The sequence below is a fragment of the Falco cherrug genome, chromosome 2 (genome assembly GCF_023634085.1).
Source record: "Falco cherrug isolate bFalChe1 chromosome 2, bFalChe1.pri, whole genome shotgun sequence".
NCBI classification, from domain to species: Eukaryota; Metazoa; Chordata; class Aves; order Falconiformes; family Falconidae; genus Falco; species Falco cherrug.
Genome location: NC_073698.1, coordinates 35,538,808 through 35,610,896, shown reverse-complemented (window position 1 = coordinate 35,610,896; position 72,089 = coordinate 35,538,808).

Here is a 72,089-nt window from a genome sequence, read left to right as displayed (position 1 = left end):
TTCATTAACACATTTAGTTTCTAGATACTTTTACTAAACCAGAAAGTGCAATGAAAAGATCTTAAAGGATCTTTAAGAAACACACACTTCCTTAAACTGTTCCTTTTCAATACTGAAATGACTCAAATAAGCATATTTGGTCTGTTAAAACCAAAAAGGACTCCAGATTCATTTCTGTGCTCTTTTGGCAAGTTTTTCTATTACAGTACAGCCTGAGAAGTTTGCTAGTCCCAAACAGATTCTGATGAATTTTGTGTATTTCCTGTGCTTTCATGGATGTTCAGTATCATGCTCTGTTCCCTTTTTTGGCTAGCTCAAATGAGTGATAGTTTGCAGTAGTGATAGATAAATATCTTAAAAATGCAGAGTGTGAATATTCAATGGAAAACCATAAACCCACAGAATTTTATTCTCTGAAGACCCCCAACTCCCATTCTTCCAATGCTTGTTCTAATGAATAAGTTTATCAGTGGGAGTTTTCCTAGAAAAACTCATATGTAATTGACTATTAAGCATAATCGTGACAAGCTCATTTTAAAAAACGTGTACACTGAAAACCTAATTATAAAGAGCAGCAGTCAGCCAGTCATGAAATAAAACATCAAATCATATAACACGTGACTTGTGTGTCCAATCAAACCTAATCAAAGCCATTCAAAAAGTCAGTGCTGGCTACTAAAATGTGCAATTTAGATAGATATTTTTGTGTATTCCTATTCATTTGGCATATACAAACAGATAATGCATATGCTCCTTGCCATTCCGATGGAAAGCTGTATAAACTAGTTCGAGTATTTGGATCTCAGAGCCTCAAAATTTCAATTAACTAACTAAATAAGTACATACTTAAATAACTAAAGAAACCAACCACCTATATGTTGTTTGGTGTAATTAATTAAAATATCCTTTTCAGTAACTGGCACTCATTATACTAGCCTTTATCAACTTGGGTCTGGTTTTACTGCTCATAGGAACAAATCTACAGCATAAATTGAAGCAAGTAAAACTGATAAATTACAAAAAGAGACATAGAACATGGTGGGTTTTTTAGGCTGGTTGACACATTTATTGCAAACTTCATGCATTTTGACAAGGAAATGACTGCATTTTTATTAATTTTAAAAGTAATTTTCTATTGCTTTATTTTTTTTACCTAAAAGACTTTTAAAAGTCACTTTTCCTAATCATTATTTAAACACTGTAATATTATTTTGAAGCAAATACTCAGAAATCTTGGAAGTGTTTTTTGTAGATTATAGTTGTCAATGCCAGCTAAGGCTTTTGATCAAATTTTATAGAATCATTTATTAGGAACTCATAAAATTCTTCATAGTAAACTGAAAAGTACATCTGGCCTAGTAATTCAGCCCAGTCCTGCAAACCTTTTGGAGCATGCTGACCTTTGGGTACGAAAGAAGTTCGATTGACACGAATGGATTTTGGATCAAACCATAAAAAGAGCAACTGTTCAAAACAGCACCTCTCATCACCAGAGAACTGCATCTGTTCACTTCCTATATCATTAGCACAGAGAGCCAAGCATCCATAAAGGTTATAAAGTCACTGCGAAGAAATTCAGGAGTCACTGATACTGCCTTATAATTGGTGTGTCTTTGGAAACATATAAATCATTCATTTAGTTAAAAAGTGGTCTGATCTAGTGCTTCATCCCATGTATAATATGCCAGTGCTAGTACTATTTGATATTTATCTTCTTTTATTGACAAAGAAAAAGCAGAAGACAGGGAATTAGAAGTCTGGTTATTTTAAGTCAAAATTATTGAAGTTGGTCTCCTCTACTAAACAATAAAGATACAATGTAGGAAAACATGTCCTATTCCCATTGGAAATAATATAGGGATTTTTATGTTAGAACATCTGTGTTTGAAATGCCAGCTTTTCTTACTACGGATACGATTTCCTTAGAAACTATAACATTTTCATAATGCAAGCAATTGCTTTTCCACTGAACTCTTGTACTGGATTTGGTTCAGGTGGAGTCAGCTTTTTCACAGCACCCCATCTGATGCTGTGTCTTGGATTTGTGACTAAACCAGTGTTGATAACAGACTAGGGTTTTGGCTGTTGCTGAGTAGTGCTTGCAGTGTCAGGGTGTGTTGGGCAGCCCTTGAGTGGCTGCCAGGTGCCCACCAAGCTGCTTTATCAGTCCCTCTGCAATGAAAACACAGGGGAGAAAAATACAACAAAAAACTTATCAACTGGGACAAGCACTAGGGAATCACTCAGTAATTACCATCAGAGGCAAAACAGACTCAACTTGGGGAAATTAATTTCATTTATTACCAATCAAATTAGTGTAAGGTAATGAGAAATAAAAGCCAATCCTGAAACTTACTTCCATCCCTCCCTTCTTCCTGGGCTCAACTTCCCTCCTAAGAAAATGGATGGAGACATAGCCAGGAAAGCTGACCCACGTTGGTGGAAGGGACATTCCATACCATATAATGTCATGTTCAGTAATAAAAACTGGGGTAGACAAAGAAGGTGGTGAAGGTTTTGTCTTCCATGGTGGCTGTGGGTCCAATGCTGGCTGGGCATTGGCCTGCTTGTGGGAGGTAGTGAATCACTCCCTTTGCCTTCCCCCCCCCCCCCCCCCCCCTTCTTTCACTTATTATTATCAGCCAATAACTATCTTGACCCATTAGTTTTAGCACTCTCTCATTCTCTCTCTTATCTCATTAGGGGAAAGGGACAGGGAAGGAGTGAGCATTTGTGTGAGTGCTTAGCTGCTGGCTGCGGTCAACCCACCATAGCTATGTAATTGATAGTGACAAAGTTATTTTATAAAGTTTTATTGCATAAAAACTCAAGCCTAAATGAACTGAAGTGGTCTGAAGTTATAAAGAAGAACATGTATCTCAGGTATCTCAGTAGGCTGATACCTGGTGTGTTACATGACGATATCTAATACACTATGATATCTGCAGAACTGGGAGAGCACTGTCTGAAAGCACCCTGCATGACAAGCAGAAAGTTCTCCTCAACCTGTGGTCTCAGCTAGTAGAACTCTCATGTTTAAGAAGTAGGTACTGCAGTTTTCTAAACATTCAACAAACATGATGTGAACAGACAATCTCAGTGTATTTCTCTGTCTATTTTGAATCAGAACCACAGAACTTATTTGTTCCCTAACCTATTCACCTGACTCTGTGTAACCTATTTAGACATAGAATTGTCACTCAGGAGTAGTGACACAGCTGGAATTTTGATCACTGCTGTATGTTACCTATAAACAAACTTCACCAAAAATCTGTATCAACCAAAAGAGCCTAACCTTTACTGTGTTGCTCAAGATTTTAAAATAAGTTGAACTATGAGTTTGTTTCTGTGTAATATTCCAAATATACAAATCCATCTAGAAATTGTCTTCTCAGTTTGACGCTTAATTTAGGTGCTCAATATGTTGACCCACTCAAATCTGTGGTCTCTAGAAATTTTTTCATGGACATCAATTCTTTCTCCTAAAGTTACCCACTGCCCAGAAGCTACTACTACCTTTAAAAAACATCTTATGGAGAAAAAAAAAAAAAAAAAGAGAGAGAGAAAGAAGAGAAGAGAATTCTGTCTATGTAAAGTCTGCATAACAAAAGTGCTCTGTCGCTTAGTATTGTTGTCCAGGTTCAGAGAAATTTAGGAACTCATTGACCTCAATTCTTTGTTACAGTGTTTCTCGGTCTCTAGAGTGTTGTTTATTCTCTGCTCCATTAGAAATTAAAATAATTTAAGACTGCTCCTGACCCAGCTTTTTGAGAGTTTTATTGGGACAATGATGCATGAGAGAATTACAACAGAATGGAATGAGGAGCAGGGATTGTAGCATAATTGGATCCCCAATTATGTCATAATTATGTCACCCCCAGTGACCCCCAAGTCACTGGGGGTGGACACACTAAGAATTAGTAGATACCCCTCTAACAGATGCCTAAATTACAGGACAAGTTTGTAGGATATTTCTCTTTTCTGTTAGTATGGCATAAATCTTAAACCACTGTAAAGATGTTTTTTTCTCCTCAGCTTTCATTCCAGCCAAAATTTATCTGTCTTTTTCAAAGAAGTCAGAGCAAACTGACACAAAAATCCTCTTTTTGGTACCTTCAAAAATAGGCTTCCCTCCACACCCCTGCCTTCTTATCTTCTATCCTCTCTGGTCACAGGTTTAAAACATCAGGCTCAGTGATACTGAATGACTTTGTCTTTCTCTCTCTCTTTCTAGACTTTTAAGAAAGTCAATGTCTTATTTTCCCTGAATACAAATTTGGTATCACAAAGCTTTTTACTAAGACTGAAAAAGTTCTGCATATTGCTCCACAACTGGAGCTTCCACAATGGTTGCCTGAAACATTCGCAGTTTATTTATCTTTTCTTCTGCATTGTATAAGGGCCTTGTATTGTTTCAGTATCCATGAATTCAGAATTCCCCATTGTCCTCCTCAGCCCCTGCAGAGCACACACAGAGTCTGTGGAATGTTCAGCCTCTCTTTTTAAAGTCATTTGAGGGGAAGCAATTTTTCTTCCCCATTTTGCACCTCCAAACTTCCAGAATCAAAGTATTTCATCATCAAAAATTCCAAGGCTCTGCCTCTTTCTATGAATAGATTGAAACTGGATGGGCTTTTGGCAGACTGTTTGTTTAGCTTCTTCTGTTACTTTATTTCCCATTATAAAGTACTGTGAGATATCCTGTATGAATAGGAAGGTATAAATATTGCTGCTATTCTTGAACCAATATTAAGGTCCATGAATGTCAAGCCATAGCAACACATGGAGCTTTCACAGTTCAGTACCCAGAGTCACATTTTTGTAGGGTAGAGTTCTAAATGATGCAAAGTTACTAGCTCCCTGAAAAGTGACTGGTTGCCAAAAAAAGCCCTCATATTATAGAAACAGGTCATGAAATATTTTCCAGTTTTTAAACTTATCTAGTGATGAAACAGTGATATTTGATTTAATAAGTTTTAGCCATGTAAAAATCAGCTGTCCTTTTTTAAAGAACGTTCTCTTCTTATGGCATTGACAGTGCATTATTTTTTGCTTATACTATTTTTGCTAGTTCAAATAATACAAAGACCATACTACCTAAGCAAAGAAGGGCAAAATTAAAGAATTAGCTATATCTCTTCCCTCTGCATTCTTTTTCAAAAAATAATGTATTTTTGTGCTACTGGCACAATCCTTTCTACTAAACAAGCTTTTGTATTCACTTATATGTTCCTTGGATCTGTCAACTCTTCTAAAATGTGGGTAGATAGATTAGTTACAATGCAACTGTAAGAACATAAATCTCAGATTTTCAATATCTTCTACAAAATATAAATTTATAACCCCTACTTTGTACAAAACCCCACCTTTCTGACCAATCAAAAATACCCAAGTAAAATATTGGCACATATATATTGGAAATGGGTTTGTGAAAAAAAAAGTTTCCACTGTCCTTTTGACTGTACATGTCTGCAATATACATGGACTAGTACCAGAACATTATAATTTCGTGGACATTTTTGACCTTTCCCGCTACAGTTTTCTTTACAATAAGTTAAGGTTCTGAAAAGATAGTGGATTAATGATTCCTTCTCCAGCATTAGGAAGTTCTCCTGTGGTATTGCTGAACACCATGTAGAAGCCTACTGTATTTGCACCTCTTGTGTTCCAGTTACCCCAGTTAGATGATTACTTCCATGGGAAAAAATCATATTAAACAGTCTGGTTGCTGCTCTGAGCCATGTCTAACCTGATGATGTTGAGACAGCTTTATATACAAGAAATCTGCAAGTATAAATGCTGCAATGGAGAAAATGTTCTGAATTGTAACAATAATCTTTATAAGATTATAATAGCGCCAATGAACTGAGTAGAAAAACTACAGCCATACAACAGCCAGAATATAGAATGTCTGTGTAGTAAGTATGGTTTGCTTGTCTATTTTTTTTTTCCTAAAAAAATCAACCAACAAACAATCAAAAACAAAAAGGAAGAGGAAAAGTAGATGTAAGATGTAGCAAGACAGTGGATGTGAAGGATTGCATAATTTATAGGTAAATTAAAAGTAATTTAGATAATAACATATAATCCATGAAAATGCATAATATTGAGTTAATTGAATTTATTTTTTATAAGTTTTTCCCTGACTTTACTGTAATAAACTTCATAAAATCAAATGAGAATTTAAACTGCTGCTCCAAACATGATCTGAAACATGTTTTTCAGAGAAACTGTCTTTTAAGGTATTAAGAACACTTAATGAAATTCAGATTCATAGCTTACTGCAGTGACTGAGGCATTTTCCCCCTGATTTTTGAGGTACACTTTATAGGTTATTAGCCATCTAGGTGATTCTCTACACCTGGAACATTATCTAATAATTTCAGTTTGTGTCAGGTTACACTATGAATACTACAGTAAATGGTGTTATTTTAAGTTCTTTTTGCTATGATATAAATGTTCGAAGAGTTAAACTGTACAAAGTGTAATACAGTGCAAAATCATTCTTTATGTCTTTAAACCTTCTAAAGAAGTCCATTATTATATTTATTAAGTTATGAACACAAGTATTGCCTTACATATATTCATCTTTCTATACTATTGAATTTTTTGAAAAGGCTGCATATTCCTCTTGTACGTGTATCAGCTTTTCTATAAATCTTTAAGTAAAGCTCTAGCAAATACATCCCCACAGTCTATTTCAGGGGTCCTCAAACTACGGCCTGTGCCTGGATATGGCCCCCCAGGGTCCTCAATCTGGCCCCCGGTATTTACAGAAACCCCCCACACACACACCCGCCAGGGGCTGGGGGGGGGAAACCAAGCAGCCGCAGATGACTGCCTGCCACTTCATCCGCACGCCGGCCCCCTGTTTAAAAAGTTTGAGGACCCCTGGTCTATTGCAACCACTTGTTAAACTTAATGGGATAATCATTGGTGTTACTTCCACCAGTCATCCTTGAAGACTATTTGGTCAGTCAACTGAAATTGATTAAAAGATGTGGGCCTTAACACACAGTTGGTGCCTACTTCTGTAAGAATATACCTTTTTTATGCAGAAATATCAAAGAAAACCATTTATTTCCACCAGAAATATTATTTTTTTTTGAACTGGACAACCAAACCTTTCATCTGAAAGGTTGAGATTAGCAGGCAGTAATACATTTTTATATCCAGTGAATTGATTTGACAGTTTAGGGGAACTATTTTTGAGCTGATGGGTGAAGGTTGGAAACATTTTTACCTTTCATACAGAAGTCAGGACTATATGCATTTGGGTGTCATGTTCACTGGTGTCATCCATAGGTGCTTTTAACTCTAATTTAAACAACTAAGTCTGAATAAACTTTCTCTCACTGCAAGCAAGCAATTATCTTGAGAGTTGATCCTTCCCATTTTGAGATTGATTTTTGAGATAAGGTAGATAAATCACTCCCCAGATGTGCCTATTTCTCATTATTGACTACAAGGACAAGTGATTGCCTCAGACTTAGAAGTCTGATTTTCAGATACAGTAAGTCAGTTGAAATGAATTCTACCCAAAGGAAAGAAATTTAGATTTGTGATTCCAGAAACCTAACCAACTCATTCTTGTGTGACAAAATTATTCTCTTACCTCTTGTAGGTACCTCTCTTAACTCTTGTAGAAGTGTTGTACTTCTACACATTCATTAGGCCAATGTCAAAGCTAGACCAGGCTAAAAACATTTGAGTTTCGATCAGTGGGACACTGTTGGACACAAACACATCATTCCATCTCTGCATGTGATACTACCATAGAAAATTCAAGCATTTTTTCTCCCTGTATGATTTGTCTTTTCCTTCTTCATAGTAGATGGTTCCTTTTAAGTGTATTTAGGGTGAAATTCTAAAACTCAGCTTATCTTTGCAGTTTTTAAAGAAAGAAGAGGACTGTAATCTGTTCAAAGGAGATCTTTTCCCATTCTGATTTTTACGGTTTCTCTTTTGGCATTATGGAAATGTAACACACTGAAAAGTCTGTCTTTCTACCACAATAAAGGGAATTTTTAATATTTACATTTTAAGTTATCTCAAGGGTTCCCAGAGTAAAAGAATGGATTTCAAATTTAAGTAAATTAATTAAAATTCCTTAGGAAAATGATCCACATTTCCCCAGAGAGATATTTTTGTATTTTTAATACAAAACCATCCTGCAATTTTAAAACAAGAAACTCCAGCTTGATGGTAATTTAAAAATTAATAGTATATTTTGAGAGTAAGTACTTTACTGAAACAATGTTCAGTAGCAAAATACATGACTAGGTTTGTCATGTGTTAATGTGTAAAATCCTCACCTGGGACACATTTTCTCATCATTAAAGGAGAAATTAACAAGTCAGTAATTGGCACTCTGAACTTCATTAGTGTATAGCTCTCTGGCAATCTACCTCAGTATCTCCAGGTCAGGAGACAGCCACTGTAGAACAATACCCACTTTTTATGAGGGTTTTAAGTGAATGTATATGCATCTTTGCAATAACATTCACCTCTCTACTTGCATGCATAAGGTTGGCTCCCAAGACCATTTTCATCTGGTCATGGAGTACAAATCTGTCTTTTGTAGAGGTAGAAAATGAAAATTACTATATTGGAGAAACTCCCAGGAGAAATACTGCATATTTTTGTGCTCAAACTAATGCAAAGAACCAAGAAGTTGCAGAAGGGCAGAGATGCAGAGGGGCAGGGCAAGAAAAAAAGAAGAAAAAAAGAGAAAGAAAGAAAGAGAAAAAGGGTGAAAATTAAAGAGAGAATGGAAGAGAAAGAGGAAGAGAGAAGAAAAAAAAGAAGGAAAGAGAGAAAGAAAGAGGAAGGACAAAAAGCAGATAAAGGAAGTATGAAAGACAGAAAGAAAGAAAAAGACATTGAAAGAGGTTGAGGATGAAGTCAAGGAAGAGGAAGAAGAGGAAGAGAATAACAAAGATAAAGAAAAGCAGGTTATACAGTATTTTGTGTTTAGGTTACAAGTTGAATAGTTTTCCTTTTGCTGATTCTCATGAAAGAAGATTTTAAATATCATATTATTTAATTATGTTATTTGGATTCAAACAAACAGGCTTTTTTCTTGCTTAATTTATTTCTATTTGCGAAGTCCATCACAAGTAAACTGTTGATTAATTGAATACATATTCTACAGTGAATTGCAAAAATTTGTCATTACTGTATGATGAAATTCAGTACAACAGAATTTTATTTGTGACAATTCAAGGAAGTTTTGAGGGGTGGCTGCTTTTAGTTTGTTTATGTGGGTCTTTTTTGCTATCTGATCATGGGTTTGTCCATATTTCTTTAGTGTAATTCTTATTTGAGAAGAAATCTTATACTGAACAAGGACAGGGAAGTTAATTTTCTAATTTCTTAATAAAGACGTAATTCTCAGAAGACCAACATATCCATATATATTACTGAAATCAAATAGCAGGTAAGGCCCAGTGAGAAGTGTAAGTTTTGTCTCATGATAGTTTTAATAAAAGGTGTAAATAATTATAATTGTTTCAGAAGAGAAAAAGAGAGAAAGATCTGTCGCTGAAAACAGTCTGCAGAAAAATACAGCTACAAACTCCTCCATTAAGACTGGCTATGTTAATAAATAAGATAGTCTAGGGACTCTTTGGACCTCAGGCTAATTGGCCCAGCATAGCAGTTTTCTTTACAGCTAAGATCTTTTACCCTCTTAAATAGACCAGCTGTGTTCAAACTCCTCTTGAGAATGATCCTTGGCTCAGGCTTTGTCTGGGAGAAAGTTCGCTGGTCTTAATGATGACATCCTAGGAACTATGCTAGCAGTTTTGCAGTATGTATGACTACATGCCATGGCTTAGGCCCATGCCATGTCCTATTAGATTAACTGTTACAGAAGTATCTCAAAATCACAAATTGCTTGGCTCAAAATACTTGGGTCACATTACTACCCACAGCAATACCTAACAAGGCTGAATTGTGCAGGTCTAGATGTATGTAAGTTTGGATCATGACAGAGCTGACAAGTCTGTTAGGGCACTTACGTAGAAATCTATTTGTCTATATTAAATTTAGAAGTGCATTCATCCTATTTCTTTATGCAGACAGGGCAGTGTACACATACCTGGGCTAAATCAAGTACTGAAGTCCAAGTTTGTTTAAATCCTAAAACAACTTTTCCTCTAAATTTTGTGCCTCAAAGTGACTGAAGTAAATAGGACAAATCTGATACCTGGCAGCCTTTTTTCTTCCTCAATATTCCATGAATCAACTGTTAAGTTATTCATAGTCCTACTTCAGAAAAACACATTCAATAAATAGTGTAAAAGAAGAAAAAATCCCAATGTAATTGTATATGTTACCTTGTAATTACCTCAGTGTAGATTCCACTCCATTAAATCTCTTCATATGATTCAGAAATTCTCATTTCTTGAAACTAATCAGGGTGGAACTTTGACACTAATGAAGACACTTGTTTTGCTTCAGTAAAATTTTCCTAGACAGTGCCTAGAAAGGAACAAAACAGATTTTAGTCTTCTAAAAAATTTCTTTTAATGAGAAATATAATAAAATATTCAACTTCTTCAGAAGCAGGTTTTAGAAGCTGACAAAGGTATCTATAGCAGTGATGGAAGATTAATTCAGCAGAAACAAAAGATGCAATAAATTCAAAGACTGAGAACAGAAGTTAAGAAAATCACACAAGAGTTCCAGTGCCAGGTTTTTAGCAGTAATATAAATAACACATTTATAATATTTAGTAATAACTTGCAAAGGAATTCAGGAAAACCCTCTCTGTTGGAAATGTAGTATTTTCAAAAGCTTATGTCGTAACATCAGTTTCTCTGGATGAAGCCATAGCAGCTGGCATGGCTTGGGCCTGGTTGATTATAGTGTTAGCAAATCAACATTAATTAAAACTTTAGGAAAAGGAAGTAGCCTAGTTTTAAGAATGGAAAAGCACCTCCAGCATGCACCACCCATCAGTCACTGAGAAAGCTGCAAGCACATGGAAAACCTTCGGGGTGGGGGGCGTGTTGGATTTTGAGCACTAGTGATGGTAACAGCCAGGTGTTAAGAAGTAAAAGATTTTGAACAGGTTGATCAGGAATCATGTTTTCTCTACCTAACCCTACCAATGATGATATTCAGGTAGAGAATGGAGCAAGAGACCTTGAGACCCCATGGCTCAGCTCCAGGACCACACACTGCATGGCATGGACCTCAATGCCGACCTGCCCAACCTTCCTTCCTGATTGTGCCGTACCTCTCACAGGACAGAAAACTCCTGAAAGTGTGCATTTATCTATGGTTAACATGTCTTGGTATCCAAGTGTTTGCACTGTCCATTGGCATCAGAAGAGAGATAATGATTACATAAATCACAGATAGATGTGGGAAGGGGAGAAAGAAAGAGGACATCTTGTCCCTGGATAGGAGGATGAATAATACCTCTGAACATCTGATCCAAATGCATGTCTCTGTTGGAAAAGGAGGATAGAAAATCCTGGGCTGTTGCGAAACCAACTTCAGGAAAGTTTTAAGGGGAATATGTATAAGGGGAGCAGGGGAAACTGTGGAACCTTAGTGTGGTGTTGTACCTTTGCATACAAGATATTAGTCTAAAAAGTACAGAAACTCTAGGAACAGAAGGATGATCCAGCAAACAAAGCAGGTACATTAGACAAAACTAATGACTTGTTGAAAAGAAACTCTGAGAACTTCCCACCAAGACTGTGATATAGAGAAGAAAAATGCACAGAGAGCAGTGGTGGAGCCAGCTTGCCCCAAAGTGGAAGTGGATCCCAAGGAAAAAGGGCTGTGTTCTCAATCTCTAAGGTAACTTCAGCCATGTGCTTTTGATTGGGACCTGAAACATTGGGATGTGGACATATGGTCTTCCTTTTTCTCCTCCTCCTCCAAGGACAAGGGGGTTTATTGGCTCTACGGAATGGGTCAGTCCCCATCACAGTCCTTAAACAACAAAAGTAGGAGTGGGTCAGATGTTTTTGCACCAGGGGCTGGCTGAAGCATGTGACCAGGGGAATGGGACAAGGTGCTCAGGATGCTGCAATGTAGCCCAAGTAGCCACAGTGGCATGTCACCACCCACCTCTGCACCCTAGCAGGATTGTGAGAGCTGGGAGTGATCACATGGTTGCTGCAGTGCAGGGAAGTCATGTAATTTGTAAAGCTGCATACATCAATGATTAAATGCTCTGGTATCCAAGTCTGTTTAGTCTCCACACTGTCATTTGGTCTTGAACTGTGACAGAGGTGGCAGGGGGTTATGTCTCCTCCTGTCAGCAGTACTTTGTGATGCTGCAGAAAAGCAGAGCCATAAAGCTCTTACCACTGTACACTTTCATTCATTAATAACATTTTTTGCTCTAGTTGCATATAAAACCCAAATCATTATGTTAATGACACGACTGCTTTATCTGAAGAGTTGGTGAAGCTGAATGGCCATTTCAGTCTCTTCCACGCTTTGGTCAAAACTGATTCCAGTGCATTGAACTTTCTCAGATAAGCATCAGGCTTGAATTGGGATCTTTACAAAGGCAAATGTCAAAAATAAAACTCTCAAAGCACTATGCAAAAAAATCTAATATCTGGAACCACACAGCTTGAACTAGGCATTCGTCATTTGCCTGAAGTCAGACAAGGCGAATCCATCACAGTATTCCTTGCTTAGATGCTTCAGTTGATTGCCTAAATTAAGCAAGTGGAAGGAACCTAAAACTTGATATCAATGAACCTCTTCATTTCAAAGAAGTTATTTTCAATAATCTAGTGATAACAAAAGATTATTCTCTCATCACAGAGCTTTCCTCTTCCTATGTCTCTATTGTGAATTTAGAACAGAAACAACCATGCAACTCCAAGAAGAAATTCCAAAGAGTTCTTGGGAATGCAGAGTTGAGATTGGACAGTGGGTTGGACCCAAATGTGTGGGGCCCATGGCTGGGCAGGAAAGGGCTGTGGTGGAGCTGGAGACTGGAATGCCTACAGAGCATCACTGAGGAAGGGACTCATGGGCCTGGGCTGAGCTGAAATGGGGCTCCTTGACCAACGGGCAGAGGTTTATGGGACACCTGGCTGGGGGACATGACTAGTCAGCACTAGTGAGGCCCATTAGAACATTCAGGCAGGACCGTGACAATTTTCATTAATTAAAGTTATACTTGCAGAGCAAATATGCAATTTCAGGCATGGAGAGGAACCTTAAACTAAGTTTCAGGGTGTGATCTTCATTGCACTGATTTTGTCTTATGCTTGTGTTTTCCCAAATGTATGTCATCATCTCAGACTGGAATAGTTCAATTAAAGAACTTACATGTGTGACATTTTGTCTTTTGATACAGCTGTCTGAAAGTCTTTGTAAACTTCCAACTCAAAGCTTCAGTGTGGAGGCAGAGTAATTAACAGCTTCATCTGTAGCAGATTTCTTTTTTTTTTTTTTTTTTTTTTTTTTTTTGTGAGAATGGCAATGTGGTAAGTACTGGAAGAGTTATTTTTTTTCTGTTGTTGTTGCTGCTTTTTTTTTTCCATAGCACTTTATTCGTTGACATTCATGTTCCTGCTAAAGCTTCGGCAGAACTCAGAAGCATTCTTTGTACTGCCAAAGCTGTCAAAGGAAGGTTAACACTTCAGTGGAAACAGCAAAAACATGGACAACGTAGAGATGAATTTCACAACACTGAAACAGTTAAACACTGATCGTAACAGCACGCCAATATAACGTATAAATAGCTCACAGATTTGTGCTGAGTGCCTACTTATTAAGGAAGTCTGTCAGTAGTGGTAAGGATATTTGTGCCCACAGAACCTCTACTTTCCAATTTAATTCTATTGATTAATAGGTTTATCTACTTCTTTATTACCTGGAGGCATTAGATAATGTGAATTCAAAAAACAGAGCAGAGTAGAAGACTGTGGCCCCATCCATGTATTGTGCTCTTTATTGTATCTTCAAGGAAGGCCATGTGTCAGAATCAATACAGGAAGCAAAACTCCACCAGAGAAACTGTGGGAGTAATTGTGCTTGAAGCAAGAACAATTCTTTCTGTGACTTTGAAGAGAGAGAGGAAATGTGGATATCATGCCCTATTTGCTGAAAATTATCATTTTAGTCTTTACCCAACAAGCTTTGGAAGCTGGCAGAGGCAGGGGGGGTTTACAGAGCTACCACTTTGCAGAAACCAGTGACAATTCCAGGGCAATATTGGAATTTAGAAATGTCTTGCTCAAGAAAAATCAAACATTCATGTTTTGCCTGATCTTCATTTGTTGAAACAACATGTTTAAAAATCTCTTTTCTCTCTCACAGTCAAAGCAAGGACAGTTGTACCCAAAAGCTTTAAGTGAAACAAAAACCTATATGATGTCTGTCATTAGACAACACGTCAGGTGTTCCAGAATGTCAACTTCTTTAGAAAGAAATATATTAATTTCTATTTGAAGCTAAATGAGCCACAGAAAGCAATTTAATTGAAAACACATCAAAATAAAATACAGAAAAGATTTTGCCTGTAAGCAGCATACATCTTATTCCATATACTAAATTTTGCCCCCCAAATAAACTAGTTATCATTGCATTCTACAGGCATGACAACAGTCTTGCTGTTATTTTTTGTTAATTCATTTACCTGCTCATATTAAAACATACCAGACCTTCCCCATCCAATTGCTGTGACAGCCAAGGTTTTAAGACAATAATACCCAATGCATAGGTTTCTCATCTGTAGGATGAACAGCCAACAACCTGTGAACTCTGAACTATGTCTTATGGTGTCAAAAAGCTGCAGTTTCAGATACTTCTGAATTTTTTAATAACAATTACTATAGATTAGTGTTTTCGTTTCTTCACTGAAACAGTGGTCAAGCATGGGAACAGGCTGCCCAGGGAGGTAGTGGAATCACCATCCCCGAAGTTTTTAAAAAAGCATGTAGATGCAGTACGTAGGGACATGATTTAGGGATGGACTTGGCAGTGTAGGTTAACGGTTGGACTTCATGATCTCAAAGGTCTTTTCCAACCTGAATAATTCTATCATTCTGTAATTTTAAGAATTCCAAGGATGTTTTTGGGGAAAAAAACCAAACCAAAACAAAACCAACCCAAAACCAAACAAACAAAACTCTTCACCCACTGAAAAAAACTCTGGCATTTGGTCTTCCGTCAGCCAGTAAATCATCAGTCATTTAAGAAATTCAAGGCCCTTCCAAGGTGTGGTTACTGTCACTCCAAAATAAAATCTGAAACACAGCTGACAAATGACACTCTGGTGGTGCTGATTTCTCCTCTTTGACTATAAAATGGCAGATGATGGTGATTTTGACAGTAAACTTTAGACTTCTATGGTAAATTTATCCCACCCAAAGGAATTCACTGTTTTGCTGATAAGACACACAATCATGGCTATACCACATTCATCGCTTTTGGTGAAATAACATAGACTTAAAATTCTGAGGCATGAAATGAGCCCAGCAATCAGGTATCCATATCTCTGTTTTACACTTTAAAGGTAATGTAACACTGACAGTAGGAAAAGATACGCTTAAAGTGGAGCAATAGAGTTGCTCTGTATTCCTTTTTTGGATTGGTTTTGAGATTTGTGGGACCACACAAGCAAAACATATGTAACATCATATTAACCAGTAATGAGATGATCCCCTTGAAAAGGGAGCTGTTGTCTGTTTCAGGTAGAGCTCAAGCATTTACATTAAACATTCACTGTATAAAATCCAAACAGACATTACGGTAAGCTATCTGCCTTAATATATTCACCCACCATAGCGTTCAATGTTTATTTTTATTTTTGTGGTTATGGTAGGTTTTCTTGGCCATCTGTATTTTTCTAGTATGCCTTTTAAAATCTAGACTGTAACAGTATAAATTATCCTAGCATATGTTTCAGAGCATTGGCTTTCAGTGTAAAATATTCTCTTTTATCATGGGCTACACAGGAAGTAAGTATAGGTATCTTTATAGTTAATCCCAAACCAAAATTTCCACTTTCTCTCGCCACCTTCTATATCCTGCAGCTCATCATTAAATGCCCCATAATCTACCTGGTCTCTCTTGGCCTTCCCATACAAAACTGCCCTTTGAAATGTCGCTGCCAAATTTCTCCTCTACTGCCAGAATTGCTTCAGTGTTGCTAACTTACGCACATGCCATTTGGCACTCAGCAAGATCTATCAGAATTTCCAATTTATTGGATGCCCTCTATTCTCCACTTGGCTCCCTCTCCTCAAATAATACCATGCTTCCATTTATAATCTTACAGCCACAATGCAGAACAAACTGACAAGAGTTTATGAGGAAAGAAAGAGAACAGCTGAGAGGAAATAGGATAAAGAACCTTGTTATATACTAGCCCGTTACTCTTCATCTCTCCTCCCAGGCTTCCTATTCTGTTTGGATAAGTCTTTTATGTCTGTGTTTTCTGTTTTGTAGTGTCTGGGTTACTTTACTGCTTTAATAATTCTGGGTTTTTTCAGTGCATTTTCTTCAAATAATACAGTATCTTCAATTTTCAGATGGGCATGGATAAAAGGCCAGTTTAAACATCCAAAGCTCTTACATTCTCTTCCAAGTCAGGAACATATGTACTCCAGGTAAGCATATGCTCACTAGCTTTCAAACCTGCCAAAGGCTTATATACAAGCAGATGTGTATATAAGCCTCCCTGTTTTAAACTTCGTGTCTTTCCTATATATTAACATGAGGTCTCAGTTTCTACAATACCAATTAAAGAGTGAACTTTCAGCATTCCTAGCAAAGATACAGACAGCCAGGTCAATGATACTTTATGTTCTGGTAAAACATACATTCACGTTCACAAACAGGAATTTATTACTAGAATCAAAGGCTAATCGCTTCATAAGCCATTTTTAAGATAAGCCACAATAAGCAGCCATTCATACGGAAGGAAGTCCATGAATAATGGCTTGTCATCTATCAGGAGCCAATAGTTATGTACTCAGGAATGACCTTAGTATGTTAATCCATTTTCAAGGAAAGATGAACAGTCACCTATCTGGGCTGCCTTCAAGGCTGACCCATTTAATTTTCTGCCTGGGAGACATCTCAGTGCTCTGCCTTCTCTTTCAGACCAAAGTGAATAGTTACTTGCCTGGGAGGCACTATACCAAGTTTGATGAATTGCCTCACAGCCTGACCCAAACCTATGCATGTCTGGAAGGCACTATCTTTCTATTGACCTAATTATTAAGCAGACTGTAACAGTTACATATCCTAAGATGTGTAATGTAAATTACATCTAAAAGTGACTGTAGCTTTTGATTAATAATTCATATTTAAAGTCATCCTGCTTTATAAAAGTGCGGTGACTTTTCCTCCAGAACAATATAAGAATATTCAATTTTCCATTGCAAATCATAGGTGGGTTTTTTTTTTCTTTTCTTTTTTTTTTTTTTTTAAACTTGCTTAGTTTAACGATCTTTATGCTGCAGAATGTAGAACAGGCATTTGTATTGCAGGTTTTCAAGGTCATTATGAAGCTTACCTTATGATCATAAATGCCTTTGTGATATTAATTTAAAAGAACTTAGACATGCAAAATAGTAGTGGTAGTATTTCTTAAATCTGTTCCGGAGTTCACTGAACTTAAAAAATGAGCCATGGACCTGACAGATTAGACTTCTAGCTGAACATTTTCAATGAGTACAGAAGAATACACAGGTGAATTTGATAGTGGAAGAGTAATAAGATTTAATAACAAAATATGTGATAAAGAAGGTTAAAAAAAAAGACAAGTAAAAGATGATCTGTGTAGTAAGATTAAAGAAAGATTAGAGAATATAAACTAAATTAGCACAGGAAAAATCTGTTGAGAAACTTTCAGAAAGGACAAATTAGCATCAAAAAGCAATAAACAATCCCTTAAGAAATATTATCTTCACTATTATCATAGTGAGGTAAATATATTTTTCTGCACAAATTTTCAGAAGAAAGAGCAACAGAGAAAAATAGTAGTAAATAGAAAAAGATCATTAAAATAAAATTCTACATTATCAATAAAGCGTTATTTAAATTGTAGTGATGACCCCAGCTACACTTCACATTGAAGCTGGATGCTCCCCCCAAGACAACAGGGAAAATTTCTTCCTTTGAGCATATTTGGAGCTCTCTGTTATTACAGACGTGTCAGAGCAATCTGTCAGTGAATGAAACAACCCAAAATAAAGTAGTCCAACCAGTTAAAACATGTATTAATAATGGTTGGGGTTTTTGACTCATCAGATCTTTTCCTTGTAGTACTCAAAGATATCTGCTCAGCTATTTTCTTCTACTTTCCATTTAGAAAGAGTATGATTTTGAAGCAAAAATGTACAAGCAATACAATTTCCATGTGTGATGAGTTAGACATCAAGTACCTGCACACATGCACTGGGAAGTGTAGTAGAGGGATTTAGACACACGATAAAATAGTCAACCTTCAAAGTAAATAATTTATTTTCAAGGTTATGGACACGAATATCATTACAGAATACAACAGGCAGCTCAGAAACAGCTTCTGAAATCAGAGAATACATCTGAGAGAGGAGGTCCAAGTTGTAGAAGGGACTATGACAGCTGACTGAGCTGTAGCCTGTCTGTCTGGGATCCATAAATGAGATACTCTCCTCACTATTGACACAGTCTCAAGGAAAACCATTCCCTCCTTCTTTCTGCATACCATGGATTAGTTCAAGGAGTGCTGAGTAATCATTGCCACAGAACCTAGGTGCAAAATCTATCCAAACATTAACTTTTTTCTCCTGCTTGACTTTTCTTTTTTTGACATTCTAAGTCTCCCTGTTCTAAAGGCTTTTGTCCCCTGTCATGTGAATCTGAATGAAAAATCTGCTGGTGCTTTCTACTGTCTTTTCATACTATCTTGGACATACAGATCAGTACTAATTTTTAATCATTCCCTTTTTGACAGAGGTAGCAAACATCCTGCTTTTCTGCTTAAAGTAATAATTAGGTTAATTTGTACTTTGGGAATAGTGATTTATTCTTACTGTTAGTGCTTTTACCTCTAGATTAATTTATTAAATTGTGCCAATGGTTTTATAAACTTCCAGAGCACCAAATGAAACATATCAAACAAACTGACCAGTCATACAAACTTATTTCAAAGGTAAACCTGTTTGACTCTTTTGCTGTTTATCAAAGTCTTAGAAGAGGAAAAGAACCAACCCCCCCCCCAAAAAAAACAACAAACCCAAAACAACAAAAAAAAACATAATATCCAAAGTCCTCTTTCTTTGTCCTCTTTCTTTGTTTATGGATGGATTCAACTGTGTAAAGATGGAGATCTCCATTTTCTAATGATCAGAAATGTTGAGTAACTGGAATTTCCAGTCCTACAAAATTCCTCATATTTGACAGACACTACTTTGAGTCAGAATATATATCTGAAAATGTAGCTGTAGGGAAATTTTCGGAAATAATTGTTTCCTACTCCCCCATTCTGAAAAAAAAAAAAAAAAAAAAGTTGTTTTGGTTTGGTTTGGTTTTTTCTCTCTCTTTTTTCATCCCCTTTCCTTTTTTTTTAAAAAAAAGAAACACTTTGGAAAACATAGGGTAAAATTAACATTAAAAAATATGCTTTTTTGTTTTATTTTACTGGTACAGACTTTCAGAAAACATATTTAAATAGGAAGGAATACTCCATAAATTAGACCATCTCTTACTCTTTAAATTAAGTGTTCTTACTTTTGTGTCGTGGATTTCATGCTTTCTCATCTTTTTTGTCTTCCAACTGAAAACAAGATAGAATTTTTAACATGACGAAAAAGTGAGTTTTGGGTGTTTTTTTTTTTATACTATGGTTAAAAGAAATAACATAAATATATAAGGAAAATGATTTAATAAATTAAAAAAAACAACAAACAATACTGAAATTTCAGCTTGAATTGAAAGATCTGTGTTAAAAAAGGGATTCTTTTAAAATGAGTCGAAAAAGCAAAAACCCTGAAAAGTAAAAAAAAAAAAAAAAAAAAAAAAAAGCTTCACCTTGTGCTTAAAAGCCCTAAGGGCTGCACTTAGAATATGTCACATTATCACTCATGCTTGAAGTGCTTTACTGCTTAATCATGTAACAGTCTCAGCCTGAACAGTATCTGAGAGAATGAAGAAACTCTGTCTTCAAATCTCACTAGAGCATCGTGTGTGATAAAATAGGTTTGGTCAATATGCTTTTGCTTTTTTACTGCTTGTTAATATTCCGTAAAACTTACTACAAAAATCTCAAAGTAGTAGTGATAAAACTCTCCTCCATTAGGATTTCTCTCAGCCCACTTTTAAACATGATCCATAATTTGATCAAATGCTCTTGGGCACTATTAAATAGTAATAATGAACTTCACCTAAAGCCCTTAGTAATTTTGTTCCACATTTCCTTCTCTAATTATCCACTATTCCCTATTTATTATTGCTTCATTCCCTGCCTTGAGGCCTTCTAAAAATACTAAGAATGATAAATTAAACAATACTTTTTGGCACCAAGTTAACCAGTGGGGAGGGTTATAATTTAATGGGTTGTCTTCTGAATTAATTATTTCTGAATTATTTAATTGCAGCTTCTAAACAAAATTTCTTGCTGAAAGTGTGACACTGAAAGCCTAAGTATCTTCCTACAGTCTCTAGCAAAACAAAAAGCAAAACATTAAAAACATACATGTTTAAATTAAATTCACAACGTGTCTCTGTGCAGATCAATAGAATCCTTCCATTGCATTTATATTTATATTTTTGCTAATGAGCAGTGTCTCGTCCCAAGAGCCACAACAGTATTTTTCAGGCTAATCTCACAAGTGTAATCACTAGGTAAATGGCACTCTGAACTTAATGTCTTTTCCCCCTATCTTTATTTTTTAAGTAAAATTAGTCATTGGCTTTTATATGATGTCCTTAAGCTTTTCATTTAAAATCAATTTTAAAACTCTCATTTTCTTTTTAATGGTAGAACTCCATGTTCACTCCCTGTTATTTTACAGCTTTATTATTCAGTCCTGATATAATTTCACTTGTTCTTGGTTTCTAAAATAAATATTTCAGTTATTTTGAGGACATTTGGAGGAATCTTAAGGAGAGGGTGGCATCTGTGTGCTTTGGCTAACCAAATTCGTATGGATTATCCCATACAAAAATTTTGCTGAGATATAGCACAGCAAATCTGTCAGTATCTAGAAGAATACTCTAGACATGTTTTTTTCTATTGACACTGAAAATTCTTACCATGGAAATAATTAAACATGCTATGCAGCTTGACACTTCTCTGGGATCAACAAAAAGGAAGAGAAAATCAGGTCATGTGAGCCATTTAGAATGATGCCCTACATTTTGCAGGACTGTGTTCTTTCATGAATATAGGAAGATCATATAATTGCTGCACTGATTAGGCATGTGGAAATCTGAGTTTTATTCCTCATCCTACTAATCAATGTCTCTAATTCAGAATAAAATTTTTCAATACCGTTGTGTTCTTCAGTTTTCATGGGTTTATACTTTTATTTTAGACTGTTTTCCTTCTATTTTTGGTGCTTTGAGATGCCAGAGCAATACTCCATTATTTATCTTCCTACCAAAAACTGGTGCAGAGGAGGAAAGGAAAACATGACCTAAGCACCCAGAAACTCCAGATCATTTTAGTGTAAATGCCTTGACTCCTGAGTAGCCACAACAGATAAGAATACATTCTAAGAAAGCATGTCCTGCTTTCACCAGTTAAATATAAATTTCTGAAGATTTTCTTGACATATTTCTTAACATATATTAAGCAGGGTGGTTCTTCCAAACCCATCATACAAATAATTGTGTTTCTCCAAAGTATTCTAAGGTGTATCTGCAGACTTATCTGGGTTCATTTTAAGACATTAACTATTTTTGAATTAAGAAGGCAGTTTATTTAACATGTTTGATAAGGGATAGAGCAAAAAAAAGCCCCACAAAGTGTGTGAGTATATGTGAGCTAAAGTTTGTTCCCTTACCATTTTATTTGTGTCCTTACCACTCCCACATCAATATTTGTTCTCTTTTTGTTTACCAGGATGCTCTCTCCAAACACATACGTGGATCCTCTAGGTGCTCCAACCACTCTCTTATGCAGGAGAAGCAGAGAAATCCTCTGACACAGCTTTTGTCACATAATATGCCACTTTTCTAGCTCAAGCCTAAACTGTGAGTGGTGGTGTCTGTAGCTGCTGTCTTCCCGGCCTAGGAAGAAGAAGATGATGATATAGTGACATGAGCTTTACTTGCCTGGAGGATCCCAAGTTTTAAGGCAAGGCAGCAAATTAAAGTGTCTGAAACTGCAGTACCCTAGAAACTTTCCGTGTATTACCTGAAGCAAGGTGAGAGCCTGTGGGCCAGAGTACTCCTTACTGATGGTTTGGAGATTCTGCTCCAGCCTGCTCTGAATTTCAGTCTAAATCCCTTAGTGGAATTTTGGTCCAAAAAGTGTGGACAAAAGCCTGACCACCCTTTTCCAGTAGAAAAATGTCCAAGTATATATACTGCTATCGGGGACAAGCCCTGAGGGCTACACAGTGTTGACTCTGTGTCTTAGTGTGAGAGATTGCAGAGGTGTTTATGGTACAAGGCACAAGTACTGCATACTTTCTGGCTAGGCAGCAGTGAAGAAGGCTAGATATTTGTATTGCCTCAGTTTCTGATTTTTAGACCAAAGGAAAATTAACTATGAAGAGCTGCCCATGTCCTGTTGGAAGAAATTTCTGGAGCGTAGAGGAACAGAAGTAGTAAAAAGGATACAGCAAATTGTGATTTTTTGGCACATGGTGAGAAACTCCTGAGAAGAACTTTCTTGCAGCAAGGAAGATCCAAGCCTTAGACATGATGAAAAGAAGGAAAATATCCAAAGTATCCAAAAGATGACTGAGTGACTCTGCTATTCACAAATTCATAGACTGAAAGGGAGTAGAAGTAAAGATCTCCCCTTTGAAACTGAAGAGGGTTAAGTTTCTTTTTATTTAATTTGACTCATGACACCTGCAGTTTTCTCTGTTCAAAGAATTTTTCTGTCCTAGTATCTTATGTTCTGTTTCAAGTATATTATTGATCTAAAGCCTGGAAGCAAATGGGAAGACATGCTTGCTGGAACAACTTCATAAAATAATCGTTTTGCCCGTGTTTCTCTGATATCTATGAGCCACTTAGATGCAAAGGGTTGATGCATATCTTTTCTTTTGTTGTTAGGCTTGATCACCCAGGACATAATTAGTGATAAAGTTGCTTTAAATTGCAGATCTTCCAAGTCCACCTGATTAAAACTAGACATAATGGCCTCAATCTTTTTAATAAGCCTCCTTAATACATTTTTCTTAACTCGAAGTCTGGAAGCTGTTAATCGTATCTATATTATGTGTAGGTGATTTAGCTTTCCTTTAGTCATCTTTTTATAAATATTTGGCATATATCTGGCAATGAAGTACCTTGTTTAATGAAAGCATGCAGTCATATATACTTACACTGGCATGCAATCTTGACTAAAGCCAATAAAAGTATCTCATTTTCTGGAGACCAATAAAATTTATCTAAAGAAATCAGATTACAAGAATTATACTAGATAAGTTTTATATATTAACCAGTTGAAAAAAATAAAGGTAAAACAGGAAAAATTGTTGTAAACAACAGCAAAAAAAAGAATCTATAAGTGTTTTGACCTTTGGTATATTATTAATTCTCTCTTTCAAGTTAAAGAAAACTGTGGAAACAATGCTGCAGAGCATATTTACCCATTTACTAATAATCTGAGTAAACACATGCACAAAAATAAGTTTCTTAGGAAAAAAAATCCTGTTTCACATCAGAAAATAATGAACATGAAAATCCTCAAATACACAATAGGCTATACAAAGTCCAAAATGGCCATGAAATTTTTGAGCATGAAAACATAATTTGGCTTTAAATAACAGCACAGAAGATTCACCATGTGGCACTTAAAGATAGCTATGCCTGAGTAGCTCTGTTAATATTGAAAAGATATTTATAATTGTCTTAATTGTTTTGAAATAGTATCCACAAAAGTACTAGGTTCTTTTTATTTATTTTACAAATATCATAAGCTATTTTTGTTAAGTAATCTTTCATTTGATATGAAAATAATCAAGTTCATATACAAAAAATACAATATTTTCAGAGTACTTTATTTACTTTTAAGAAGTTTTGTATCTGTGTATAAAACTACTTGCTGGTTTTTTTTATCAAAACCATAACATTCCTGATTAATTCTCCAAACAAAATTTTTAAGCTATGATTTGATGCAGTATTTTTCATAGTGTTTTAGAGGAGTACAGTACTGTGTGTTTGCTTTTGCTAATGTCCTAAGCTGGCAAATGGGCTAATGCTACTGAAATATACATGTGGGTTTTTTTCTTTAATAGAAGAGGTTGAAAATGAACTGCCATTCATAGCTGAGTTTTGAAACAAAGACTGGAGTGATTCCACTAGTCAGTATAATTGGTATTCACAAAACAACTCTTTCTTACCGTTTGCACATGATTTTGCCGCTAGCTCCTTCCTCACAAGTTTGATTTTTTTATTTAATTTTATTGCAAGATTCATGAGCTGAAGCCTGCTACATTTTCTGTTCTATTTCTGCATTTTTCATTATCCCGCTGTCATGTACCTGACATCCTCATGCAAATGTAGAGTGACCTGTTCTATTCACAGTCATTCAGAGATAAGTACTGTAGTTATTTTGAGGTGAATGCAAAAACTGAAGTAGAATTTGTAGTCTCAATGTGGATTTTTCAACTGAAACACCACAATATCACATATGTATGCTCTCTATTGATCTTTTTATTCCTTTTGTACAAATTTGGTATTAAAGTTCTTTGATCATTTTAAATCTCTCTATGTTCAAGTTCTTATACAAATATTAAAAATATCTTCAGGAATTAGGTAAATTTGTAATTTTTTGTGTAGTGATAAAAGCCAAATCTCTTGGACATTTTTTTCAGAACACATAATCCAATCAGTTTTGAGTTAAGTATCATATGCACAAACCTAAATACTTATAGTCAAATGTTAGCTAATTCTTCCTTCGCTGAGACAGTCAAAGCCATATCTTGATACGTTTTCTGGCTTTTCTGTCATTACAGAGCTAAAGAAGAATTCTCATGAAAATGTCTGTTATTCCTGAAATATAAAAGCTACATACTAAAAAAAGGGTTTTATGTGCACACCTCTCCAGGATTTCCCATGCAAGAGTGTGTATTCAAGGCCCTTGAAGTGCCTGTATGTGAGGTGATTCTAACATATCTGTGTAGTAAATTCCACACTCCAGACTGTCTCACACTTGCTATCTGTAGACCTTAGACATAAAGTGGGGGAAAAAACAAAACACACAAAAAAAGAGTTTGATTACCACACAAGAACTACTGCAAAAAGTAGTAGATATCATGCTCCTAATAAAGTATCCCTATCCTAAATATTTGTATTTCATTGAGTATCTGCTTTAATTATAAGAAAATACTGTAAACTAATTTTTCCAAAGAACCCCTGGTTTTTGTTATGAGTGGAGAATAAGCAAGATGCTACATCAGGAAACTGGATCAAAATTCAGTGAACTGCTCTTCTTAGAGAATATATTTCCTTTTAAACCAGTGTGAGACAGAAGACAAGGACAAAATTTACTTTTTATCTATACCTTCTAGCTGGTAAGGTAACTTCCTTCAGTGCTAAGAGCATCGCTCTGACCAAGGTATCAGGAGGACATGAATTTTCTTAGAGTGGAGATGATGGGTTCCTCACAGCACTGCATGTCCAGCTCAGATCAACAGCAAACAACCTTATCCAAACCCTGAACCTAGAGCCGCAGGGTCAGCTGGTACAGTACAAATGATACCAAAGCCCTCTCTATCAAAAGAGATATTGCTGACTTTTTTTTTTTTTAAAAAAAAAGTCAAGTTTATCTTGGCTCTTTCATTATTACTGAAAATCTTAACAGTTTTTTGCTCTTCAGCTGCCCTAGAGACACCTCTTTCATATCTGAACTTGTACTAGAATTACACCTATGTTGCTTTCCTCAGCCCTTGTACTGTAACATGTAAGGCAGTTGAGGTATAGGGAAAAAGCAAAGTTAAATCATTTCTTTGCCCTCCTTTCTGCCATAAGGACCTTGGGAAGTCATATCTGGTCTCTGAAGTTTAATTTCTTCATCAGTAAATTGGAATGAGTTCCAGTTATTCCTTGGCAAAGAGTTTTTTGTTCCCTGGCTGAAAAAGAAGCAACAGCCACTAATTAGGTATTATGGAAATGTTAAAGTGTTTAATAGCATGTAATCCTATGTGCACTAGACAGACAGTTCTCTTGTACTCTATTTATTTGTAAAAAAGATAGTGTGTTATGATTTCTAGAATCACCAAGTGAATCTGTTATTGACATGTTTCTAACCTCATTGTATGATTTGAAAGCATCTTTTTTATTTAGTGTTGTTACCCTGAAGGAGGTAGAGAAAAAAAGCAATAGAATAAGATTGACTGTAAATCACTGAGGACTCTCAGAGAGCCAGATCTTTGCAGGGCTCTGCTATGGGGAAGACCACAGTGGTATTGTTTTATTATCTTTGCTTTCAAGGTAACATGCTATGAATACTAATGTTAAATGGCAACAATGAGCAAGAGACAGGGTGCAGGTATATAATAAGCAAAAATGAAATGCACTTGTCAGCTGTTATTTCCATCTTCCACAAAATAACTAAGTCTAATCTATAAGCAATTAATTTTGTTAAAGATGATGTACATGCACATTGTAGTGTATTGATCCCAAATTCTTGAGCTGCTTCTAAACAAGATCATGTTTATCATTAGGCATGTATAGTGTCTTGAAACTAGAAAACCTCGCAAGTTCTTTTTCAGAGGAAATCTAAGCAGCAATGCAGCAACAGTATACTTAAAAATACCTAAAGAAATATAAAAAAAACCCCAAACACAACCCCTTAAAATTTCAGCATATGTAACACAACAATAGTCATGAGAGCAGGGTGTGTGACAAGATATGACATGCTATATTATGTTGTCATTAAAAGTATGCCACAAAACAAAGTATTAAAGAAAAAAAAAAAGTAAATGCTCAGAATTGGTGGTGGTTTTTTTGTTGAAATTCCATTCTTTTTTTCTTTCCAAAGTATTAAAAGACTTTAAGCAAAATATTTTACAATGAACATAAGATAGTTTAGGTTGAAAGGACATCTGGTCTCACTTCTTGCTATAATTTAGGTCAGGTTTCTTATGGCCTTGTACAACCGAGTTTTTAGTATCTCCAAAGATTAAGATTACTCAGCCTCTCAGGAGAACCAGAATTCCAGTGTTTGACTGTCCTCACTGTGAATGTATAGATACATTTGGAATGTCATTGATGGAAGCTTTTGATCATTTCCTCTCAGCCTTTCTCTTTGCACTTGTAAAATGACTCTAGCAGTCTTCTAACTAGCATCAGATACCTGAATACATCAAGCGGGTTGTCTCAGCCTTTTCTCCACGTTGAAGAAACCCAGGTTCCTCAGCCTTTCTTTAGTTCATGTGATCCTCCTGCCTCTTCATCATCTTAGTAACTTTCTCATTCTAGTTTGTCAATCTTTCTTCTGTACGGGGGAGCCCCAAACTGGAAACACTACTTCAGGTGCAGCCTCAGAAGTGCCACACAGAGAGCAATTGCTTCACTTTTCCTGCTGACTGTACTGTTTCCAATGCAGACCAGTAAGCAGTTAACCTTCACGGAAACAAAGGCTCACTGCGGACTCATGCTCAACTTGTTGACAACCAGGACCACCATATCCTTTCATACAAGATAACTCCCCATCCAGTCAGAATCCACCCACATTGTGGTAAGATGTTAATGTATGCCAAACACAGGACTTTGTGCTTGTATTGGTTGCACTTCATGAAGTTTCTGTCAGCCCATTCCTCAGCTTGTAGAAGTCTCTCTGAATGACAGCATACTAGTTATTCCCCACATTTGTTTTCTTCTGCAAACTCACTAATTGTATTCTTTCTCACTATCTAGGTCATTAATGAAGATCTCAAACAGGATCAGCCCTAGTACTAATCCCAAAGGATCATCACTCAAAAAGATGCTTTTGGACTGTTGCCTACTTATGAGCAAGTTTTTCATCAGTTCAGTCAGTCTTACCTACCTTGTTCTCCACCTTTCTAGGCCATTTCTCTACAGTTATACTACAAGCATACTGCAGGTGACCCCACTGCACTTGCTCACTCAGCCAGTAAACTCAATCATACTGCATGTTTTGCCTTTGGTGATTCCATACTGGCTGTTTCCAGCCACCTTTTTGCTTGGAAATAGCTTTCAAAAGGATTTGCTGCATTTTCTTCACAAATACTCTGTATCACCTTGGATTTTCTTTCCGTTTGAGAAGATGGGCATAATAATTGTCTTTTTCTAGGCTACAGGGAACTCCTTTGATAGGTATAACACTTTGAAGATGGAAGAGAGGGACCTTGAAATGGCACCTGCCAGGTCTCAGCAATTTCAAATGTCTTCAGTCAGTCCCCATTGCATGTTTACACAATTTGTTAACATGGGCCCTAACTTGATATTTTTCTGCTGTTTAGTTGTGCTTTATTTAGTCAGACATGGGAGGCCTCACAGCAGACATTGCAAGTACAAACTGATGCAAATGAGAAAATTAGTATCTCTTCCTTTCAATTCTCCATCATGAGCAAGTCGCTTGCCTCACTAATAGCAAGCTTACGTCATCTTTGGTTTCTGTTCTTGTTGCTAACAAGCCCTTCCTTTTGCCTTTCACATCCCACAGTTTCAACTTACAGCTGAGCTTTAGTTTGCCTAATTCCATCCGTGCATCTCATTTAATATTTCCATTTTCTTCCTGTCAGGTGGTCTCAGTTTCCGCCTTCCATATGCTTCTTATCTGTATTAGAGTTCAGTCAGGAGTTTTTACCCATCCTAGTGTTATGCCAAGACATTTTGACTTCAGTATAATAGGATGGACCATCCTTGTGCTTTGTGGACTTTGTCCTTGAACTAATCAGCTATCATGGGTTTTGATTTGCAGGGGTTTTTTCCCTTTTCCTTTCCAGGCAGCATCCAAGGCATTCTTTCTACCAATTCCCTGAACAAGAAAAGCCTAATTTCTGAATTCTGTGGTTTTATTATGCTTACTTTCTTCCTCATTTTCCTGAGGATATTTAATTATATCACCTCATGGTCCCTGGAGTGAAGGCTGCTGTTGACCAATGGCATCACTCATTTTTATTCACAGGTAGCAGATTTGGCCTCCCAACTTCTGTCCATACAGCATCTGCATCAAAATATTGTCCTTGACACACTCCAGAAGTCTCCTGGTTTGCTTGCCTAGAACCATGTTGCCGTTCCAGCAGATGTTAGATGTATTGGTCCCAAATTCTTGAGCTGCTTCTAAACAAGATCATGTTTATCATTAGATGTTCCATTACAACATGTCACATATTCCACTACCACAGGACTGCAAATTTAGCAAGATTTGTAGTAACATTAGAACAGCTTTGCTCCTAAATTATCCTTCTACCACAAAATCTACTTGTCTCCTTTACTCTCCTGTTCTCCACTCATTTAGGTTTCCCCTAGAATTCTATATTTTCTGGGGATAAGCAGTCATTTTTTATCTCTGAAGCTGAATCTAACAGAACTTCATAATGTACTTCCTTCAGAATAAACATATAATTTCTGTAATTTGTTCAGTTTTGGGAAGGTTTTTTGGCCAATTCACATATCCACATCATGAGACAAATCTGCTGTAACAACACAGTATACTACAATACAAAGCTGCCTGTTTGCTGCAAGTTATCAGCAAAATGCTTGAGGTTTCCTATATTCCTGTGTTCATGCTTACCTTTCAATTATTGTTAAAAAGGAGTGTTCATTTTAACTTTATATTTGTTCACAAAGTGAGCAATTAGCTATAACTCCACGACTTCATGCACAGAAATTAGTTTTGTGTTTATTATCTGAAAGAATATAAAAGTGAAAATACACACACACCAAGTCCTTGAAAACCTCAAACTCAAGCCCCTTTGTGAAAGTTTCTTTTTTGATGAGAATTAGGCTATCAGTGCTGTTAATTGCTCTATAATGATCCTTGCATGGTTTTGGTACACCCAACTTGCACTTTCCAAAGCAGTTTCTCAGTGTAATTCAGCAATCAACATAGCTAGGGGACCATTCCTAATCAACACAGATATGTTTTAGAGAGTAAAAGAGTTTAAAAGTATCAAGACAGTCTAGTCTGTGCCAGTTCGTCTCAAGGACAGATAATGGCTGTGTATGCCTTTACTTTCCTAGTATACACACATACAGTAGATGGTTCTTTATTTGTCATTCATATGGGGTCCTATTTTTTTTTTTTTATATGATGTATTGTGAAAAGTCTAAGGTTGGATATTTTATAAATACAGTATAAGCATTCAGTTCATAATCATGTGAGGGGAATCACTCATAAGTAGGGAAATACAACTTTAATACAAATAAATTACAATGGCACTGCAGAGTAATTAATTGTCCTCAGTACTTTTCTGTCATACTGGTTTACAAGGCTTCTTTTTAGCCTTAGGTTTGGGATCATCTTATTTTTAGGCAGCTTGGAACTGTAACTTTATTTTGATAACTAATTGCAACTATTTTATAACATTTCTTTTAAAAATTACATGTCTTATGATGTAGAGTACTGGTTGGTGTGGCAGAGAGGTTTTATTGTCCTGATGGTAGCTCTCATTGAATGATGAATAACTGGATTTAGGATACTCTTCAGCTATTCAGATCACAGATTTCATCCAACTCATTACATATTTTCCTTTTGTCAATTTCGATGTTTTCATTACATTCATGAAACTGTACAGGCTGCCACACTTCAAAAATTTAATATATTCATCACAATCTCTCCTTTCCTTAAATCAAAAATGCTTTAAGTTAAACTGTGGTTAACATGACTGATATGAATTAAAAAATACCAGGACTGGTGTGCTATGCTTTTATTTTCATTAGAAATCTATTGAAGTGATTACTAGCAGGTGTCCATAAATGAGTGAAAAACTGAGTCTTAACTTCTGTGTTCCAAGATATATGGACATGAAATTTTACTGTGAAAATGTACCTATCTAAAACAGTACACTTTTTACTTTGCTTCTCCTCTCTACTCAGCACAGGTGTTTTTTTCACTTTCTATGGCTGTTATATCCTATGGCTAATTTGAGGATTCTTTAGCCGTCCATGTAGCTGCATTGTCCTGGCTCATTGAAGGACAGTATCAATTCTCCTTTTATCATCTCGACCTCTTTTGCTATTCCTCTCTGGTCTTAAGGCAGAGATGAAACAAATGTGGGGGTTTTCTTCCATATATATAAATTGTGTGATGCAGGTAAGCAGCGTAAGGTTATAGGATCCCCTTAGATCTCCTGGAAATGGTACAGGAGTTTAGATAGATAGATAGATAGATAGATAGATAGATAGATAGATAGATAGATAGATAGATAGATAGATAGATAGATTGATAGATTGATGGATAGATAGATAGAGGGATAGATAGATAGAGGGATAGATAGATAGAGGGATAGATAGAGGGATAGATAGAGAGATAGAGAGATAGATAGAGAGATAGATCTTACCCTGAAAAATAAAGGTTCGTATTATGACCTATCTTGACTTGGGCATCTAACAGTTCAGTATCTAACAGATTCATGTCCTGTGTTGGTTTTGCACTTAGTAAGATACAGTTAACCACCTCCAGAATGTAATTGATGTCATGTTAGCATGGGCAATAAAAATTACATTAATTGGCCTCCAAAGGTGACTCATCTTTCTGCTAAGACATGAAAAAAGACTTAAGATGACTACACTGCAGATGTTTAACTTTTAGACATACAAAATGAAGTGAAATTAATTTTACCCTATGTCTAACAGCTGGTAAAGTTGTTTTACATGTAATATAGATGGCATTTAGACAAATTATACAGTGACATAATAAACTTCTTTTTTCTCCTTGAAACACAAGTCCTGGACAACAGCTTCATATTGAAACACTTGGCTTTATTTTTACAAAAAAATTTGGCAGTCAGATTTTCTGACAAAAATGCAATCCATGCAAATTCAGAATATAGACGGTAATGTTATTTGTTGTGGTTGGTTTTTTTTCCGAGAGGATGAAATTTTAATCCAGTCTCTTGATGCTTTTAAAAATCTTTGTTTGGCAATATTTGGCAAATATGTTTGGTTATTGCTTAATTACAGCATGACAAAATAAGTAAAGGTCTTGTCCTTCAGTGTCAACTGTGTTAAAGCACTCTTTATAACCAGTCAGGCACTTAGCACATACAAAATACCAGCAGATTCTATCACAACTACTGCTATTATCTGTGATGTTTTTACTGAAGAACTTCCTGATTGCCAGATGGGGAAAGAGGGGAACTGATAGTGCTGCAGAAGGTACAGTACTGGCTGTATCAGCTTTCCAAAGGGGTCATCTCAGGGTAGAGAGATAAAAGAAAGAGATAAAAATCAAAGAGGTAGATAATACCATCTTATTAATTAGTGTCTTACTAGAGGAAAGATCTGGGAGGAAGTCCATGCTCCTTGAACAGCAGGATACCTTTAAAGAAGAACAGGCTATTGAAGCAGGATTTGATCAGTTTGATACAATACCATTTATCATCCTATAAACACACATATAAGCACTTAGATACAGTAAGATACATGCATTAAGTAATTCAGAGCAGACTTAACACATGATTAGGTTCTATGCATGGTAGTGGTAGTGTGGACATCTATCTTTGATAGAAAGGCCAGATAGGTTTAAACCCTATAAAGAAGACTCCTTTGCAGGTGTATGATACATGATATATGTTGACTAAAATCTCACACCCCTACTCCCTTCAAACATAAAACTGGAGACTTCATCAAACTCCACTTGTGTTCCCCCATATTCTCACCTTCCATGCCCCATACTTCTGCCCTGAGACACTTAGGTGCCCTGCAATTACCTTTTTTATGTCAGATCTGGAACTTCCCTTAATAGTCATCTGTGGCTCATGCACATATACAAAAACAAGTGTTGAAACATCATCTTGTATATTTTGAGTGAGTGTCCGTATGTACTGAGACAAAGAAAACAGAAATAATCACAACAATTTTTTGTCAGAAAACCTGTTTATGGGCACCTAATCCTGGCAGAGCTGTTGTAAACATCCATTGCAGGAAAGGAAGAGGTGAAGACTTAAGACCTAATCTCAAAAACATTGACATCCATATTGGCAAAAATATTATCATACAAAGATCTAAAATTATTTCCTTGCATTACCTGTTTTATCAGATAAATAACCTTAGCTGCTTTGTGAAAGTACAGTAAAATGTCTGGATAAACATATAGCCAATTTGTGGAGTATTTTTATGCGATTATTCTTTCCAAATGATATTTTAGTATATGTTAAAACTGTCCAATACAATAATAATTTCTAGCAATGCAGCAAAAAGTGTATTTTCCACATAAAATACGAGAAAACTATCATCCCTGTAAGAAGTGGTTTGTTAGGGAAAGGCTAGCATCCACTTCTTTACAAAAAGGACCTTAAACCTCAACACTTATCGGGAAGATTCAGACTCATAATCAGGAAAAAGCTTTGTTATTCTTACTCACACAGTCTGTGACCTGAAAGGATATTTTTCTTTGTTTTTAACAAGCTAAGGAATATAGACTTTTTTTCAGCTTATGACTCCACCTGAATTTCTCACTTCATTCTTCACCTGTATGTCTACAGTATAGAAAGCAAGCTGATAGAATTTCATATTAGAACAGAGAAAAGAAAAAGAAAGAAAAACAAAAACAAAAAAAGAAACAAAAAGAAACCCAGAAATCCTTTATATAGAGGTGTTACCATATGATAACCATAAGAAGGAATATCTTATGGATTTCATATTGTCATACCTTTCCTTCCACTTTATAGCATTTTATACAAGCAGTTTCACATTCAGAAGATCCAACAATGTATGTCAGGGGTGCGGAGAGAAGATTTTACCTCTGAAGTTTGCAATGTTATTAAAATATATGGAGACATACTGTTTCTACAATATAATTGATAATCTAGCTAGGGAAACCTGTCCTAATGAAATCACTTGTGATTACAAAGGTATTGTTTGTCTCTTTTTGACACTGCATTCTTAACTTACACCTTTTCAGATGTCTGGAGATTCAGTATTCATAAAATAAATACATAAACTCTCTGTCAAATCAGTGAAGAGGATGTTCCACATGAATATTTTGGTTCATGCTGCCTCTTTGGATTCACAGCCACAAATCATGCTGATGAGTTTCACACTTAAGAACAATGACTTATTCCCTGGACAAACATTTTAACCAAAGCGTTCTAATCTTTAGGAAAAAACCAACCAAACAAACAAAAACAAATGGATATTAGCCTTCAGAAACAACCACACTTCCTATGTCTCCAGTCCAGCAAATCTGTATTATTTAAAGAAAGTGGATTAGCATCCACTTGAGACAGGGAGATACATTCCTCTATTTTCCCAGAAGGAGCTCAGTATAATAAGATTTGGGTACAACTCCCTGCTACTAATCATGCCCCTGAGAGCATATCAAACAAGGTTTATTGCTATTTAACCATTAGTTTACTGAAAAAAAGTGCTGCAGCCAGCATTCATCCTTAACTTTCATGCAAAGGTATGTCTGGCAGCCATTCCACAGAAGTTCCACCAAACCAGACTCCTGCAGGGGAGACTGTAGAAAATTGAGAGTCTGCTGTAGGATTTAAGCATAGAATGGATAAATACTGGGATTCAGACAGTCTTCATGTCCAATGTTAAACATTAAAAATTACTTTACTGGCCAACACTGAGGAATTTCAACCCCTTTCTTAGCTTAAAAGACATTCTGAAAACCTCAAGACTCTGGTTGGCTGATGTGGTGGGTTCATTTTAGCTGTTGTCTGTCCCCTACCAAGCCACTCTTTCACTCCCCCTCCTCAACAGGACAGGAGAAGAAAATAAGATGGAAAAGCTCATGGATTGAGACAAAGGCAATTTAGTAAAAGAGGCTGTATACAGGAGCAAAGCAAAAAGGAAACTTGTTCAGTATTTCCCATTGGTTATTAAGTTGGTGCTGAAAAAGAGGAAAGAGAACCAAGATCAAATCCATGAGGAGCAGAAACTTGGCACAGATCAAGGACCAGAAATTGGAACTGGAAGCTAACTAACATGCAACTAGAAATACCTTGAGAAACCTGCTCCACCCAGGATTGGGATAAAATCTTATTGTATGACATGTGCTGAGCTTGGTCCTTCTGTGGGTATGGGATTCGCATGCTGGAATTATTAGCTGCCTTGTTTTGGACAATCTTGTCATTTACAGCTACTGAAGTTAATGGGACTGTTTATATGCCCTAAAGCATAACTGTGCTGAATCAGTGTCTTAAATGATAAATTGTATTGATTAAGTGAGAACTGATGACATAGATCATTGCAGGGGAATTTCTCATGATCATCCTCCCAGTACAAACTGCCATCTCCAAATGTTTCAGTAATATCTGTTCACTGAAAAACCATCAACAGTTTACCCAGAATTTCTTAACATTCAATTATTTTCTGAAATTATGATAGGAAAATAATGGTCCATTTCTCTTCAAAACAGAAACTGATACTTATACAAATGCTTCCCCGTCAAAATTAGAAGTTTTCCCAAGGAGAAACTTGAATTCCACAAAGGTTTGTCACAAAAGCTAATAATCAATGAAACTTATATACAGAAAATCCTCTGAAGGATTGTAATAAATAAGACATTCCTACTTGCCTGGCATCAGAAAAGGTTTAACATAGGAAGCCTAAAGCAGTGTGTTTTCCACTGGGAAGAAATAGATGTTAGAGATCAAGGGAAAGGCTAATATTTGCTAATAATTACCTTTTCAGACATTACAGATATTACCTGTGTACATCGTAAATTTAATGTAAGACATCTTTACTTGTGGATTCTTTTTTTTTGTTCTTTTTTTTTTTTACTCCGCTGCACACGCGCACACACACACACACACACACACAGACAGAGCTTTGTAGTCTGGAAAACTTTATCCTCATTTCTCAGCAGCTGACAACGTGGAGTGAAAAACTAAACAGAATGACAATAGCTGCTGAAGCAGATAATATAGCTAAAAATGTGATGTATGGGATTCTAGACAATGCATTGCATTCCTTTTATTCTCTGGTATGGAAGAACCATTAGATTCTCCCTATGAACAGTGCAAAAATGTGATGTGTAGTGTATAGAGACCAGCAAATTTGATTCAGCTGTCAATATAAATAAGTAAAATAATTCAGTCTGAGATCCTAGCTAAACCCTGGAATGTAAAGATTTAAATTAGTAATCATAGATTATTTTATTTCAGGGGGAAAAAGGAAGAAGGAAATAACTAAGCAGAAACTTTCCCAAATGTATCAATCTTGTCTCTTTTTTTTTGAATGGTAAACAAGAATATTTCTTTTTAAAATTCATTCAGATGTGTATTTCTTAGAAAATATTGATTGTATGCTTATGTTTTTAGAAAATATGACTGAATATGTTTCAATTGAGCCAGATTCTCATAACCTTACAGTGAAATCAAAGAGATTCTATAAACTATATACATGATATAAACTATATATGCTATATAATAAAAGAACTATATAAATTAGCATATATGTTTCCTTTAAGGTTTTGTCTGCGTAGCATCAAAATTAATTTATAGGTTTCCCAGTCATAATGATGCCCAACCGCTCTCTCCCCCAAGTCACGTTGCCATTTGCAGTAAGTAAAATGTTTATAACCCCATACAAACTCTCTTTTTTAAAATGAATTAATATAGTCTTGTTTTATCCTATATAATTTTATAAAAAGTAATCTAGTTGCCAACATATGTTTCTTTTTCTCAGTTTTTATTTGAACAACTACCCCAGAATCGAAACTTCATTTTGATACAAGGAACAATATTTTGATAAAATTTGAAAAATATCATAGACCTAAATCTGGAATGTAGAAATCATACCCACTTAAAGTAAGAATAGCCCTAGGCCTTCCTCCCCAACTTTCAGATATAAAAAAAACCTGGTTCTTTTATGATTCTTCTACCACTAATTTCTTTAAATTATAATACTGCCTTCTTACATTTCATAAATACTAACACACACCAAGCAACAGAAAATAAAACAAAACAAAACAAAAGCCTAATAAACTAATCAAGATATTTATCCCAAAGCTCAGGATGGAAGGAAGGTGAGAGAGGTTTAGCTTTACAAAACATAATTTTCAAGTCTTGTGGTCAAAAAAAAATATTTATTTTTTTTTTAGAAATACAGAGCAGAATGGGAAAAAGATGAAAGCTACTTCTAGTCAAATAAGTATTTTAAAGGGCTTCTTAAAACTTGCAAAGCACATACACACAAACTGATCTTTCTGATGACAAGCCAGTTAACCCACCTGTTAGCTATTTTCTCTCTCTTCTATCACCCATCTCTCTGTCAAAAAAGCTTGACAAAATTTTTGAGCTAAGGGCCACACAGATGAGTAAAGGACTGGAGCATCTGACATACAAGGGGAGGTTGCGGTAGCAGGCACTATTTAGCTTGGAGAAGAGAAAGCCTGGGGGGATCTCATCAATGTGTATAAATACCTGACAGGGCCAGTAAAAAAGATGGAGCCAGGCTCTTCTCATTGCCCATTGATGGGACAAAGGGCAATGTCACACAAATTAAAACTGAGGAAATTCTTTTTACATGTAAGAGGATAACCTTTTTCACTGCGAGGATCATCAAACACTGGAAGAAGTTTTCCAGAGAGGTTGTGGTGTCTCCATCCTTGTAGATATTCAAAACCACAGTGGACATGGTCCTGTTATAGCTGACCCTGCTTTTGGAAGGGGCTTTGGCTACACAGTCTGCAGAAGTTCCTTCCAGCCTCAGCAACTCTGTGATTCTATGATGCTGTTGTTTGGCAAATCTTGCTTGCAAACCTGCTTGCCCAATTCAGTACATCTTGTTCTGTTTGTTTGTTTGTTTGTTTGCTTGCTTGTTGCAAACATTTAGAAGACAGATTTTGCTCTGTACAAACATTTCAGAAAGAGCTTTAATTAATAGAAGTACAGAGACTGATGTGCAAATGAGTGTTCTTGTGTTTGATTACACATTCTTGAGTGCAATTATGGGGATTCACTTCAAAAGTTTATCATACCCCTACATAACGTACATTCATGTCCACTGTTACAAGTCCTATTTCAAACCTTTGAGCAGATCTAATCAGTCCAAATTTAAAGAAAAACGGCTTACTAGAGAAATATATTTCCCTTCTTTCTCCCTGCATGTTAATCCCATCATCATTACCAGAATCCAGTCCTTAAACCTCTAACTGTATCAGTTATACAACAAACTATACTCTAGTCATATGCACCATCAGATTGCTTTCAGTTTAAAAGATTGCTTTTCGCATGGTCTAAACACTGGCTGTTCGCTGCCATCAGTCAGAGGTGACTTTTATCACTATGAGTGAATGTTTCTTAATTCATTTATTTGTCTCACAAGTCCAAAAGAACACGAATAAAACTTTTTCAAACCAACACTGAACTACACAGTTCTTGACTAAATCCCACATTCAATTAGAAATTGACAGAAAAAAGCAGAACTGGGATCCAGTCAACATAACATAGACACCAAACCAGCAATTACATTTTGTGCACTCTTTAAACAAGTGTGCCTAAAACTGGTGTGTTACATCACCACAATAAATGAAGCTTGCTTTTAAATGGGAATGGGCTAGTGTGTTCTGTGGGATGAACACTTGGTGCCCAGGCCTCAGTAATCATGGGTTAGGGGTTTTTTGATGTCAAAAGGTCCTTTATTTTGGATGCTTCTAAAAAGATATTTTTGTGCTTCTTAAAGCTTTTGTACATATATATTTGAGGTGTGATTCACCTAAAGATTGATACCCAGTACTCGAAGCAGTAGATTCATCATCTAATGCAGCATAACTTAGCTTGTCTGCACAGAGGTGCAGGTGGAGTGCCTGTGAAGAAAGTATAAATAAAACCTGTGGTATTTTCAACTGTCACAGCTGGAATACAAGACAGTGTACTCCTACACTGCACACCTGTGTTTAGGCAACTTAATACATCCTGGCTTTGCTCAGATGACTCGCTCCATAAACTGCACTAACTGTAACAGAAACCCAGAAACCCAGCTTATCTGCATTGTAGAAGCTGAATGGGTGCCTGAATTGCAGTTCATAGCGTGTTATAACTACAGTTTGGTGAACAAAATGCGCAACATAAAATTTTACATCATGGAGGCAAGGCAGCACTGTCAGGCATGAGCCAAACACTTTAACCTTTACTAGACCCCTGCACCATAATAAACACCGTGCACAATAAACACCATAACCCTCTCCATATTGTTCTTTGAGTTGAAAATAAGGTTTCATAAGAAAGGCTACAGTCATATAGTGAAACTTGAAAGAGAAATAGTTACCTTCTGAGCTTAAATAAATAAATAAATGAATAAATAAATAGGTAGATAAATAGATAAATAGATAAATAAATAAATACAAACATTTTCTCATACTTAGCTCTGAGACTATTGTGTGGATACTGGGATGAAGGAACAGTCCGGGAACGATTCTAAGGAAAGTGGTATGAGTTATGAGTATGAATGACAACAAAGCCTGAGTAAGTAAATCTAATTAATCTTCAGCAGAACTCAAGGAAGAGCCTTTCAAACAACAGTTTTACAGTTCAGGCAAAGCTTTAGAAGCAAGGGAATGTTAAAATTTTGGAAACCTATGTGTAGAAATGACATCAACTGCTAGGAACATGTGAAAAAAGGCAAATTTGAAAAATATTTTGGAAATAGCTTTAATTTACCTGCTGGCTAGAGGTAGCATTACCTTATCTATAAGTATCGTTGTAATAAGGATATCTTCTATATAGTGACTATGGACTAGGTATTGAAGTTTATTCAGAGGTGCAGTAATAGAGAGTCAAGTTGGAGTCATTTGTGCTTTTCTGATTTCTTAAATTACAATCTAGAAATCGATAATGAGTGTGACAATGACTGCTTTGGTAATACACTATCATCAAATGAAGATGACTCCATTGAATCTCAGAATAGCCTTTTCAGTTTCTGGAATAAGAAAATATTTCATATGGGTTAGTAAAAAAAGGTCACTGTAAGGTAGCTGTAGCAGAAGTGACTAGAATGTATCATAGTGTTGCCCACGGTCATTTGTATAGAGTATTTAACTGTAAAAGTAAATTACAGAGATACGTGTTCTTACATTCACGCATAGCTGAATTCTACATTTTGCCATTACTTTGCTTATTGTCAACAAAATATAATTTCCTCTTTCACTTGAATACTTTCTTTAAAAGGGCATAGTTGGTAGTGCCTCAAACAATGAAAATATTAAAACACTTCTGATGTATTTGTTATCATACATATAAGAGGGAAATAATCATTTGCCATATTGATTGACTTCAAGATAACAATTGCACTGAATATTTGAAAATGTAAGCAGTATACTACAATCAGGTAGCTTGAACGTCCCTTCACAAAAGATTATCATTTGCATGTCATTATGTTAATGTTAACTGCAAGGTAACTACTCCATCTATTACTTAACTGAAAATTATGAGTGTTCCCTTCTAACTGCTGTCCAGCTCATTTACTGCACAGAAGCAAAGTAAAATCTGAGTAAGTCATCTAATACTCCAAGCTGTGATAACCTACACCAAAGCCAGAAGGTAAGCATCTTCCTTCCTTCCACATAAGTGCTTGGAATGAAGATGAAAAGAGATAGAAGGAAAATTCTAACCTTAAACTCATCAACAGTTATGCAACCTTTTTGAAAACTTAAGGTAAGATTAAATTCACCTCCTCCTTAAAACAAACAATATGATTTCTAAGTCTGAGTTGGTCTCTATTAGCTTCCTTCATAGTCAGTGGAAAGAAGTAGTTGCCTTTAAAGAGCAATACATCTCATTTTGAGACAGGAAACTATTGTAGGTCAGATGGATCACCTTTAAGGATTCATGGGACTGCTCCATTATACAGTCCTATGGCTATAAAGGGAAACTGGAAAGCCATCTTATATTAGATGGTTAGATGGCTAAAGTTAAGTAAGATTAATCCTACTCTTAGTACCTAGTATTTTGTATACTCACATCATTCCAAAGCATGAGACAATAAACACAACTTTAACATGGTGACTGCAATCTGTGTTTTTTCCAAAACTGATTTAATTTTTAGATGATGTCTATGTTATTTATAAGAGAGAGTAGATGAATAAAATTATTGAAGGACAAAAGAATAAGAATAGCAAACCTGAAAGATTTATCCCCATGCCTCTCCAGAGTGCACCATATATTAGAACTACCTTAGCAACAGTGCCATAAAATTGCTGAGTTGCAGGTCTGACCTGTGCAGGTAGAAGCAATGTACAACTCTCTCTTTGTTTAATTCACCTTAGTTAGAGAGTTGTTCATCTTGATCTGAGAATTTTAATAAGGAGCCTACAGGATGGAAATACAGGAATAATTTTAAAAAGAAAGGGAGCAGTTAGTACATTCCGAATGGATAGACAGAGGGTACTAGTGAACCTGTGACTTTGTTTTTAATGACTTGCTGCAAATTTAAATAACAGTTTAATATATACCATTCAAATAAGATGCCTGGTGAATAAGATGCCAAGAGACTTTGCTTACCCTTGCATTTATTTTTTATTTTATTTCTCAGCCTGATTAGAGGAAGTTCTTTAATATTCAAAGAATCTCAATGAGCAAAGTCTATTGTATATTATTAATACTTTGAGATCACTGCTAGAAAGACTTCTACAAGAAGCAAGTATAATTCCCTTTTAAGATGTAAGACTGATTTGCTGAGCATAAGGGGTATTACTAGAGGTCACCATGTTGCATACAATATTTCAGAGGATTGCCCATGCACCCACTGAATGAACAGAAAGCATATTGAGTGTTTTCTCTGTGTGGATGTCAATTAAAAATATATGATAATACTGTTCCCTAGAAAACACAAGCAAATGCTCTACTGAGCTTTTTCAGACATTTGGTAATTTATGCAGTTTATGGAAGGCTAATGCCATATTTAACTATGAAAGGTCCCTGCTCCACTGTAATTTTTCTCACCCAAACTCTGAAAATTTTCATTGCTCCTGAAAAATTAGAAACTTCGAACATAATGGTTATTCTTTCTTATGGAATATAGTGCATTCCCAAATTAGTTCTCTTGACTCGTGTTCTCTTTGTGTGTATCAGGTCCCTAAAGGCTCTATAGGCCTATATTGCCTCTGCCTATTGTCACCAAGGACTTCCCCACACCCTACCCATGCACCTAAGAGCCCTATTTCATCTCAGCCCAGGGCCATTAACCACTACATCAGCAACAACACAGGAGTGCTGGTCTCCAGCTCTGCCAGTCTTGCCCTGCCTGATCATGGGACCCCTTGACCTAAACTCAGACCTGTGGGCTGAATTCCTGGTCTGGTCTCAGCTCTCTTTGTCACTGTGGACCTGCCTGGCCTCCCCCAGACCTGATCCTAGCTCTGACCTACAGGTTGGCTTTCTGACCTGACTTCAGACCTGCCTCATCACTATGATATGTCCCTATCATCTGGACTCTTGGTTGGCCCTGGCTACCTTCTCTGAGTTTGGCCTGCTCATCTCACTGGGTCCTGTGGGGCAGGGCCTACCGGCCCTGGGATTTCCCCCTTGATGCCTGGCTCATCTTCTCTGAAAGTGCCTCAGAAATATGAGTAAGTTTGTGTTAGCTTTCAAGATACATTAAGGATGTAGTAAGTTAGATCATATGATCCTTAGATCATAAGGATGAAGTAAGTTTGTGTTAGCTTTCAAGATACATTAAGAAACCTAGGATTGCCTTGCACCCTTGTAGAGATGTCACCTGGAAATTCAAAATAACATACCTCCAAGAGTCATAGGGGAGCATTCAATAGAAAGCACAGAAATTAAATGAAGTAAAAGGCCTTAGATAGTCCACTTATGCTTGGGTTTTTTTTGGTTTGGGGTTGGTTTTTTTTTTTCTGACAAATGGACAAATACAGTCAAATCCTCTTTGGAAATGTTCTTGTCCCAGTGACATGTAGTAGCACATCAATAACAGTTGTTTATTTAGAAGGAAATCCATAAAGGTAAGTAATCAAATACAAGATGCAAATGAACAATGCTAAAAAGTGTGTTCCAAGGCTTATTGATTTTATTCAAAATTCAGAGAAAAATTGGACTGAAAATATGACCTTGTATTTTTCTAAACGCTTTCTGTATTAGTATGTGGGCAACACATGATATGAAATTTTTCACCAAGTGGGTTCTCAGAAGGCCACAGAAAAGAGAAATAAATTTTGTATTCTACATATTGAATCAGCTCCTACCTCAACTGAGATCTAGACTGTGTGCATCCTTTTTATGGCTTAACAGTTCTTAAAGATAATTTCTGCTTTCTGTTCCTCTGGCAAAGTTATATATATCAGTAATAAAATATTAATTTAAAGTTGTGGCACAATATCATATGCTAGACATGTAAATGTCTTCTTTCTGTGTTATATTTATCTACTCTAACAACCTAATCTAAGGAAATATAAGAACTTCCTGCATTTTCTACTTTTAGAAAATACAGAGAGAATTGATTCAGGTCATAAAAGTCAGTGCATAAGTACATTAACCAAGAAAACAGCTTCTGGAGATTTATAAATTAATGTGTGCCCTACTGACCATTACAAAACATGAACCTTGCTTTTGTCTGGTTTATAACGTTGCTGTGAGGTTGAAGAGAACAAAGTTGACATATCTGTAATCTCCAGTGGGTCTACTAATCCCTCCCCTTTCCGCTGTTCAAACATTAACTTGTCATATGACTTGAGATGCAGCTCTCACCAATGCCAAATGTCTGACAGGTACAGTACATCTATTCTTTACAGATGAATAGAGGGTTTTATTTAATACAAATCCTGCAGCATTTGTATTTATATTCCTTATGTTAATGTGGACAATCTTTTGACTCACAATGTTGAGCTGAAATATATTTTCTTCTGAGCTCCTAAATTCCTAAAAGATTAAACCAATAGGGATTTGTCTATCACAACAAATTACATATTTAATATTAAAGACAAAGGGAATTTACTAGGATACACTGATTTTTAAAAGGTTTTGGGTCTCTAAATTAGGTTTTCTGGTTTTTGGACTATTGTAATATGGGATAAATGATAAAATATTACCATGTCTTTGTTCCTATTAGAATATGAAAGCAAAATGTAATTGCCATAAACCATAAAATACAATGGCAATTTTAAACCCCTAGTGATTTCTTTTCTTTCACTATTCCCTTGATTTTATTGTTATTATTATTCAACAGTGCTTGGAATAGAACTGAAGCTCTAGGTGAAACACAGCAAACCAGTCTTCTTCAAACCTCAGAGAGGGTAGGAATGAAAATGGTGGGTGGGGAGAGAAACATCTCAAGCCAGTGTGTCTCCCAAGCTCCTGTAAAACTACTAAAACCCTGTATTCAAAGTGGGGGAAAATCTTCTCCAGATCATAACCCTCAGTGGTAGGTACAGTGAACCATCTAAAGAAAAGGAGTTTCCATGTAAAGTAACATACATAGGCAGTATCATACTCAGGAGCGAGATATTGAAGACAAAGAAGCAATAGGTGTTGGTGAGCTGTAAATGAAGAGGTAAAATAGGATTGCATAGAAAAGTGTGTGTTCTCACTGCTTATTTAACTTACATTCGTTAACTTACCTTACCTTACCTTTTGCTCAGAGAAGCTGTGGATTCCCCATCCCTGGAAGTGTTCGGTGCCAGGCTGCATGGAGTTTTGAGCAACCTGATCTAATGGAAGGTGTCCCTGCCTATGTTATTTGTTTGGAACTAGATGATCTTTAAGGTCCCTTCCAATTCAAACCATTCTGTGATTCTATGATTCATGACTTGTGCTAGTCAGTAAGCCTGAAAACTGCCAATGAATTGCATTTTTTATGTACAGATTGATTTGTTTTATTATCAGAGAGTGAAACTAATCAGGAAGTGGAAAAAACTGAGTCCATAGTAATGACAGCATAACTGAAATTTACTCTTCTCCCTGCCAGTTTTGTGATTGACTTTATCATTAAAGCTTTAAGTTTCCTGCCTTATTTGTCTAGATTTCTTCAGAAGAGAGTGAAAGAAGTGATGGACTTAAACTGTGATGTTTACCCTCTCCTGCTGCTTGCACTAGAACTGTTAGTTCATTTAGGCCAAAATGATTTTTTCTTAATCATCTCAGACTTGGCAAACTTTCAGTAAATCTAAGGCCTAGTACAGGAAAAGTCTGTGCCTCGACCATGAAATCTAAATCTTTGACATTTGTGTAGAAATTCTCCCCTCCACACAGTGAGGAAGATTATTATAGAAATAATGGAGCCTGTACATACCTGGGGTCTATCTCTGCTTGGAATATTGTCAGCACCACGTAAAAGGGGCCACTCTTCTGGTTGTGTTCTTCTGGAACACAACAGCCTAAGGAAACAAATGGTAAAGATGGATTGTAGCATAACTACCTACATGAACATTTTTCTTTTTCATCTCATGCATCAGGTCTGCCTAACCTGTGTGTTGGATAACTGGGTCAAGTGCTTACGTAGATCTAAGAGAGTTTATCGAACGTTTCTGGATGCAGACACTCCAGACTGTAACTTCTTCATAACTGGAAGCTCCACTGCCTTTTCCTACCAGTCCTAGTCCTCAGTTTTTCTAAAGCTCCTAATCCTCCTGCAGTCTAAATTCATCGATTGTGCCAACAAAATTCTAGATGTATTTGGTTTTTTGGGGAACATCACAACAAAAGAGACTTTGAAAGGCCGTTTTAAAAAATCTTGCATCCTATTTTATACAGGACAAAAATACGATTATGTGTATTAAATATACAACACCTCTGCATGTCACAACACTTAAACTAATTTCTGTCTACTACTGAACCACTTTTTGGATAACAGCAAGTCATCTAGGCATTTCTGGATGCTTTGTATTTTATTTTTTTTCTGTATATGATTTGTACCACAGAATGCAATTTTTCTTTCCCCTTCCCCACCCTGCCTTTTTACCTGTAGTAACATTCCTTCCATTCTGTTTCTCTAAAAGCAGCTTATGAGAGATGTCTTTTATAATTTCCAGGACTCTTATCAAAGGAAGTCCTTGCTGGTTCACCCTTACTATGTGAACTTTTTAGTTCACTTGATTTGACCTCCTTCTTTTTCATTGGTAGAGCTGTTAAGATGCCTGTGTATGGCCACATGGAAGACCTGTGCAGATCAGATACCTGATCTGCATAGTTGTCCATTAGACACGTATTCCTTGAATAGAGTGAATATGCCTGGGAAGAAACTAACACTAAATTAAATAACTAAACTAAGAAACACAACATGTAATAATGTTGGAATTTTTTTAAAAAAAATCTGGCTTTATAAAGCTTAGCTTTAAAATTAATTTTAGGGGATGGACAATTTGACAAAGTAAAATATCATCCCTTATTTCTTACTTATTACTGCTTCCAGATTTGGATTACCCACAACTTGGATTACCTTTTACGTTTAAATTTGAGATTTTCAAAGTTAGCATTAAAATTTGGACATATCTATAAATAAATAAATAAATAAATGCATTAGAGAATAGCAATAAGAACACACCAGAATTCAGGTGATGATTACCAGAAATCAGTTACGTCAGCTGGGGAACAAAGAATAGAGGAAGAAAAGCTCCTTGTAGACAAACACAGAAACATTGCTGTATTTTCTGGATTCATTTTCTATAGACTGTATTCAATTTACATGAAATAAAATTTCCTGTCATATTCTAAAATATAAGTGGTTCTTCCTCCAAATATGAATCAATTATTAAAAATGGGGATTCAGAATAGTGGGAGAACGTTGTGATGCCCAGAAAGCACCATAGTTTTGTACTATACAAGTCAATGGTATGGTTCAGTCAAGAGAGTTCAAGGAAAAACAAACCACCGTTCCCCCAAAACACTACCATTTTGCACATTAGGCACATTTGGCTTAGGCCAGTACCAGCTGTCCTTGGAGAAGATCCAGCTTCTGCAGAAAGTGGTGTTACAGGATGTAGTGCTGTTTCAAGGTCTTTGCAAAAAAAAAAGCAAACAACAAAAAAACCAAAAAAACAACAAAAAAAACCCCCACCAAAACCAAGGGGAAACCAGTCCTCATTTCTCCTTTTTCAGAAAAAAAAACACCACTATGGAGTTCATTAGGTTACCTTCACCTTCACATTTTAACGTAAGAAAACCTGTAGTTTCTTTAGTGATAGTACTACTTCCAGGGTCCATTATAGATGTTGTAAAAGGTAATCATTCTACAGTATTGGGACCTTACACTTATTTTTAAAGACCTCTAGGACAATTAGTCTTAGCACCATCATATTTTTTTCATGTCCCTTCTGACAGCACAGGGAAAGATTAATTTCATCTCACAGACCTGATGCTCATTACTGTTGTTATCTGATTTATTAGCTCTGTCTCATAAACCCCATAGTCATCCAAACTAATATGTATGGTACAAATGTCATTGAATGCACCATGAGTGGCCTCAAAGGATGGAAAGGAATGCATTACTGTTCATGGATTGTCATGGCTACCCACAAGGACCTGCACTTCACTCACATCCAATCCTATCATACTCAGCAAATCAGTTCAGATAATCATGGATGAAATTGATGGTAAGTATCTGACTCAAAATAGGTTTTCTTCTAAGTTGTAACTGTCATAATAAATTAAATCATATTATGCTGTGTCACATCAGTATACAAGATGCTAGTTAAGCAATATAACTCAACATAACAGAAAAAAGATAATGCACTACGCAATCTAGAAACAAATTGTACTTGCATTTACTCTCCAAAATTTAAGTTTGTCTCATCTACTTTGAAAGGGGACAACTTTCCAGATTCACAGTTACCCATTTATAACTGTTACTTGATGATTCTGCTGTGGTCCATGCAGGTTCTAATGCCTTAGTTATTCTCTCATGAAGGCTTTCACCATCCCTTACTCTGTGATTCACTTCTGATTTACCTTGTTTTCTTTCTAAAAAGGCACTATGAATTTATGCCCTATGTGTGCAATACTATCTGATTTTTAGTGGTATATTCAGCACATTTCACTGAGTGGTCTAAACACAATATAGCACCTTGTCAAATTCACTGAAAACCCAGTGAATGCAGAGTCGTGGTACTGAGGAAAATGCCATGTCCCATTGGTCCACTGCAGTTCTTCTGGCCAATCTAGGACTCAAAAAAGCAGGTCAGATATATATCCATAAACAAAGAGTAATCACAACAGCTTGGATCCCTGGAGGAAGCAATAAACCCATGGGTAGAATGGAAAATAAATGAAAGAAATGAAAAAAAAAAAAAAATTGGTTGCCATTAAAAAACGCTAGGGATCATGATAACCCACAAAACTTGTATTTCAGAAATGTGAATGAATTAAATAAACAAAGAGAGGAAAATGTTCTAAGAGCCAGGGCCAGACCCTCCCCTCTCCAGTGTGAGCTGGAGGGCTTCAGTGTTCATTAACATGAATAAGGTGTAGAGCCCTACAGTAGACTGCCCTGTCATGAAGACCATCTTCTTCTCTCAGCCTCTGAGGAGAAAACACAAAGTAGAATAGCTTCTGTATTGGGCTGGGTTTGGGAGAGAAAGAGTAATCTTCATAGAACTGTTTGGTTGAGACCTTCCTCTGAAAGTTGCTGTCTGAGACTATTTACAGACAGAGGAGGCAAATTAATTCATGTCTTCCAAGTTCTAAGTAGATTCTTTGGCTTATGCAAAACATAGGACAAGTGTGTGTTAGAGGGAGCCAAAAGGTGGTAGTCTTCATGATCTGTGAGAATTCCTTCTGTCCTAGCCTGAGAGGCAAGGCTGCTCTGGCTCTGTGTCCCCAGTCCAGACAACAGTAAAGATGAGCACATTTCCAGTAGGGGTACACGCACACATACAGATGCACACATTGTTAACACAGATGACCACACAGACCAGCACATACAGAAAACACCACTTTTCCCAAAATTCACATAAAAATCCCACAGTACTCACACAAAGAACAGCCACATGTAAGTGAGAATATAGGACTGAGTATGGTGATTGTGCACAGGACTCAGTAAAACCAGTCAATAGCAACCTGTTTACATTTGACCAGCTTCCCTTTACACATTTTTGCCTCTAATTGTCCAACTTTGTTTGTCCTCAGCCCACCATGGTCTTCTGCTTCCATTTTTCCAGTTCATTCTGGTGGGTTTCCCTGGAAGAACTATGGTTTGATGACCATAGTTGAGTCAGGGTTCTCCCTTTTCACTGATTAGGTTACTATTGTTCCTCTACTCATTATTGTTCCTCTCTTCCTACCTCATCTTTGTGTTTACTGTGATTAGCTTTTTTTTATATAAGCTAATAGTAGATAAGGTATAGAATATTCTATGACTAACAGTATGACACATGGTCTGTCAGTAATATGACACTGTGACTAATACTATCATATACTTTTGCTAGCCAGAAAAGGGTAGTCACATAAAAACAGCATAGTAGAAAGGTCTCTTCAAACTGTGCCTGGGAATTATCTGGGACAGTTCTGGCTGACTTGTGCCAAAACTATGCCAAAATTACAATTCTAACAAATTAACAATATGCATCATCAGTTCTAGTTCCAGGCACATCTTTTGGGCACTGTTTAATATACTGCTATAGCTGTAACCTGTATTTTGTAAGAAAATGTTTGTCTAGAAAACCAAGGGACAATTCAGAACTGTGAACCTTAGTCTGAGACAACCATTTATTTTTTTTTTTTCTAAGACACAGACATGCAGGAGAACTGTGAGGATTAAGCTGTATGTGCACAGACATCACTACTTCCCATGGTGTTAGATGCACACAACATTGGCCAGTCCTAATGGAGTTTGTTAACTTCTAAGTCTACCCTTCCACCACCAAATCTGAACTTGCTTGTTCTTGTATTCTTGCCTTCTTTAGGTAGATCCACATGCCTAGCTTTTGTGAATGTTTTTCATTAGTATGAATCTAACCGTTATGTGAGAAAAAATGGTTAGGTTTCTTTCATTAAGGCACTGAGATTACAAGTCTTAGGACTATAAATCTAAGGCAGTTTTGGAAAGATATTTTGTGCCTTTAAGTGACTTGGATGTTTCTGAAAATTGCCACTTATTTGTTAAACATATACCTCTAGGCACATCTATAGAATTACGTGAAACTTGCTTCACCCCCTCTCCTTCCAAAGAATCAGCTACTGGTTTTTAAAAAATAATTATTACCTAAGTAGTTAATGCAATTAATGCAACTCATTAATTTTAGAAATATGTCTCGATTGTGGACATTGTTCTAGTCTATATTCTGCTTAAAATATGTTGTTCTTGCTCTTATATCTCAATAGTACAACTGAATAAATATATTCTGGTTTCTGCATTGTCATCAGGGCTTACATTTGGTCTCAAAGACAAATTCTTGATCTGTTTCAAAATCTTTTGTCATCAATTCATTTTATTAGTCTGTCTATTCTGCCTACAAAATATAGAATACATTCTGCTGACATGATTATGTCTCAGGGAGGGTAACAATTAAAAATACAGATGTATACATAGTATTTGCTAAGGGGCTCATTAGTATATCATTCAAGCATGCTTCATATTCTGCATGCTGTGCCATTAAACAATAATAAAATATTATGTAAAATATAGGAATATCTTAAATGAACATAAAGTACTCTTCAAGCTCTCTTTTTACAAAGTTTTGTATTTACTGAGGAATTTCTTCACATGTAATGCATAGGTTAAGTGTCTTCTGTTCAGTCAAAAAAAAAAAAAAAAAAAAGAAAAAGAAAAAAGAAAAGAGGAAACCTGTCACTTCTGAGGATAGATAACAATGAGCAAACATTTCCATGCACTTAAGATGGCTGCGAGCATAGTGCAAGAATGGACAATATTCAAAATGTCTCATTTCTGTCTAAATCAGACGTTTACTCTCAATGTATTTGCTTTACACTCAGCCTCCACAGAATCACTCAGGGCAGAATTCCAAACTATGTGATTTAAGGCTGATTCTGAAGGGCATGCCTCTCCCTCAGTATTGACAACACAGACCTTTAGCTGAACAATTGCTAACGTATTTTGCATAAATCAAGTATCTGAAACTGAATTTGAACATTAGTGTTCTTCATAAAGCTGTCCTGCATGAATGTCATTAAAATCAAAATCTTGGAAGCAATGAAAAAAAAAGTTGAGATTCACAAAATTTAGCTGCAGACTGGGCAAAAAACCTACTGGGATTACTTGCCAATCTCCCAGTAGCTCTAGCACTGAATGATTGTAACTGTCATTAATTACTGAAAGAACTGAAAGGCAAATACCTGACTTGGAGATAAACTTACATTTAACTGACTTTTCAAAACTATTAGGAATGCAATTACAAGAAGAAAAGTAAAAGGAAATTTATTTATTTAAAGATGAAAAAGAGTATGACAATTGGATTGCCTGAAAGGGGAGGTATGGTCTTCCACTGAATATTATTTAGGAGAAAAGAACTTTAAGCCCTGATTCTCAGGAAACCAGGTATAACTTTGTATCTTATTTGAAAGATGAAGCTTAAATTTATAAATATATTTATAATATAAGTTGGATTAAAGAACTGAACTATAACTCATGATATTTAATCTATTAGTCTTCCTCTGGCACAGACTCTTTGTATAATCTAGGCAAGATGTGATTTTCATGATGTGATTTTCATGTGTTTTAGCCTGATATGTGGCATGTAGGAATCATGCATTATCTATGAAGAAGGAAGGAACTCCACAGTTATTAATTTTATTCTATTGTGTAATAAAAAGTGGAAGTGAACTCTTAATCAGTTTCTCCTTAAGCAAATATATATATTTTAAAGAAGAGACATCTAATATTACTTGAGAAATTGGTACTGATGAAGAATTCACTATAGCCATAGATAGGTAAAGCTATCATTGACATTTCATAAGCCATTAACCTGAGTGTTAAAAATACTGTATTTTTTCTAGATGGGTCTTTATTTCATTTTCCATTTTTTTGTAAAAACTGTAGCCACAGAACCTAAGATCAGACAGGAAATTTATTTTTAATTATTTTATACCTATGAGCTTAACTTCAGAAACAGTTTCTGAAGTACACAAGATTGGAGAAACAGCTAGTCTATTTTCCAGCATTCCTTCACATCAAGAAGAGTTAGGCATCTAGATCCTTGCCTTCTTTCAACAAATTTCTGCTCTTCTGGGAGCCAGGATTTAAAAAATACATTAGATGTGTGACACTTATCAACATTCTAAAAGTAAGAAGGACCCTAAGGCCCACATGAAATTTATACATAAATAGGACTATTCACAATAAGTATTTTAAACACAGATATATGAACTTGCAGAATCAGGGCTGTATGTCTCTATATATGAAAATTTCTATATATGAAAAACTTCCAAGGAAAATAAAGATCCCTTATCATGCTCTCTGTGTTCCTCCAATCACTTTTTGTCCATCTACTCAGCCTTCTTCCTGCCTTCATATGTTTACATGCATATTAAAAATTATATATGTTTATACATAAGTATTTTTAGCTTTTTATAGTAACTACCAAATCTAACAGGAATAAAAAAAATCAGAAACAATTGTACTAAATATTTTTAGTTGAGCAGAGAAGAAGAATACAAATTAATGAATCACATTCCTTATATAGTTACACTGAAGGAGAGACTAGCAGAGCTAAGCTATCATGTAGCCATTTTGACAGAGGCCAGATAACCAGCAGGCATGCATGTCATTTTAGAGATGCTACAGACATGGCATATTTTATCGCTGAAAGTGGCATATATGAAAGGAGTAAGAGCAAGGCTGAGAAAAATTTACAGTGGAATACGGAAATGAAGGACACAGATGTGCAGAAAACCAGGGTTCGTTAACTCTACTGTGCACAGAAGTTCTTAGCAGAACAGACCCCGCCCCTTGAACTGCTTCCATGATATAAATAGGAATAATAGGTAATACTTATCACATAAAACAATAATAATAAAAAAAAGTCTTTCCCACTCCTGAGTTTTCCTATGATGAAAAAGACAGCTGACTGTTGAAGTACAGGAGACAAATAGTCAAAGAGCATCATGTTATCTGCATTCACTTGAAATACCATACTTATAAGAGGAAATTTTTTCAGTGTGCAGAGACCTCAGAAGAATACAATCAGGCGTTAAGTAAAGAAACATCAGAATGTTCCAAATAATTGGATAAAGTAAGTAGAAGTTACTTATTTAGTACTAGTTCTCTGATCTACAAATTCAGATGTTCTTGTAACATATATACAATTAAATTAATTGTCTCATTTTTTCTGAAGAAAATGAATGAAATTATCAATTTTTAATGAGGTAATATTTGAAGAACAAATTATTTATTTTCCAGTAGGGTATATCATAAAGGAGGAGTTTCTAATCCAGAATACAAATTAGGATAGGTAATAATGAGCAATTAAATAATGAAATCAGTGTTGACTATTACCTCTAATACCACCTTATATATATCACTGGTGTTACATAAGGAATATTGAACCACAGGCATTTCTTTTTCTCACTCAAATTAGAAATAGCTTCCTTATTTGAGTGATTCTGCTGGCTGTTGATGACATTGATGAAAATTTTGTTGCTTTTTTTTCTCAGTGGATAGAATTTAAAAATGAGAAAGAAGATCAAAATTTGTCTGTCACCAAACATCACATCATCTGTCAGCCACATGTTGCCCAAGGTAATGGGCAAGCTGTTAGCCTGTTACTATTTTTAGTTTGTTTTTATTCAGCCTGGCTTGTTCTCTTGGGTCACTAATTAAAGTTTATGCGCTATGATTCAAAATTCAGTTTTTCTTTCTTCCTGAAAATATTAGTTATAATGAAGAACTACATCAATTTCTTATCAAACTATTTATATCATACATTTCAAAGTGTTACTTTTTTGGCTTTACAAAAACAGAGAAGAACAAAATATTTTGTAGTTTTTGTAGACTGATCTAACAGTTCCCATCATAATTAATGCTGTAAAAAGAGTAGTTTCTGATAAGCTTTTATGTATGGGCTCCCACAAATCCGAGAAAAATAACCAGTTGTGGGGGTGACTTTTTCACTAAAGGTAAATGTGAGGAAAATACAATGCTGAATTTTTGAAGAATAAATTATACCGACACACTGTTTCCAAGTTGCTATTTGAAAAGCCATTCTGAAAAAGAGTTGCAAATTGATCAACATCTAATTAAAGGTATGTTGCATCTTCTTTAAAGACTTGACTTTGAATGCAATCAGCATAAAAACCAAAATAGACTCAACTCTTTCCTTGGTTGTACCATTTCTTGTTCCTATAATCAACAGCATGATTTGGAAACTTTATATGAATTGAAATTAAAAGCTATTGCTACCTTTTCCCCCTTCTGTTAAGCACTGATTACATATTTGCAGGATAATTTAAGTCTGAAGGGACCTCAGGAGGTCATATGATCTAGCATTAATAAGCCATGCCACCTTCAACTGTTCAAATGGAATGGAGCATCAGGCCTAGTGTTCTGTCCCAAATGTAATAAGATCTAATGATCGCACTTGATGATCTCAAAGGTCTTTTTCAATCTAAATGATTCTATGAAAAATAATTTTGTATAATGATCAAGATCCAGTTGTTCTTAGCCTGAAACACGGTGATATATATTTACTACCAACTATATTACCAGCTGCCATTTATGTGATTCTTTTCCAGTATACAAATATGAAGAGATTTTTTCATATGAAGCTACAAAATAGTTTAAGTTTTCTATCTATGGGGTAAAAGGCTAAAGTAAACAGATTACCATGAGGTTTATTACTCAGACCTCTCTACCTTATTATTTTAATTCTTCCTCATGACCTCATACATGGCAACTGGAGAAGGAGAAGAAGTCAGGTTTATTACTCCTGTACTAACCTGAAGAACCAGAGACAGGACTCATTGACTGGATGGAAATGTCAACATTTTCCACTCTGTCCACAAGCATGGATAGTTCGTCCTTCAGTCACTAGCTCTTTCTGGAGCAAGGCAATTCTTTTAAATGTCCCTGAAGACCCTAGTACAGGAAACGATTAAAATGATAATAAAATTACTCTATTTTAGGCCCAAAGATCATGTTACCTTCATAAAGTTGATGGATTGTGTTTTTTTTAAAATACTGTTGAATTAGAATGTTATATATATGGTCAAGATTGCTTTAGAATTTAAACACTTTAGAATTTAGACTATTATAAGAATCTGGGACAACTTCATCAAAATAAGTGAATTTAAGGCAAACTGCATAACTGCTATGAGGGCAGGTAGTTAAGTGCAATTGGTATAATATGTAGGAATGAATCTACTTATATTTTTCCCAAAGTTTTTCATCAGACTTGTTCACTTTTGCGTACTTGGCTGCAACCCAGGATTCAGAAAAACATTCTTATTCACACTGAGATATATGCCCTATATGATGTGTTTAAGGATCATTTTAAATATGGATGGGTTAATTTATGCATATTCCTTCATACTTTCTTTGTCTTCTACTAGAATCATCATCATATACAAAAATAATAATATAATATGGGGTTTTTTCTACAGACATTTTTTAATCTAACTGACCAGATGTGCAGATCATATTTTAATCAAACATATTGAACTTTACAATGCAAACAATTATAGCAAAATAGATTATATGCTTTTGTTAGACATATAAGTGACTTGAATTTGCTTAACTCATATGAAATTTTAAATAGGGGAAACACTGGAAACTAAAGCTTATCTTTCTTTTGGCAGGAGTAGCATTTTTAATAGGTCACTAGAAAACAGAAAGAATAAAATTGTGTGGATAAATAACAAAACATATGAACACTAAAGAGATTAATATTCTGTTCTGCTGAATATGAAAAAGTAATAAACTATGTAGAAATTGTTATTGCAGTTTCCATGTGTTAGAGAATAAGGAAAATGTATAGGATTACTTTAAGAAAAATCCAGTAGTGTGAAGACCCTCAATACCTAAAAGATATTCCAAGACCTAAAAGAAAACAAACCCCCTCCCCAATGTTCTTTCTGGGGTCTGTCAGTCATATTTCTTTGTTTCCTATTTTACTAATTCCAGCAACATCCTTCCAGAATCTCTGATTCCTGCATCCTAGTGTAATGAAATTTACATAGATATAGCAAAAAACTGTACATTTTCTTCTTTGGAAATTTATTTCTGAGCAGTGAATGTTCTTCACATTTCTGTATCCTCTCACTTTTCATGCAACCTGACTCTTCTTTGGTCAATGTTATAGAAAAAAACTGCATGCTTTACTTTATAGATTCATATTTTAAAGATTAAGAGGTGATGTGCATTATTCTGGTGGAGAAGGACTAAATAGGAGATATCTTTGATTCTTATGTGGTTCTAGGAACTGAGGAAAAGAGCAATGTCACAGAACATGTTTAATTTTCTAACTCTCCATAACCAGATTTTTTTTTTTCTTTGCCTTTCTTAACATGTCTTTTAGACATTGTGGATCATAGAGAAAATCACATGTGACTACAAGCTTTAATTTGACTTTTTTTTCCCCCTGCTTCAGTCATATATAAGCACAAAGAATAAGAGAATCTGAAGCTGATAATTTTGAACCAGTTCTAGAGGGAAGGGTGGCATGCAAACAAGAAGGGTGTTAATCTCCAAAAACATCTTTACAAAGATTTGTCTACCTTTAGTTAATATCCTATGAGACAAAGCACTTTAATGACTATCTCCTAAGTGTGGGTCATGCCTTCCCTTGCAAAAGTATTGCATCTCAATTTACAAAGCTATAAAAGCTATAAATTGGTGATTATACCTCTAAACATCTCAAAACTGGTGTTATGGGCAATTTACAAATTATTTTAACCTTTACCTGGCCAAAGAATATCTTCTATTTAAAGCTTGATTACTTTATGTGTATTGACAAATGTGTTTTCTTTGTACATTGCTGTAAAAAAAAAAAAAAAAAAGGAAAAGTGAACAACTTATATTTTTTCTAATTATAGTTATGTTCATGCAGATTTGTCCCCAAGAAACACACATTCAGCTGAATAAAATGCCCAGAATTTGGAAGAATCTTAAAACATACATAAACATGCAGGACTTTTTTCTGTGTCTTCTTGAGTTGATGTACTTGAATTCTGGGCAAACATGAGGATTAATATTTTTTTTTTTAATTCATGGTTACAGCTAGAACCCATAGACTGAATCAGGAATGGACCACATCTCTAAGGCAGGAAGAGGTAATTGAGAGACTAGGATGGCCCAGTTTAGATTTCACATGATTTAAGTACTATTTGAAAACAAATAAATCAGGAGACTAATTGAATTCCATAATTCATGCATGAAGATCTTTCAGGAGCTAAAAGATCACTAATTTTTCTTCTTAAACATGCAGAAGATCCTTGCTACTGATTTAAAAGAATGTAGAGTCCTGACAGTGATTACTGAAGTACCCTGAAAGACAATAAAAAGCTTTAAATCTGCAGCTGATAGTCACACCTCTGTGTGACAATGGACTTGTATACAAATAAGGTGAACTGGTTTTATGAGAAAGATTTTTTTTTTTTCGTAATTGGAAGGCAATAGGGAAGGGTAATAATGTCTGTTTCCAACCTCTCTGCTTATGCTGTTACTGCATAGTGTCTCTTCACCTTCTCTTTTGACAAACATCAGACATTTTAAAAGAAGTGGAAGAAAACCCAAACCAAGAATGCAAATAAAATGCTTCTACCCAGATACATTGAATACTGAAAAGTGAATAAGTAAGATATGAAACCCACTAATTCTATAGATTTGTCATTAATGGAAATGTTTAAATGAACAGTGAGCATAGTATAAATTTATAGGTAAAATAAGATAAAAAAAGAGATTAAATGCTAGTAATGGATGGGAGAATATGATTTTTTCAGGATAAGTCAAAGTAGAAGAGTAAATTATATAAGTTACTTACTAAAAGATTTACTTGAAAAGGTTAGTAGTTCTGAAAACAGCTTAGGAAATTTTGTCCATTTTCAGTATGTACTAATCCCAAGAGATTTTACTTCAACTATCCTTTCCTTGTGTCACTCATTGTGGTTACACTACTACATAATCTGCTACAGAAGCTGTGTCATTTTTCTAATATATTTCCTGCTCTGAGAATATGTTGTCTCTTTCCAGTCTCTGTTTTTGTATTTATCATCTGCTTTCAAAAGTGTTTTTCTCTTTTGCATCCAGACTTCTACACTCTATTACTTCAAGCACATTAACGAGTGAAAGAGACATCTAGGATGAAATGTAATAGTGCAAATCAAAGGAGAAAAAGATTAGGAAGCGGTGCTTAAGATTGTCCCAAAGAGTCTTGTAGAACTGCTGCCAAGGCAGCTCTAGGAAAAAAACATATTTTCATAATGAAATGTCCAAATAAGCTATCATCACAGAAAATAAAAAAAAGAAAACTGTTGTGGTCAGTAGGCAAAAATAAAATATAAACCACATCTAACCAACAAGAGTTTTTTCTTGGTGGTTTTTTTTTTTTTTTTTTTTTTCTCAAGACTGAACTTCTCAATAACTTAATTTTCTATGTGTTTAAGCAATAAAGAAACCTAGGATAAATGAGGCAATTTAGCTGGGCATCGCTCCTTGAAAAAAGAGGTCTGAACATAATGTGTAATCTTGATTCAGTATAAGCAGGAGTGTAATTGGGTTTTGTTTATCCAATATGTATGTCAATATGCGGACAGTACAAGAGTCTATTGTGTTTGCTGGCAGGTAAATTTCTCATTCAGTGAGAAGATAGCTTTTCTAAAAAAGCAAACACAGGACTTAATTGATACTGAATGTTTAATTCATTTTCATAAAAATCAATAGCATTTCTCAAGGGGATAAAGGTGAATTAATTCATTTATCTAGATCTTTAAAGCTGATGCATAGTAAACACGAGACGTTTAACAAAGGTTAAAGAGTGCTTGTTGAGAGGCCTTCCAGATAGCAACACTATTTTGATCTGTTTGATTTCTTAACACTGAGAGGATTATTTGTATTAAATTATCACTGTATCATTCCACAGAAGAACAGGTGCTTCTTCATGGTATAGTCCTACTACTAGATATTTGCCACTCATGTAAATTCATAACACATGCAACATGACTAAAACAGGAAAAGAAAAGCCTATCTTGTTGCTGAATAGAAGTGGAATACATTGCTTTGATACAAAGAATGTAAAAACAAACAAATATAGAAAGAGAGTCTGGATACTAAATGCCAGTAATAGTCTAAACAACATAAAGATCCAAAATAAAAATATAGTAACCATGTTTACAAGATTGTTGTTAGACTTCCTCTGCCCTGAGTGTTTTAGAGTCTTAGCTACAACAAAATAGAATGAAGGACAAGAAAAAGGGTAGAAGTCTAAAAATTGCAGGACTTTCAAACTGGTCCATTATTACGGATTTGATTTTCTATTCCCTTCTTTGATTAATCCACCACATGTTTTTAGTAAATTTGGTTGATGTTTTTTCTACAGCCTTTACTGCCTGCTACCAATCACAAAACACGAAGAGTTAAAAATCAGCCAAACTAGCAAAGAAACAAAGATTACAAAGAAATATGCCTCCCGTTGTGGTTTTAAATGTTCTTTAAAAACACATATTAAATTTGGATTTATTAAGACCTGTAATTTTCAAATCTATTTGCACAAGTAGAAATCCCCCCTTCCAGGACATGCCTGAAGTATTTCTGTTGCTAAAATTGCTACTGAAGAATTTTGACATTGTCACCAGGAGAAGAGATAACCTTGTTGAGAGTGAATAATTGAAGACATAATAATAAAGATATAATTTCTCTTCATATTCAGAATAAAATAAACTGAAACCTCAGTCACTAGCATTTTATTTTTTTAATAAAAAAGAATTGTTTGATCTAGCTTCCTTTGAGATAAGAATTAAACAATTTATTACCAGTGTTCAGGCAGGTCTTAGTTAACAGCACTAAATGCACATTACATTTCTAAATTCAGTCTGCTCCCTCCAAAAATGGCAAAGGACAAGCAGAACTATCAGTTCAGATAGGTTCAGTTGCACGTGTAAAACATACACTTCCAGCTTCAACTGGCCCACATATGCATGTTAAGGACTCAGTTACATTGGCATGTATTTGATGAGGAACATTTGAAACTACAAAGTTACTTTAGAGGCTATTGATTAAAGAAACATGTCTCATTATTGTCAAGAATTGCCAGAAATCTTAAGTATATGAAAACTTAATTTCATCCACTGCAAATCTGCTGAGGAGTGGTGTAGCTACTAGACCTTCATGAAATGCAGTAATCAAGAACATGGAAATGCACCTCAGCTCTATTTCTCTAGCCACCACTGTGAACTAGGGAAAGTTTTGAATCCTTTACATTCCACTTTGTAAATTGGGTATGATGCTATTTAGTCAGGTTTATGATGATTGATCCAAACATCATGGCCAGTCAATCAGTTAGCCAGAATAAATGGAAAGTTCTTATATGAAGGTCAAGTCAAGGTCTGACTTTTAGCATGCAGCTTCTATAATAACAAGGCAAGCAGAAGTCTGAGTCAATAGGATATTAGTTATGTGTTATAGCTAATTACAAATAAAGGAAACTATAAGCAAATCCAGCTATATAATAATTGTGATATAGCTTATTCCTCTATGCTCATTTATCAGCTACCTCCTATTTAAAGGGGGTAAAAAATGCACCTGGGAGCTGTTAAAGAGTAGTTAGTTATTGTCCTGGTTTCAGCTGGGATAGAGTTTATTTTTTTCTTAGTAGTTGGTGCAGTGCTGTGGTTTTGATTTGGTGTGAGAACAATGTTGATAGCACACTGACGTTTTCAATTGTTGCTGGGTCATGTTTATAATAAATCAAGGACTTAGTTTTTCAGGCCCTGCCAGAGAGAGTGCTGGAGGGGCACAAGAAATTGGGAGGGGACACAGCCAGGTCAGGTGACCTGAACTAGCCAAAGGGATATTCCATACCATGGGATATCATGCTTGGTATATAAACTGGGGGAGGGTTAGCCAGGGCCTGCCAATCATTCCATGGGTCAGCAGGTGTTGAGCAGTTGTATTGCGCATCACCTGTTTTCTTTTCCCGCATTTCTTTTCCCTCAATGGATTTCATTCCTCTCACCTTCTCCTCATTATAACTGTTAAAATTATTGTTATTATTGTTGTTGGTTTTGTCTTATTTTATTTCAACTATTAAATTGTTCTTATCTCAGCTCTCCAGTTTTACATTCCTTTCCAAATCTCCTCCCCATCCCTCTGGGTGAGGGGGGAGTGAGTGAACAGCTGTGTGATGCTTAACCGCCAGATGGGGTTAAACCATGACAGTTATCTAACATGTTATGTGTTCTGATTGATGACACAGACAGCTTTAAAATATCTTGTTTAAATTCCCATACTTTTATTCACAATATATGGCTTTAGTCGATGTTGTCTTTACCACTGCAGTAAAATGGTCTGTATGTGGGTGTTTTAGATGTCTTTTTTTAATTTCTTTTAATTTTTTTTTCATAAATAATGTTATTATTACAGTTGTTCCTGGGGGAAAAAAAGAGTAAAAATTTTTAATTAGCTTCCACTCCAAATAATAAATAAAACAGGATATCATAGTTAGGAATATAGCAGTGAACTGCACAAAGTGGTATTCTTATTTTTTTCTTAAATTTTTAAGTAAATGAGAAATCAACTCACCTTCATTTAAACTACTTCTAGAAAAATATGTGTTGATTCATTCTGCTGAATCTTTTAAGTTGGCCACAGTATAACAGCATAGCTGTTACATGACCTAAAAAATGTACCTTCATATACAGAAATCAAGAGTGGGTTCATGGCCTGTAAAGATCTACACTGCATCACCCAGTCCCACACAGAGATATTCAAGCTACCCCAGCTTAAGCTGAACATGGAACTAGAAGTCGTGCTGTTGTGCCAACATTGTGCAGTGCCAGAGTCAATTAATCCTGTTAGGAGGCTACTCTGATTCCAGGACCCAAGTGTATATCTCTATACAATGCTGCACAGTTCTTTGAATACATACCAGGTTGTTTGGACATTTCTTACATGGTATTGCATTATCTGGTGCAGGAATACTCAAATATCCTGATTTACTGTGAAAAACACAATGACTTTTGATATATTAATACAGCATTTAGTGTTTAATCCCATACTATTATGAAAACTACTTACATTTTCAAAAACTAATTATATGGCAACAGAATTTCACAGCTTCTGAGATGAAGATAGTTCCAACACTACTTTGGAGAAAGGTTGGTACTATTTCAGGCTAGAGTGTTTGAATTAATTTCTAAATTTATGTCTATATTGCACTTCAAAGGTGCAACTGAGATTCATGTAAACATGTGAGAAAAAAAGCCAAACCAGCTAACCCTGGTACTTCTGGCAGTTTAGCCATAACAACACAGATGCCAAAGTAAGTATATCATGAAATACTGGATAAGTATTCAAAGGACAGTGTCTGATGTGTTGTAGTCCTGAAGTGCACAAGTTAACACTTGTTCAAGGAAATTAAAAAGATAAAGCAGATATTCTTGTATACTGCTATTTATGTCTAAGCTGACTGCTTTCAAGAGACCTCATATTTGCTTACATAAGCTGTAGTTGCACATTTAAACAGCAATGTGCTTGTACAGTTAGTGATTTTATGCACATGCCTTGATTATAAAATTAGCCTTGCTCTTGTTAATAAGGAAACATTTGTTTCTCTACAGCAGAGAACAAAACCCAAATAACCGTTTAACGAAGATCTTGCCTGCTCTGAATACGCCTTGTATTTTGAATGTTTTCTTTACCATGAGATGTTGATTCTCTGTGTTGTTTATCCTTTAAGATATTAAACTCTGACTGTATTTCTGTGAGACATACATATATATATATATATCTCAGTATATATATCTATATCTATATCTGTCTATATATCAGTGTATATACTCCACATGCACCTTAGTAGATCCTTAAGGCAGGAAAGCAAGTACCATCAAGACAAAACATTGCCAAATACAAAATAGAACGTATGCTTACCTCAGGTTTGAAGTTGGCCCATTGCTTACTAATACCGAAAACACATCAGAAACTTTTTGTTCTAACAAAAGGAAATATTATAAGGTTTTTTACTTTGTGCTTCTTACATATCCTGAACAGAATACAGCTCCTTACCTGTAGCACTGCAACAGTAACTATAATATACAGTATCAATTAAAGAAAACTACAGTATTAACAAGGTATATGATATCTGAGTGACGAAAAGGATCCAGACCCTTTTCATGGTGGACCCAACTACAGCTTTGTTTCATATTTGTCCAGCTGTTTCATTATCATAGTCTACATTATTTAAAAGTTCAATAAGCAAATTTTGCCCAGTTCTAATTCTGACTAAATACCAATAATTGCTCAGATTGCAACAGGGTAGAATATGTTTTATGTATGCATCAAGTTCTGTGACTTTGTGCCTGAATATTTTGTGACACAACTTTGCCTACATAGAGTACCAAATATGCCATCTTTTTATACAGTAATAAGAATGGTGGTCTTTCAAATTAGGTCTGTTACAGAGATTAATACAGTCACCTTAAAAAGCACCACATCTTTAAGTTTTCATTGAAATAAGAAAATGACCACTTGATTAAAATGCTTAGATTAAACATCTTGGTAAAATATGTTTATTGTAAGTTTTTATTTTGTTTGTTTTCTGACTATAATTTCTTGTTTCCCCTATAATTCAGAAAAATAATAGGAAAGAAAATATTTTCTATCTACCACACTTAATATTTTCTTAATAACATAGTTCCTCTTTTTTAAGAGGCAGACCCAACTGCTATACCCTCTTGTCACACTTTTACTTCACTCTTATGATGATTTCTCTAAGGTAAGGAACTTAAATACAAGAGCTGGTATATTATCTAACATGACAAATTTAAGAAAAAAAAAATATTTTTTCCATAACTAATAGTCTATAGAAATATATAGACTAAAGAATCATAAAGTAAATTTAGAAGAAGTTTTTTTCTGCAATGACCCATCATTTCCAAGTGGCTGTGCTATCACAGTCTGCTTCCTTGTAGTTTTTAAATCAGTATTGGTCTAGGAGCTTTGTATGAGCCCATGCTGACAACTCTTCAATCACTGCTTTTCCTTTTTAATTTCCTTGAGCAAGTGGAACTTCAGCAATTTAAAACTCTATGTGAGCAGCCCCATCACAACTAATAGGTCTTTAGAACATGTTGGCATTTCTGGAGAAGCACCTTAGATCCTAACCCTAATGTCTCCAACTATTCAGTGATGTAGTAGCAATTACATAGGTCATTGCATACCTTACATCAACAGAGAAAATGTGACAGTCTAGTGTAAAATGAAATAAGCCATTTCAGTGATACATAAAAGCATATATAAATCAAATATACTTCAGCAGAGGAGTATATATGAAGTAGTAATTCATTTGTTTGCAGCATATACAATGTTCCTAAGCATGTATCTTGGCTTATTTGTAGTCACTTACCAGTCAAGAGTTCCAAATAATCTGGGTCAAGGGAAGGATAGGCATTACAGACTATTTTATTTCAAATACATGGTTTTCCTGGCAGGGGCAGGGGCAGGGGCAGGTGGGGCAGAGCGTGGGCAATTTTAATTTTAATTAGAGGTTAATAGGAAGTAGTTTTCCTATTCCACAAGAAATATGGAGTTGTAAAATTTAGGATTCCCATTAAAATTATAAGAACCTTGAAAATTTAAAGTGGTCCTTTTCTCTCTAAAAAAGATTAAGTGAATCAAATGGTTTCATTTAATTGTTTGAAAATATTTCATTTCTTCTTTTCTCTTTTTTTTTTTTTTTTACTTGTTAATTATAATTGACGTTTTAAAAGGTGACTGTCTTCACATGAAGATCCTGTTTGCAAGATATTAAAATGTGGTGCTTCAACAATTTTGAAACTTCCTTTAAAGAGCTTTTGAAATGCAAAATCCTTTTAAACAGCCTTTTCCTCATGAATAGTTTCAATTTCAGTAAGTGACTATATAGGAAGCAGGAGGACGAGAATCATCATTCAAAATACAATAAATTTTTGAATCTGATTTCCAAAAGCAGTGCTGGTCTACACCTCTGCAGTGTGTGAAGGGGCATTTTCTGAAGCAGGTGGTAAATGACATTGTGATTAAGGCGTGAGGCTGTGACTCAGAAGATTAGTAAACATGGGAGTTTTGCCACAAGCTTCCACTCTGATGTTCAGTAATTCACTTAATCGCTGTTTCAGTCAGCTCTTCTCTTTGAACGAAACAGGTCTATCTTACAGAGGTATTGTAAGGGTAAAGGTATTAACGTCAAGCTGCTGTGGTGATGAAGGTTCTGGAAGTGCCCATATAAAAATAGTGAATGTACTTGGACTGCAGTTCATTCAACAATTAATGAAAAGCTATATTTCCTTGCATATAAGTAGAGTGGAACTGTTCAATGCTATTGCTCATTATTATAATATATTATTGATTAAAGTATCACTTTTATCTTTAAAATGAAACAGTCCCTGCAAATTTGTCCTTTGTGTCCTTAGTTCACCTGTTAAGCACTATTCAGAGAAGTATTTTAAACATCCTAATATTTGTGTTTCTTCTGAATTTAGAAAAAATATACAGGTACTAAATTTTTTTTTAAAGAGCTGCAATTATATGTACAACCAATATAATTGTGTGATTCAAATGGATATATACATGAGCATTATTCCACCTCCCCTAGAATTCAAGGCTATCAAAAGTTCAATTTTATATTTATATATATGTAAAAATAAAAATATATTACATATATAAATATATATATTAAATATTTTAAAAAGTGGTTTGAAAATATCAAATACATTCTAAATGTAGTATGCTAAATATTCTCAATTTAAAAATATTCTGCATTTAATTGACTGAAGATAGAAGTAGTATTGACCAGATCTTTTCCCATCAAGGAACAATGCTTCTATTTTTAAAAGTCTTCTGTTGCTTCCAGCTAGGATACTTGGACACAAATACAAACATAGGTGTCCAATATAAGATAGAAAATAATTTATGCAGCAACATCATAAAATTGACATTCACAATCCATGTTCTAAAGAGGTTTAAGAAAAAGGAATAAGGTCACTACTGCAGAAATAAGTAAACTAGATATTTGAAATATGACATTGAAAGCCAGGTCATATAAGTTGTAAAAAAATATGACAGAAAATATACTTTTTTAGATCAATCTTTAGTAAAACAGAATGTAAAGCCAGAATTTTTCTAAATTTCTTTTCCTAAAGTAACCCTTCTTTCCTAACAAAGCTGTACAGAGAAAGCAAGAAAGCAAATAAGCAAGAGAAGAAAAAAGCCAGCAAGACAAAGCAAGAAAATAAGAAAACAGAAGAAAGGAATTACTCACATCTACATAATCTCTTATTTTGAAAGGAAAATAAATTTGAAAACTTTGACTCCAGAAAACGTACTGACTTGTAATTTACTTTTTAATTTTTTTTATGTCATGCATTATATGTCCATGGCTTATACAGAAAAGCCACTTTGTTTACTAATTTTATTGCAGAATATTTAATTAGTGAACAAAATTATCTACTTTTAAAATGCAATTTGGACCTTTTCTGTTTGACAAAAACTGGAAAGATAGATGAAGAAAATAAAAGTAATTCCAATAAAAACATGTAAGTAATTATTACCATGAAAGTCTTGGAAACAATCTTTTTGAGGATTTAAGATATGGGGTTTCTCTTAAAGAAGGTTATTCTTTAAAAGCTATACCATTATGCATTTTAAGTTTACTATAACTGATGAGTATATTCTTTGCTGTTCTATCTAATAAGCATTTTTTTTTTCCCTGTCAATATGTGTAACCATGCTTTATGCTCATATAACTGACTTGACTTCTTCATTTCCTGGCTTTTACGTGTCTGTTTTTGAAATATTTCATTAAGGTGGCTTCTCAAGTAATTGGTAATCTTCCTTTTCTCAAAGCAACTATAAAATTATTTTGTTGTTACTGTTGTTTTATTCTAATCATGCTTGATTTGATTTATTTTCTCAGGAAAGAAATACTTTGCTGGCTTCAGAATAGGCATTAATCTTATGACAGACACATGCAGTTAGCAGTGTACCGTACAAGTTATAAGGTCATTTTTTTAAAAAACCAACCTAGCTCACAATCAGAAGCTTTTTCTTTACTCCTCCCCCATTCCTATGCTGTGGAATTTTAATTTGCCCTAGCTGTCATAAACTCCATTTGGGAAGTCAGTCAATTTCTAGAGTGGAAACCAGACTGCTATGTCTCCTTTACTTCATGCCCTGTTAGAAGCCCACTGAGTAGGAACTTATGTCTGGCTGTTATGCTGAGTTTCAAAAATGATGAAGCAAAGAAAGGATAGTAAATGTGAATTTAGTTAATGTGTTATGCTCTAACATTTTTGGTGTACATGAGCATCTGAAGTTATACATTATGGCAGCAAAAGTCATCATCAAGGACTGGCCATAGCCCATGGGCACACAACTAGGCAAAGGTATAAACTCATATGTGTTCTAAAGTAGTCATGCATTGGGTTTTTTACATTCAGACTTGATTATTTATTGTACCTACCATTAACTGTCATCTCTTGTATGTAGCATGTGCAATGTAATCTGAAAACTAGGGCTTATTGTCTTAGTTTTATTGCACATGAATTTTGATCTGTTCATTATCATATAATTTGTTTTGTCTTGTTCTATCACGCATAAGAATACTTTGGAATCATTACAAACAAAAAAGATTCCCCCCCTCCTCCCCCGCGCCCACCCCCACCCCCCCACCCCCATTTTCCAAGGATTAAAAGAAATGGTAGCTGTTTTTCATTTATATTTGTAAACATTTCTTAATTCTACAGGGCTGGAAGAATCTGTAATTTGAACAGATTTGAACAGAAAGTTTCATGAGCTGAGATATAAAGAAGGGCTGCCTGTGAAAAATGATTTTCCTCTAAGTGGTGTACAATAGAATAGAAGGTTGGTGGACTGCAACATTTGATTCAGCCTTTCAACACTCTTAGATAACTTACTAATATTTTTAAATTGAGTTCAAATATATCAGTCGCTTTCTCTCAGTCCTACACAGCCAGGTAGATGGGTGAGGCATGAGTTAAAAAGGGCAGAAACTGGACTCACGGGGTCAAACATAATGTTGCAGTGTACCCATGTTTCAGGCTCAGAAGCCTATGTAGTGTACCAGCAGTGTAACAGGCAAAAAGACAACAGACAGAAAGAGGAGGTCAGGTAAACAAGCTATTTAGCCAAGCTGATCCCCTGTTCAAGAACTCTGTACATCGTGAGTTGTTTTTGGGTTGTGGGGGTTTTTTTGTTGTTGTTGTTTTGGGTTTTGTTGTTGTTGATGATTTAATATAGTGAGGTTTACGATACAGCTGTATTGCCCTTGGTTTTCCTGAATTAGTTTTGCAACCCTGGTCATTAAATAACTTTGGCTTCAGAAAGATAAATTGATGACAAAGAGGGTGGTTTTCTTCCATGCTGGTAGAGTACTTAAAAAATTTCAGTGGAAGAAAATGCTACTAAAAAAACATACATGGGAATAATGTTCCTGACACTCAATCTAAATTTTATCATTCATTGGGTGACAGATCTTATAGGAGTCACCCCATCAAAAGAATCGTGAGATCTCACAAGAAGGTTCCTTCTCATAGAAACACTCTGCCTTTTGGGTCCCCATATTTCACCTAATCCTTTGGTTCGGTATGTTCCCTAATTCCACAAGGGCACCATCTGCTGCTGGGTTAATTTGCTATATTATAAAGAATTCTTTTTCTTTGGAGAGGCTAGATTATGACCCAAAGACAACATGAAAAGCAGACAGATTGTAAAATTTAAGCTACATAAATGGTGACATTTATGATTATGTTTAATGCAGTTCATCAGGCAGAAGCATTAAACTCATCTCTAGATCTCAGCATTTTTCAGTTTCCATAGATTCCAAAGTGAAATCTGCCATCAAACAGTAAAAAAATATCTTTCTTTCAAATATAGCAAATTATCCTTATCTGTAATGATCAAAGCTGGATACATTTGTGTGGTTTCTCTGCTGAAATTATTTATTCAATAAAATCCACAAACTCATAATTGAGAGCTCTCATACTTAAATTCTCTTCATTAAGCATTGCATTTTATGGCCTAAAAATGTTTCAGCTGAATTTGCATAAAATGACTGCACATATGTGGCTAGTCAAGTTGATCTAAGGGAAAAAAATAAAAAAAAAAAGCAACATTGCCATGGGTAATCAACAAATACAGTTATCCAAGGCCTGTCTTCTGCTGGAAGAAGGCATTCTTAAATGTAATTTAATATTATACTTTATCAAAGTTAAAAAAAAGATCCAAAATACACTCGTTTTAACATTACATTTTTCTCTCAGTATGTACATGCCTTGATTTTTCTCACACTACCATTATTTTCTCCTGTCTTATAATCATAAAATCATAGAATGGGTTGGATTGGAAGGGACCTTAAAGATCACCTACTTCCAACCCCCCTGCCTGGGCAGGGACACCTTCCACTAGACCAGGTTGCTCAAAGCCCCATCCAACCTGATGTTGAACACCTTCAGGGATGGGGCATCCCCAGCTTCTCTGGGCAACCTGTGCCAGTGTTTCACCACTCTCACGGTGAAGAATTTCTTCCTTATATCTAAAACTACCCCCTTTCAGTTTAAACCCATTACCCCTTGTCTTGCCAAATAATTTTTTTTTTAATGTTTTTTCCAGGTTCTACCTTCCTTATTCTGTCCCTTAACCTTGTACTTCAGGCTTTTCTCAACCCAGTTCCCTTTCTCAATCAGGTATCCTGACTAACTCCTTTCCGATTTCTCACTTTTTTCTCTCATCTCCTGAGAGCGAACATGACATAGTAGTACTCAACAATATGACTCAGATACTGCTCTCTGTGAGAATGTAGTCTCTAATTTCATGTCATTGAATTCAATGGAACAGATTACTGTCACATGTAACAATTTTGGGTTTTAACCAGATCTTTAATATCCAGCACTCAATGACCTGCACTTTCTCTGGAAATATGATTCTGCAGATGCTTTTCTGCTTTTTAATTATACTTTGTCCATGTTAAAATATTTTCCATTCCTTTACTGAAGAAATCTTGTTTCTTCTAAAATTCATATAACAATAAAAATAGAAAACAAGTAATTGGCTTACCACAAAATTCAAATATTAAATTACAAAATTAACAGATTTAATTTGAATATAAAATCTGAATTTAATATGTAGAAATCACAGAAAACACAGAAATTTTATATTATTGGTGATAAATTGAAAAAATTGTACTTCATTTTCCAGAGGTCAAAAACAAAGAATTAATCCCTTCCATTTCAGTTATTTTTAACCTGCACCTCAAATATGTACAATTAGAAGTTTCTTAAGGCTAGTCAATAAGCTCTAAATTGACAAAAACATACAGGTAACTTGACTAACAAATTAAAGGTGCATAAATTCTCATGCATAAAAGGAGAACAATTTAACTAAATAAATTATAAATCCAGAATGGTCTTTCAGGCCCAGTGATATTTCACTTTAGGCATTATAAATCTGCCTTTTCACTTTACTAGGCTCTGACCAGCTATTCTATACAAAGCTGGTATATACAAGGACTTTCCTGGCTCAGGAAATTGCTCTGAGTGTATTGCCCTCCATTACCTTAGACAACTTTGAAATTCATGATTCTGTTAACCAGATAGTGTCATAATTTTTTAGACTATTAAGCAGGTTTTCATGATGGCAACAGCAATGTCAGCATCACAGAAACACAGAGTGGTTGAGGATGGAAAGGATCTCTGGAGAACATCTGGTTCAACTCCACTGCTTAGGCAAGGCCACCTAGAGCTCTGTCAGACAAGACAGGAACACCATTATCAAGAAGTATGTTGAATACAACTGTTTTTTTCAATACAGAATAAGTTGCCATGGCCATGGGGGCACTAATGGGCCTGACTGTCCTTGACTGGCCTCTCAGGGGCTCCCTCTACCCTACCCAAGGCCCAGAACCCCATGTCAGCCCCTGGCCCAGTGACATCACCACAGGGCCAGTCTCCAGCTTCCCACAGCCCTGCCCTGCCTGGCCACGGGCCCCCAGTCCGCCCATGGGCCCACATCCCAGACTGCCTTTGGTCTCTCCCCATTCCCAGGGAGGTGCCCAAAGCTTGGTTTTCCCTGGCTGCCCTGCCTCTGGCTGGGGCAGTGGGACAGGCCTGTCTGTCCCACCTCTAACTAGACTGCCACCCTAGTTCCCTGCCTGCAGCCTGCATTTCCTATAATGGTGTCCTCCTGACAGCATACAAAGTCAGGATCTTTTTAAAAGAGAAAAGAGGCTACGTGCATCTCTATGCACAGGCTGGGGGAAAATAAAAGTGGAATGTGTTTGCAGGTGAGAAAAAATAGATCTGTGCCAGCACCTTGTCAATTTTAGTATGCTGACCACCACCACACTGTTGATGTTCATTCTTAGCAGACACAGAAGAACAAAATCTAATTCAAAGGAAGCGACTGCTGGTCAGTAGACTGATGGTCAGAGATTAGGTTACAGATAAGACAAAGTTAAATCAGTCCAAGACATTCAAGAACTAAAAGTAAGCATAAATAATTATATACTTGCTCTGGTTTCAGCTGGGATAGAGTTAATTTCTTCTTAGTAGTTAGTACATTGCTGTGTTCTGGCTCTGAGGTGAGAACAGTGCTGGTAGGACACTGATGTTTTCAGTTGTTGCTGGGTGTTGTTTATCCTAAGTCAAGGACTTTTTGGTTTCTTGGGCCCTGCCAGCGAAAGGGCTGGAGCGACACAGGAAATTGGGAGGGGACACAGCCAGGACAGGTGACCCAAG